Source organism: Danio aesculapii, chromosome 7 (assembly GCF_903798145.1).
Source record: "Danio aesculapii chromosome 7, fDanAes4.1, whole genome shotgun sequence".
Taxonomy (NCBI): domain Eukaryota; kingdom Metazoa; phylum Chordata; class Actinopteri; order Cypriniformes; family Danionidae; genus Danio; species Danio aesculapii.
Window position 1 is genome coordinate 11,400,483 of NC_079441.1, and position 68,019 is coordinate 11,468,501.

Sequence of the window (68,019 nt, forward strand, 5' to 3'; positions counted from 1 at the left end):
TGAAGTGAGGTGACGTGAATAAACCCATTTAGGCAGAAGTGACTCTAAACTTTAATTTTGTCAGTGTTTTGGAGCACACTAGCTTATAGATATCCTAAAAACGAACAATACTGATACTAACATCTCAACTATATTTTAATTTCAGATCTTTTTTTAACCTTTAACACTAAAACTACCATGGAGGTCATTTTGACTGTTTTTTTGGATTAACATTAGGGCTAGGTGGGGCTCAAACCCCAGGCTCACGGAAGGAGGGGGCTCTTGATTGGCTGAACGATTCATTTGCGTGAATGTGAAACGCCTGTTTGCATTATGCTTTCGCATGTTGATAATGTAAAGTACTGTATTTCTTTCGGCTCGCAGCTAAACTAAGGCTCAGAGCTGCTTTAGCTCCAACTGAGTTTTGAATAGCCCTGTTTAGTCCCCTATAAGGGTGACCAGATGTCCCGTTTTTTTCCCAGCACAGTTCTTTATTTCAGCTCTACCCTGAGAACGGTCCAGTCAAAGGTAGGCTAACCAAGTGCACTGAAATTCAAACAGTATCCGTTATTAAAAAGCGACCAAATCCTACACACCGAGTTATCAAAATGCCCATTGCTGCGCTGTATCTATCTCAAGAAAATACATGGTTTAAGTCTAACTGAAGCAGTTAGAAAGAACTTTTATATGAATAAATTTCCCCTTTTATAAAAACGACAGTAATAATCTGGAGTAATGAAAAATTGGCGCATTGGCAATAAAAACAAAAAAACATGCTAACCTTCTGTAATTGATTTATCTAAGACCAAATGGGAAATTTAGAAGCAGGGCTTTTAAACATATTTTAGGGATTTTTTGCTTTGCTAAAGTTTAAACTAAACTTTTTAAAGATAACCCTATTTAAAATGTTTAATGTAAAGCGCTCTTTTAGGAAGTATTGCAAATCTGTTTAAAATTTGTAGTTGTTATTAATTTTGCATGCTTGTACACATACTTCAGTAAAATGGAAAACATTTATAATAATGAAATCTAAATCAAATAGTTGAAAATTAGATAATAATATTAATTATCAAATTTATAATAATAATAGCAAAAGAAAAAAACTTTTGTCATTTTTAAATAAAATAAAATAAATGGGACCCTCGGGATTGCTGTAGCTAATATGCTCTTAATCGGGCCCTGCACATATCTTTTAATTACCTAACTTTTACTAAATATATAAATATGTATATTTCCTTCTAGTATTGAAATGTTATTACAATTAGAAAACACAAAAGAGTTCTGATTTTTTTCTACCTAGAACTACCATCATGGTCAAAATGAATGCATGCAGTTCAGTGTCTGCTACTTTTCCCTAACTTTAAATATGTGTGGCTCTTTTGCCTAGCAACTTCCTGCTAACAAAAACATAACTTTCTGTTGGCAAGAATATAACTTTAATTCAGATATGTCTTTCAAAACAGCATGTTCAGTGCAGTAAAAAAGCCTCCTCTTTTGCTTGTGAAAAGGAAAGTGAGGCGCAGACATTCGCAAGTGGTCTAGTGCAGGGATTTTCAAACTTTTAGGACACACGCCCCACTAAGTTTGTCCAATTTCACTCGTGCCAAATCCAACCCCCCCATTTTATTTGTATATATTTTACTCAAACACATTCGAACACATACAACAACTCTGCAGGTGCCTGTGGCATTATTTCAATAACAAATGTCGTGAGCGCAGTATTACAAGTTGAGAGCGCATTCATGTAATACAGCATGCGAATTTCTTTGCTTACACGCCGATTTCCCAAAACTTCTTGCGCTGCTCAAGTGCAGATTATCTTGCGCACTCTCAAATAAACGCTGCTGAAGTGCGATTTAGTGCGTTTATGTAACAAGTATGTCTCCAACATTCATTAGATTTGCTAGGAATATTTATGAATTTCTCCAATAGACCAGTATTAATGCGTCCTGAAGTAAAGTAAAACGGAAACAGTGTTCATCTTAACTGAAATCTTTGCCATGTTTGCTAGCGTCACGCACCTGTTAGTCAGTCAGTCAGTCAGTCAGTCACCATGTCACCTTAAAGGGTAAACAAATGACGCACAGCACTACTATGATTACAGAAAAGGTTGTGCTGTAATTCACTTACCCTTTAATACGTTTTGGTGAGATTATATCACACTATAAAAAAACAACAACGACTGAATGTTTTGAATGAGAAGTAATGTAGTAGTGGTGGGGTGAATTTTTGTGTGGTGCCCCGCCATGGAAGAATGAATGTAGGGGAAACCATGGAGTGCATGACGTCGCCACTCTGTTGCCGGGCTGTCAGATTCTCCCTAGCTGGCTAGGCAGAAGAATGATATTTATTTATTTATTTATTTATTTATTTATTGTTATTCAATGAAGTAAATATCAGAAAAAGAGTTCCAAAAGCTGAAATGTCTGATCATTGTACATATCACCGTTTAAATTACACTTGCCGTTAACAAGCCAACAACTGGCGCATTTGTATTACATTCCTAAGAGTCCCCTTATGAGCACCACAGTGGGAAATGAAACCGAGTTCATGTGTGCGTGCGTGCGTGTGTGTGTTTGAACCACCTTAATTTTTGCTTCCATCTCGTTCTAATTTTATAAATTGCAAGTTACAAAAGGCACACAAAGTGAGCACTGGCAGATGGGATGTTCTTCGAGGGCGATTGACTCTGGTATTACACACTAGGGCTGCACTATATTGAAAAAATCTAGCATTGCGATATTTTGCTGTTCTGCCATTTATATATTGCGACATGAATACAATTTCACCAGATGACTTGAATATCTCCATTTTGAAATAATTTATCATTTTAGATTTGCATAATTTATAATAAACAATCTACAAGCATCAATAAATACAAAAAAGAAAGATACAAATGAAATACACAATGTTTTATTGCTCTTCGAGGAGTTTAATAGTATTCAGGAGCAGTAATTGAATGATCAAATGCAAAATTATACTGTGTAGTCTTCGTTGTAAAAATAATTTAATAAAATTCATTGTTTAAGTTACAAATAGTACAATTTTAACATTGCATATCCTGCAGTGTGACTATTGTGAAGGATCACATTGCGATTATTGATGCTGAAATGATATATTGTGCAGTCCTATTACACAGAAACCTGATATATTATATGCAATTCATTGTGACCCGACCCGGACCCAACTGACCATTTAAAATATAGACCTGACCAACTCATGTGGGTCCTGTGAAGATCTCTAATCCATTAAAGGAAGAAATTAACTATTGAAGTCAATGGGTGCTGGTTTCCAACATTTTTCAAAATATCAACTTTTGTGTTCAAGCGAAGAAATAACTCAGAAAGGATTGAAACAAGTGGAGGAAGCATAAATGATGACATAATTAAACCTTTTAACTGAATTGTCACTTTAAATGCATTTCTTGTGTGTTTCAGAACAATCAGGCTGACTTGGAGAACGCTACAGAGGTGCTCTCGGGTTATCTAGAGAGAGATATCTCCCAGGATTCTTTGCAAGATATCAAACAGAAAGTTCAGGATAAGTATAGGTGAGATTGTACTAAAACATAATTTCCTTGTCTGTGTGTCTGTTTTTTATTCTGTTTGTATTGTTTGTGTTGTTGATTGCTGCTTGTGTAAATTGCATGGTTTTCTGTATCTGTTATAATACTTTTAATAGTTGGGGTTGGCTTCTAAATTTATATTTTCAGCTTTCATTTTAGTTTTAAGGTTTTGAAATTGTATGTGCTTTTTTTAAATCAATCTGTCAAGCACCAAACCTTTTAAATCATATATTATTAGGGGTTGAACGACTTTAGATTTTTGGAAGTCGACTTTTATGTTATCAAAGTCGAGTCGACGTCGACTAGTCACTGGTGATGTCATCAATAAAACACAAGACACAAATGTTTTGCAACATGCCACAATTTGCCATTTATTTGCAGGAAATGTATGTACAATACACAAATATTGTACACAGTATTACCTATGACTAGTTTTAGTGCAAAACAAATGCACTGTCAACACTTTAATTTTGTTAATAATGCAACATTAGCACCCGGGCTAATTTTACTGCTAAATAAATGCAGTCAACACATTGATCGCTGCACATTCTAGTAAGAATGTAACAATAACAGATTTTTTAGTGTAGAAGTAATGTATACGTCCTCAGCGCACAGACAGTGAAGTTATTTATAACAAAACAACTCACAAAAGACAAAGGCCTTACACTGTCAGAGTCCTGCTCAGACACATATTTTACTGCTATTATCGTCCACGTTGGAAAGCAGCTCAAAGTCCTGATCAAGATGGGCATTTTTCACAGTTACTGGCTCATCTTGGTTATCAGAAATCTCCTCGCTGCACATCTTCACCGTGTTCAGCGGCGATCATGTTTACATTCTATGAAGTTTGTCACACCTCCGGCGGCTGCACACTTTATGGTTTGTGTACGCTTCATCGTTCTTTCACAAAATATGTCCATGTCTACGCTTCGCAAAGGGCAACAGCCAATAACATTACTTTTCCAGGGTTGCATAAACATGATTGGCTGGCATATGGTCTTGGGTATTTGCATGGAGCGATATAACTGCCATCTCTTTGAGGATTCAAAGTTTATATGAATCTTTGATGCTGACATAAGAAAATTAATATTTAAAAATGACTTTAATCCGAGGGCAGTTTCATTCAGTGAACCACCTTCGTGTGTATAGCAGACATGTAGTTCAGGTCAAATCACATAATGTGCGCAGTGTGACACAGCAGGGTATTAAAGTCGACTAGTTGGTGCAACCTCTAATAAATATATATATATATATATATAAGGCATAGTTCACCCAAAAATGAAAACTTACTCACAATTTACACCCTCATGTGGTTTTAAATGGAGTTTTATTTATGTTTTTCTGTTGAACACAAAAGACAATATTTAAATGTTGAAATACTATTGAAGTCAATGGTTACCTGTTTACAGCATTCTTCTAAATATCTTGTTTTGTGGTTAACGGAAGAAAGAAACTCAAACAGGTTTGGAACGAGTGGAGTGAGAGTAAAAGAGATTTTATGTTTTGGGGGGAACTATCCCTTTAAAAGATGACCCTTGCTTGTATGACTGACATACTATATTCATATAATATAGGTAAATATTGTAAAACATGTTCATGCTTTGACTTGAGAGATCTTCAATTTCTTCTGTGTATTATAAAATGTAGAAAATGTAACGCAAATAAGTTTTAGACCGGTTTATGTAATATAAACACATGCTTGTTGACTTCAACATCTGTTACAATGCATTACATGAGGTGTTTGTAAACTTTAGTCAGTGTTGTGCATCTGTCAGAGAACACAAAACACTCTAATAGTCAAACCGCATGCAACAGCAGAATTTGAACATTTATTTAACTATATATCCCATTTTATATAATGCAAATAGTCCACAGAATTTTCGGCAATGTGTGAAATGTTTCTGGACTTCAGTGAGAATGATGCAGTTAAGCTAAACTGAAAATACTGTAAACGGAAGCGGTTAAAGTTACTGTTTATTGTATTTTTCTGAAAATCAGGCACACTTGAAGTGCTTTGTTACCTTGAGGTTGATTGCATTATATTTTAAGTAACTTTGTGATTTAAGTTGCATCGAGTGATTGTGTTGATCTTTTCCAAAAATATTGTCTCTTTAATTTTTCCCTTTTTTCAGAAAATGGTTTATGGCATTTCTGCTGTACTTAAAGGGATAGTTCCCCCCAAAATTCAATTACATTTATTCATTATACTTTTAAATGAAGTGGAGTGTTTTGGCAACGTTTTGGTTCCTTTTCTGGACTTTGAACATCTTGGGACCATGTCTGTCTATGGAGGATAAAAGAGCTCCAGGATTTCATCTAAAATATCTTCATTTGTGTTTCTGAAGATGAGCAAAGATCTCAGGGGTTTGGAACCACATGAGGGTGAATGACAGGATTTAAATTTGTGTGTGAACTAACCATTTAACAAAACGCAGAGATCACAGTTATTAGCCCTCATGTGAATTTTCTTTTGTCAAATATTTCCCAAATTTTTCACAGTATGTCCTGTAATATTTTTTTCTTCTGGAGAAAGTTTTATTTGTGTTATTTCAGCTAGAATAAAAGCAGTTTTAATTTTTTTTAAACCATTTAAAGGTCAATAATATCAGCTCCCTTAAGCAATATTTTTTTGGTTGTCTACTGCAGTGTTTCCCAACCCTGTTCCTGGAGGCACACCAACAGTACATATTTTGAATGTCTCCCTCATCTGACCCATTAACTTCAGGTTTTGGAGTCTCTTCTAATCTTCTGATGAGTTGATTCAGGTGTGTTTGATTAGGGAGAGGTTGAAAATGTGTACTGTTGGTGTGCCTTCAGGAACAGGGTTGGGAAACACTAGTCTACTGAACAAACCATCATTATACAATGACTTGCCTAATTACCCTAGTTAAGCCTTTAAATGTCACTTTAAGCTGAATACTAGTATCTTGACAATATGACGTACTGTAATCGTGGCAATAATAAAAGAAATCAGCGATTAGAAATGAGTTATTGAAATTATTATGTTTAGAATAGTGTGTGGGGGGGAAATCATCTTTCCATTAAACAGAAATTAGGGAAACAAAATATACAGGGGGGCTAATAATTCTGATTTTTAACTCTATATAGCTGTTGGGAAAAGTGTTGAGCGCTTCTGACCCGAAACTGTTGTGCGTTTCTCCTCTGGTGTGTAGATACTGTGAGAGTCGGCGGCGGGTGCTGCTCCAGCACGTTCACGAGGGCTATGAGAAAGACTTGTGGGAATACATTGAAGACTGAGCTGAACATGCTCTGCCGTCGCCATCACCGCCATGTCGCATCCTCTCTCTTTTTTTTTAACGTGGCATCTGGATCTTTTCTTATTATTTAGACTTTAAGTTAATTTTACTGAAATAAAAAAGGTAGAATATTCAAATAAAACTCCTACGTCAGTATTGCAGTCTGTAAGAGTTGATTGTCAACGCGGCACGGAAATGTATTTCAGGTCTCCACGCTTTAGCTGGAGATGCTAGTCGGTTTTTCATTTTTCCATTTTGATTTCTGTCTGAATTGTTTTCATAGTCTGAGTTCAGATTGGCTTGTCTTGAGCATTGCTTTACAGGCCGTGCGCTGTGTGTTGTGTTTGGTTGGCTGGCTTTATGGGGAAGTGTGTAGTTTGGAGCTGTAAATAGCACACGTGCATGGAACGTGGAGTGGGATGCGTCTTTTTTTGTTTGTTGAAAAATATTTATTCTTTACAGATATCCAAGATTGTGTTCAAACAATATGAGAAGAGGCCACGTGACAAATTTGCCTCCTTTTAGTTATTTTTAAATGTTGCAGTCCCATATTAGAGGTGCGTAGTAACTGCAGGGTAACACTAGCCTTAATTACATGCTGATACACAATGGATTTAGAGTAGAATTGGCTGAATCTCACACAGAAATATCTGGGTCATATTTCATCCCAAAGTCCCAAACCTATAATAAATCATATTTTTTGAATAAATATTTGCAAAGATATCATGAAGAAAATGAATTTTTAGAAGCCGTACAATTGTGATAATTAATTAAATTAATAACAATTCAATTTTGTCACAGTAATGCAAAATTACAAGCAAATTGGTTTATATTTATAACAATAATTCTGCTATTATTTCCACATTCATTTGTGTATTTTTATTATTGTTGCATTAAAGTTTTTTTATTTATAATTTTTACATTGTATATGCATTATTAGTATTATAAATATTACATCTAATATAATTATAAAATATCATAACTTATTAATCAATAATTATTATTATATTATTATAAATTTAATTCATAATTATTCGTGTGTGTGTGTGTGTGTGTGTGTGTGTGTGTGTGTAATCAATGATTGCATATAATAATATATTATGTAATTTTTAATTACAAATATAATATTGATTATTATACGTTATTGTGTATATACATATATAACTACATACAAATGCAATACATTTTGATTATAATAATTATTAATATAATAATTAATATTAATTTATTAAAACATATATATATATATATATATATATATATATATATATATATATATAATTTTTTATATTATTTTTATTAATAGTCTTTATTACATTTGAATGTAATAATTAACTACAAATAACCAATTAATAAATAATGATGAATATTACATTTGTATATAATTATTAATTCTATTATTAATAATTGAATTAATAGTTATTCATTATAATATTATCTATGATATATTTAGAAATATAATGATCAAAAATTGCATATTACTTTTTTATGTATAAATTTTAATTATTATAATAATGTTATATTTGTATATAATAACAGATGTGGTATATAATAATAATAATAATAATAATAATAATAATATATAATTACATACAAATGTAATAACTATTATTAATTATTAATGTAATTAATATTGATTCTTATATTAAAAATAATATATTTATGTTTTTTATTTTGTAATATAATATAATTATTATTTTAATTAATAATATTTGTTACATTTGAATGTAATTATATAGTATTATTACATACTACAACTGTTATTATATATTCCATACAAATATAATAAACATTCATTATAATGATTAATAATTTTATTAAGTATTAAATAAAAAAATTTAAATGTGTATATTTTATTATTGTTATGTTAAATTTTTTTCTCTGGTATGAAAGTTTTTGTGGTGAAATATGACCCTTAAATATTCTTCAACGTTTACATGAGATTCAGCGAATTGCTCTCATCTACAAATGCAGTTCTGAAAGTGAACAAGTTTTGCTTTTGAGCTACGATCAACAGGAGCACGCACTCATACCTTTTTCTTCTTCTTTTTTTAATGATAAACCATCTCGTTTTAGTTGATGTTTGCGTTGATGCATTGTGTATCTCTTTAAAACAGCTGTTATATCAAACACACTACCAGATGTTCCATGAGAGCAAACTTTGAGTGACATTCACTCACTAACAACTAAAGTCTCAAATGCTTTTACCTGTTCATTTTCTTTTCTTTTTTTGAAAACGTATGCACCTTTTATAGCGTGAGAGAAGGCAGATGGTATATCGAAAGCACTGTTCTAATGCCAAGTGGTTACGAGGCTTATTGGTACTGACCATTGAGCGGATAAAACCCAAAACATGCATGGTCAAGCCTGGCTGTTATGAACAAAACACTGGCCTTTTCTGTTAAACTAAAAGGGCAAATATGAGCGCTGTGTTTACACTAATATCAGAAATGGCAGGAGATGTTCAGTTCAGTGTGTGAGCAAATGTGACACTTGTTTTATTTTAATATTATTATCTTTTTTTTTTCCCGTAAACGCTTGCAAATCACCGTTTTCACTTTTTTTACATCATTTCTTTACCCAGTTTGAATGCATGGTCGTCATTCTCAAACACGTTTGCATATGTTCTCGGTTTGTATGGTAGTTTACAGCAGCTTCCACTAACTCTGTCACATTTTATGCCCTCCATGATCTGGAGCTTGTGCTCATGTTTTATTGATCCCTCGATGGATAAATGGAGAAAAAAAAAACTTGAGGAACAGCAATGTTGCCTGTTCTGACAGATGAGATATCTTCACCAAAGTGTGAATATATAAATAAAAAAAGAGCAGTCTCTGATTTAGAGAAATGTTCATATACGGTGGCTTTCCTGTGTTATAACCATTCTTATAAAAAATGTCCTATTTAAATAAATCTCATTCAAAGGTATGGGAGTGAAATCCTTTTTGTTGGTGTTTTACTTTTGTCTATGACATTTTCAAGCATTCTGTCTGTCTGTGTCCATATCTGTGTGTCTGTGTATCTACCTACCTACTGGACAAAAGTCTTGTCATCAATCCCAGTTGTAAGAGCAACAAATAATAACTTGACTTCTAGTTGATCATTTGGATAAATGGCAGAAGGTTGAATCCCAATCATCACAGAGACTGAAGAAGACCTACTCGAACCAGCATGGACCCAAGATTCTCACAAAAATCAGTCAAGTTTGGTGAAGGAAAATCATGGTTTAGGGTTACATTCAGTATGGGGGCGTGCGAGAGATCTGCATAGAGGATGGCAACATCAACAGCCTGAGGTATCAAGACATTTGTGCTGCCCATTACATTACAAACCACAGGAGAGGGCAAATTCTTCAGCAGGATAGTGCTCCTCATACCTCAGCCTCCACATCAAAGTTCCTGAGAGCAAAGAACGTCCAGGTGCTCCAGGATTGGCCAGCCCAGTCACCAGACATGAACATTATTGAGCATGTCTGAGGTAAGATGAAGGAGGAGGCATAGAAGATGAATCCAAAGAATCCTGATGAACTCTGGGAGTCCTGCAAGAACGCTTTCTTTGCCATTCCAGATGACTTTATTAATAAGTGATTTGAGTCATTGCAGAGATGTATGGATGCAGTCCTCCAAGCTCATGGGAGTCATAAACAATATTAACTCTTTTTTCCACTGCAGCATGACTTTATATTCTATACTGGACATTATTTCTGTGAAGTGAAAAGACTTGTGTCTAAGTATAGTCGGACCTTACTGTCCTAATTAAATAATGAAAAAATCAAGACATGAATATATTTTTTTTTTGGTAAAATAAGCATAATCTAGAGGCCTTTGCCTTGCATATAAGCCACTTCTGATACCAAATGATCAACTAGAAGTCAAGTTATTATGTGTTGTTCCTAAAACTTGCATAGGCAACAAGACTGTGAGTGTATGTATGTATGTATGTATATTTGCTTGCGATACTTAACAGGGTTGATCATAAGACACCTTTTATAATCATGATATGACATGTCACATGAATATGAAGGAGCTTTTATGAGCGCTATTGACAGCCATCCTTAAGTGTAATTCTCAGTTATGTTATTTTAAATGAAACAATGACATTGATGTCTTAGTTATGACAACTTGACATTATCAAGACAACATAACTTGTCATAAATCTGTCATAAACATGATTGTCATGATCATGTTTATGACTTTTATAACAGTGTTGTTAATATTTTTCTTGACCTCAGCAACAAGGTACAAATTAAATTGGTCATTAAAATGTTATTAAAAATGAACGGCTCTGTTATAAAATAAGTCGACAGCGTATTGACGCTTTTACTGGGAAATTTTGATGAATTCAGTTTGTTGAACTGAAAGAAACGTGATTTAGTAAGAAAAAAATATTAGTAACACTTATCATGGCCTCATGACAGTCATATTTATGACAGGTGTACGACATGTTGTCTTGATAATGTGAAGTTGTCATGACAAAAGACAGGTTATGATATATTTATGTCAAGTTTGCATCTTTGCATTTTAAATGACGCAACTGCGCGAATGACACCTAATAACGGAAGTCATAAGCATGTCATATCATGATTATAAAGGTGTTATGACAGTATTGTGTACAATCATTCAAAAGTGTTCCCATTTATCTATACATTTTGTGTGTATCGAGTAGATTATGCATAATTACACACATCCCTATGTGGAAATGTTTATTTCCATATCTTCTGTTGAACACAAGTTAAGATATTGTGAAAATGTTTGAGAATAGCAGCCAGTGACGTCTATGCAACAAAAATACTATAGATGTCAAAGTCTGTTTGTTTGTTTTTTCTCCAGCATCTTCCTTTGTGTTCAGTAGAAAGAAACAAGTAGAGGACGAGTAATTAATAGCAGTTTCTATTTTATGGTGAACTGCCCCTTTAAAACTATTTAGAAGGCAAAAAGAGGAACTAGCACCTAATAAAGATGCCAGTGTGAGTGTATATTCAACCAAACAGTGATTGGAATGACCAATAGGGGGCGCAGTGTGCTTCAAAAACTGGAGACAGAAAAAAATAAAGGAGGGTCTGTCACAGCGGATGGGTGCGGCTTCACATCACTGCACATTATTTTCACATACATGATCACGCTTCTGTATGTCTCCACACTTATATGAATGTGTTAAAAAAATGTATGTGTTGGAAAATGTGCACAAGCAGGTTTGAGAGATACTCAAATGGCTGTCCTGCAGCAAATATATCTAGTAAATGATTATTTGTAGCTCAGTTTGCTTGGTTAAACGTTAATGTGTGGTAGTTTAACAGGAACTTCTCCCTCTTCACAATTTCTACAAGTCAAGCCGAATTGCGTTTTTACTAAAATATCACCTTTAAGACTCGACAATCCTCGGACATTCTGATATTTTTATGTTTGCGTCGAGTGCTTATGTTGAATGTGTGTAAAAGCAGCGTCAATCATCCGAGGAAAAGAAATGTGAGGCTAAAAACAAAGGCCTGTGGTTTTAAACAGTGTAGATATATTCTCTATGGGGTGATGGTGTGGTTTGAGTGGTGTGGCTCAGGCGGAAATGTAGAGCAAGGCAAAAAAAAAAGCTCTTAATGTATGTAAATATTCTGTTTTGGGGTTTACTTTCAATGCTATTTATTGGTTTATTTGCTCATTTTGGTTTGGGTGATATTTAATGTTCTTAAAATGAATATCCTAGTTTGCACAAGACATGGTCAGGAAATCCTCTGACTTTATTTGGTCATCAGGCTCAGAACTGAAACTGAGTGGTCGTTTAAGGCGTGCATTAAAAAAAGCTGTTCAAGTTTCCAGAGCTCACTGGGCTCGAGACCTTTAATAATAAAATGTAGTAAAGTCCCCATCGTCTGTTATTGTGTTTTTTATCTGATGTGTGATTTTTGAGGAAACTGGTTGCATCCTCTTCCTATTTGGTTACAACACATTGTGCTCTGAACGCCTGAGTGCAACTATCCTCTGACGGCCTTATGCAATCATAGCAGAATCTAAATTAAGATTTATAGTTTTGCTAAATACTTGAATATGGATACTTAACCCCTGTGTGCTGTTGGGGATGTTTTCAGCCACTCTGGGGAGTCTTAATTTGGCCACAATTTTGTCTAAGTTTCAGCAAATGGAAGGATTTTTGGTGACCAATCTTAATTTGACACACATTTTGGGAAAATGCGTTGAAAATTGAAAAAAAAAATTAAACATGCACTCAGGACAAATTGACTACCCTTTAGTTTTGTTGGAGGCTGTTTTTGCCCCAATTGACTTCCATTATAATGGCATTTTTGATTGTAAATCCATGGCCGTGTATAATCATGCATTCTTGCTGGTTTTTCATGTTGGGTAGAGGTAACATTTGTCATTTTTACTGTTGATCATTAGTTGCAGTGCAAGAGAAGCTTAACTTCTGCCTCTATGTGGAGTATTATAGTGTGTGGGGGTGTGTGAGGAAAAAAAAGTGTTTTCACGTTCATGAGCATTTAGACTGAAAGCTCTGCACTGACCAAACCCTCATCAACAGAAAGAGTCAAAAGAGGAACATGCTGAGGAAAGAGAACTGCTCCAGATTTTACTTCAGTTTCATTTATTTGTGTCAGATGGTATTAATATTATTATAATAAGTACAATAATGTGATTATGTTGGTGGTCAAACTGCACTGTAAATAAAGTACAGTAAAATTAACAGTAACTTATTGGCAGTTTTGGTTTGTGAATTTACAGTTAGACTGGCAACCAAAATTAAAACTAAGTTTTACAGTAAATTGTAATTAATTTAAAGTGTGCTTGTAAATTAACAGTCCTGCTGGCAACCAAAAATGGCCAGTAAGTTACTGTTAATTTGACAGTAACTTGTGATTATTAATTTACAGTGTGCTTGTAAATTAACAGTATTATTGGCAACCAAAATGGCCAGTAAGTTACTGTAAATTTTAATTATTAATTTAGTCTGCTTGTAAAATGTACAGTTATAATGGCAACCAAAATGGCCAGTAAGTTACTGTGTATATTTTACAGTAAATTGTAATAATTAATTCACAGTGTGCTTGTAAATTTGCAGTCTCACTGGCAATCAAAATTGTCAGTACGTCATTGTAAATTTTACAGTGCATTGTAATTATTAATTTACAGCGTGCTTCTAAATTTAGTTTTACTTGCAACCAAAATTGCCAGTAAATTACTGTACATTTTACAGTAAATTGTGATCAATAATTTACAGTGCGCTTGTAAATTTACAGTCTTACTGGCAACCGAGATTGCTAGTAAGTTACTGTATATTTTACAGTAAATTGTAATTATTAATTTACAGTACCACTGGCAACCAAAATTGCCATTAAGTTACTCTAATTTTTACAGTAAACTGTAACTATTAATTTGCAATTTACTTGTAAATTTACAGTTATACTGCCAACCAAACTTGCCAGTAAGTTACTGTATATTTTACAGTAAATTGTAATTAATAATTCACAGTGTGCTTGTAAATTTACAGTCCTACTGACAACCAAAATTGCCAGTGAGTTACTGTAAATTTTATCATAAATTTTACTTAATTTACATTGTGCTTGTAAATATACAGTTGTACTATCAACCAAAATTGCCTGTAAGTTACTGTATATTTTACAGTAAATTGTAATTAATAATTCACAGTTTGCTTTTAAATTTACAATGTTACTGGCAACCTAGCTTGTAAGTTACTGTAGATTTTACAGTAAAACTTAATTATTAATTCACATTGCGCTTGTAAATTTACAGTCCTACTGACAACCAAAATTGCCAGTAAGTTACTGTAAATTGTACAGTAAATTGTACTTAATTTAGTGCGCTTGTAAATTTATATGTTACTGGGAACCAAAATTGTAAGTTACTGTAGATTTTACAGTAAATTGTAATTATTCATTTGCAGTGCGCTTGTAAATTTACAACCAAAAATTGCCATTAAGTTACTGTAAATTTTATCATAAATTGTACTTAATTTACAGTGCGCTTGTAAATTTATAGGATTACTGGCAACCAAAATTGCCAGTACTTGCTTTATACAGTAAATTGGAATTATTAATTTACAGTGCGCTTGTAAGTTTTGTCTTTCTGGCAAACAAATTTGTAAGCTACTGTAAATTTTACAGGAAATTGTAATTATTAATTTGCAGTGCGCTTGTAAATTTACAGCCTTACAACCAAAATTGTAAGTTACTGTAATTTTTCATTAAATTGTAATTATTAATTTATAGTGCACTTGTAAATTTACCATCTTATTTGGGAACCAAAATTGCCAGTAAGTTACTGCAAATTTTACAGTAATTAATTTAGTGTGTATCGAAGTTTGAAGATGAAGAGCTTTGGCTTCGGGATTTTGGGCATCTAAATCAGAGAAATGCAAATGTTTATGTTTATTATGTAGTTATTATTTAAAAAATCAGCAACAAATTAGTTGGTGAGCTTGGACACACCAACTGGACAGCATTTTTTTGTGTGTGAGAATTTAGCAAATTATGATTTTTTTTTTTGAAGACAAAAATTTCAACAACAAAAAATCATGAAAAAAAAATCTAATTTATATTCACATTCAATTGGTTTCCTGACATTACAGTGACAATAAAAGTTGTTTCAAATTTGAGCAAAGCAAACTATTTATGTTTTAGTTGTGCTATTTTTACTTTGTATTTGCATCATGCAAATACATTTATGCCTGTGCATTATATTTACATTTACATTATATTTTTGTGTTACTCTTGTTTTGCTATGTTTGTTTTTGTTATATCCCATAGACAGCCAATATTTCACTATTCCGCCGTCGCTTTATGGAAAGGTAAGTGTCCTTCAGAGGTGCTTTTTAAAACCTCAACAGAGCCAGATATTTACTGTTTTATGAACATTGCGAATTCCTACTCTGGTCACATGCATTTTTATTTATGAATTATTTTTTGTTTATGTATATGTATGCTGACAATATTCGGATGCAAAAATTAACATTATGTCATCCTTTGTTTCACCCTTGACTTTAGTTTATTTTTAGAACACAAAAGAAGATATTTTGAAAAATGGTAACCACCGAAATCTATAAATCAAATACTATGACAGTCAACTGTTGCAGCTTTCCAACATTCTTCAAAATATCTTCTTTTGTGCTTAAAAGATGAAAAGAAATACTCAAACTGGTTTGGAACCTGTCAAGTGAAAGTATATATTATCAGTATGTTATTTCTGAGTAAACTATCCCTTTAATATACATTTATAATAACATTTATTTAATCGACTGATGCAGTAAAATCGTCAAATCTATCGAACTAAAGAGCATTTGAGGGCTAAAGAGCATTGTCATAGCAAGTTTTTGAGTTCTCATGAAAGTGTCATCATGTACTGAATGTGTTAAAAAGTGTGGTTTACACAAGTTTACTTTACCATGTTTATTTTGTGACATTTCAGTCACCACAAACGTTATCAGAGCAAGCAATCGTTTTTAGTTATAATTATACTATATATAGCAAATTTATTGTGAATACTGTATTGTGTTTGAACCATACTATAGTAAAGTACTTGAACTAATCTCTTGTGGTAAATCTAAAGTAGCTCTTGTAATACAGTGTTGGGAAAAAGTTATGCATTACAATCTTGGATCTTTTTTTGTGACTAAATGTGTTACATACAGTATTTGCTTTTTAAGGAAAGTAATGTAAAAGGATGTAATAAGCATCACTGTTTTTGTACTATGTAATAAAGTATGCCTAATATTTCTTTCATGTGGGGTGGTACTCAAAGACCACCTGACTCAACCACTTTTTAGATAATTTCAAGAAGGTAAGCTAACCAAGCAAATACTGTCACTGTCATTTCACTGTAGTGTAAAATATTACTAATACCTCAGAATAGCTATTTGTTTAAAAAAATATCAGGTCATGATAGTTGGTGGTCATTAAAATTGTAAATGGCTACTATAATATATTGGCTACTACAGTAGGCCTATTTAGCCTACTATAGATTACTATAGTATTTTTTTTTTTTTTGTGGGGAGGTGGCTACTCATAAATCACTTAACCTGACCACTTTTTTATTTAGTTTCAAGGAGGAAAACTAACAATACATTAATATTTAAAACATTTTAAAAATACGAGCTGTTAGAGGTGCCAAAATGAAACATGAAATACAAAAAACTTTTATAAATCCATGATAGTCATTACAGTATTCTCTCTGTAGCATTCATAATGTAAACCTATGAAGTAGGCGTAATACTCTATAGTGGTTCAGAAACCCTATAGTTGTCGATTTGCTATCAATTTGGCCACTAGTATTTTGTGGTACTCCAAAATCACTTCAGTTCATAATGTAAACATCACCTTTTAGTTCATTTCAAGAAGGAAAACTAACAAAACAAATACATAAATATTGCAAATAGGCTACCTGAGATAATACCTGCCGAGTTGTTAGAGGTGCCAAAATGAAACCTGAAATACAAAAATTCAGTTTATGAGTTATTACAGTATTCCCTCTGTAGCATTCATGATGTAAACACTATAAAGTAGGCCTATTATGCTACACTATAATGGTTCAAAAACACGTAGCCTATTTAATGTCAGGTACTAGTATTTTGTGGTACTCAAAAGTCGCTTGACTCAGCACCTTTTAGTTAATTTCAAAAAGGAAAACTTGCAAAACAAATACATAAATATTACAAATAATATACCTAAGAAAACACCTGTTTTAAACGTCTAACAGTCGAGTTGTTAGAGGCGCCAAAATGAAACCTGAAATACAAGTATAAAAACCGTTTAGAAGTTTATGATAGTTATTGAAGTATTATTTATGTAGCATTTATGATTTAAACATAAAATAGCCCTATTATACTACACTACAATGGTTCAAATACACTAAAGCCTATTTACTATTTTGTGGTACTTAAAAATCACTTGACTCAGCACCTTTTAGTAATTTCAAGAAGGAAAACTAACAAAACAAATACATAAATATAACAAATAATAAACCAAAGAAAATACCTGTTTCAAATGACTAAAACAGTCGAGTTGTTAGAGGCGCCAAAATGAAACCTGAAATACAAAAGCCGCGTAGAGGTTTATGACACAGTTATTAAAGTATTATTTAAGTAGCTTTCACAATGTAAACACTATAAAGTAGGCCTATTATACACTCTCTAAAACGGTTCAAAAACAGTAAAGCCTATTTACTACCAGTATTTTGTGGTAGCCTACTCAAAAATCGCTTGACTCGACCACCTTTTAGTTCATTTCATGAAGGAAAACTAACAAAACAAATACATAAATATTACAAATAATATAGAAAATACCTGTTTCAAATGTTGAATTGTTAGAGGCGCCAAAATGAAACCTGAAATAAAATCAGTTTATCGGTTCATGATATAGCTATAATTATTACAGTATTATTTATGTAGCATGCATGATGTAAACACTGTAAAATATTGTACTACACTATAATAGTTCAAAAACACTTAGCCTATCGATTAGTTTAATATAATTTTGTGGTATAAAAATCCCTTGACTCGACCACCTTTTAGTTAATTTCAAGAAGGAAAACTAACAAAACAAATATATAAATATTACAAATACGATACCTCATTTCAAGCATCTAACAGTCGAGCTGTTAGAGGCGCCAAAATGAAACCTGAAGTATAAAAAACGTTTATCGGTTCATTATGTAGTTATTACAGCATTATGTAGCAATCATGATGTAAACACTATAAAGTAGGCCTATTATACTACACTATGGTTTAAAAACACGTAGCCTATTTGATATCAGGTAGGCTACTAGTATTTTGTAGTACTCAAAAATCGCTTGACTCAGTACCTTTTAGTTAATTTCAAGAAGGAAAGCTAACAAAACAAATACATAAATATTACAAATAGGCTACCTCATAATACTTGTTTCAAGCGTCTAACAATCAAGTTGTTAGAGGCGCCAGAATGATTCCTGAAGTATAAAAACTGTTTAGCAGTTTATGATAGTTATTAAAGTATTATTTATGTAGCATTCTAAATGTGAACATAAAATAGCCCTATTATATTACACTACAATGGTTCAAAACACTAAAGCCTATTTACTGCTATTATTTTGTGGTCCTCAAAAATCTCTTGACTCTGCACCTTTTAGTTATTTTCAAGAAGGAAAGCTAACAAAACAAATACATAAATATCACAAATAGACTACCTCATAATACTTGTTTCAGGCGTCTAACAATCGAGTTGTTAGAGGCGCCAAAATGAAGTATGAAAACCGTTTATCGGTTTGATATAGTTATTAAAGTATTATTCATGTAGCATTCATTATGTAAACACTGTAAAGTAGGCCTATTATAATAATTACCCAATATGGTTCAAAAACACAAGTTAGTATTTTGTTGTTAGAGGTGCCAAAATGTAACATGAATTATAAAAAAAAAATTATCAGTTCATGATATAGTTATTACAGTATTACTTATGCAGCAATCATGATGTAAACACTATAAAGTAGGCCTATTATATTAAATAGCCAATATGGTTCAGAAACACTATATTAGTCTATTTATTATCAGTTAGGCTACTACACTGTAAAACCCAACAGTAAACTTTATCAAGTGAAATGAGTATAGCTAACTCAAAATTTACGGAAAGTTAATTCTACTAGAGTTTTGAACTCAGTGTTCAACTTAAATGGAGTAAGTTCACAGTACTCATATAGATTAGTTTTTGAACTTAAATGGTTTGTTGCAATCGGTTTCCGCAAATGGTTTGAGTAACCTTAACTTTTTGGGTTTTACAGTGAAGTACTTTGTGGTGCTCAAAAATCGCTTGACTCAAGCACCTTGTAATTTCAAGAAGGAAAGCAAAAAAAAAAAAAAAACATAAATATTACAAATAATATATCTCAGCAAATACCTGTTTCAAACGTCCAACATTCGAGTTGTTAGAGGCACCAAAATGAAACCTGAAATATAAATACATTTATTGGTTCATGATATATTTATTACAGCATTATGTAACATTCATAATGTAAACACTATGAAAAAGGCCTATTATACACTCTTTATAATGGCTCAGAAACTCTAAAGCCTATTTACTAGTATACTCAAACATCACTCGACCTTTTACTTCATTTCAAGAAGGAAAACTTACAAAACAAATACGTAAATATTAGCCTTTGTGGTTGCCTACCTACTCAAAAATCATTTGACTCAACCACCTTTTAATTTCAAGAAGGAAAACTAACAAAACAAATGCATAAATATTACAAATAATATACCTAAGAAAATACCTGTTTCAAACGTCTGACAGTCGAGTTGTTAAAGGCGCCAAAATGAAACCTGAAGTATAAACACCGTTTGGTTTATGATATACATTTTTTATGTAGCATTCATAGTGTAACCACTGTAAATTAACCCTATTATACACTATAATGTTTCAAAAACACTATTTACTACTAGTATTTTGTTAGGCTACTTAAATCACTTAAGTCGACCACCATTTAGTTCATTTCAAGAAGGAAAGCTAACAAAACAAATACATAAATATTACAGATAATATACCTTGGAAAACACCTGTTTCAAACGTCTAACAGTCGAGTTGTTAAAGGCGCCAACATGAAACCTGAAGTATAAACACCGTTTGGTTTATGATATATATTTTTTATGTAGCCTTCATAGTGTGACCACTGTAAAGTAACCCTATTATACACTATAATGTTTTAAAAACACTATTTACTACTAGTATTTTGTTAGGCTACTCAAATCACTTAAGTCGACCACCTTTTAGTTCATTTCAAGAAGAAAAGCTAACAAAACAAATACATAAATATAATAAATAGGCTACCTCTGATAATACTTGATTCAAACGTCTAACAGTCAAGATGTTAGAGGCGCCAAAATGAAACCTGAAATACAAATTCCATTCAAATCATAATTCCCCGTAAAGTCACTTCAGACCTCGCACACTACATTTTTTGTGTGAGAGAGCGAAAGTTTATAGACGGAATTCCTGGCGTTTCGAGGCTGTCTAGATAGTCATCACACTGCGCTTTGAGACGCGGCCCTGGTGTCTCTTTTTGGCACAAGCAGAGGCTTTTGGGGACTTACCGGAAACCAAACTTTTTTTTTCAAGCCTCAAACTTGTAGCTGCTGCTGAAGTCGAAAGAGGAAAAAGAGCAACAGAGTCCCGTTACATTTCACCCTCGTTGTACGCAGTTCCTTGTTTTTCTTCTTCTTCTTCTTCTTCATCGTCATGTTGAATGTGGGAAAGTTGAGACGAAGAGCGATCAAGAGTTTTAACCCGAGATAAAGTCCTGCGTCGAGCGTTTTTTCTCCTGCGCATAACGGGATCTTTGTTTTTATAACATGGATGATGTGAGTATTTCGTCCTTTTTTCATATACTGCAGAACTGTCACATGATAGCTGAGGGACATTATGCAAAACAATCCTTCAAAGCTCGTTGCGTGCTTCAGCAAAACTCACTTGTCTTCAACTTTGACTCAGTTCAGTGCTGATTCTGTTATTCAAGACGCGATAGGAAAGTGTTGGTGTGTATTGTAATGGTGGAGATCGCCTCATTTGTTTATTTGAAGCGTGTTTCTGCGCTGACACTCATCATGAAGACATCTAATAGAGTCAGTTATTTAGGAAGATTTAATAGTGTGTTCATCAGATCGAGATGATGTTGCTTTAGATCCGTACCAGGAAGTGAAGCACTTTAGCAGCATCCAACGCCCCTCTCTAGTTAACAGTCTCCGGTTCTGAAACATCTATCTGTCTGTCTGTCATTATTATTTTCTGTCTGTCATTCTATCATTCCTTTTCTGTCTGTCTGTCTATCTGTCTGTCATTCTTGTTCTATCTGTCTGTCTACCATTCTTTAAATATCTGTCATTCTTTTTCTATTACTGTTCTGTCACTTTTCTGCCTGTCTATCATTTTTGTCTATCCTTCTTTATCTGTCTGTCATTATTTTCTGTCTGTCATTCTTTCTATCCGTCATTTTTGTCTGTCTATCATTTTTGTTTATTCTTTATTTATCTCTGTCATTCTTGTCTATCTGTCAGTTATTCTTTTTCTATCCGTCTGTCAGTCATTTTTTTCTCTGTCTGTCTGTCTGTCTGTCTGTCTGTCTGTCTGTCATTCTTTTCTGTCTGTCTGTCATTCTTTTCTGTCAGTCATTTTTTCTGTCTGTCTGTCTGTCTGTCTGTCATTCTTTTTGTCTGTCTGTCTTTCTTTTTTTGTCTGTTTGTCTGTCTGTCATTGTTTTTTGTCTATCATTCTTTTCTGTCTGTCTGTCTGTCAGTCATTTTTTCTGTCTGTCTGTCATTTTTGTCTGTCTGTATGTCATTTTTTGTCAGTCTGTCTGTCTGTCTGTCATTTTTGTCTGTCTGTATGTCATTTTTTGTCTGTCTGTCTGTCTGTCTGTCTGTCATTCTTTTGTCTGTCTGTCTGTCTGTCTGTCTGTCATTTTTGTCTGTCTGTCTGTATGTCATTTTTTGTCTGTCTGTCATTCTTTTGTCTGTCTGTCTGTCTGTCTGTCATTGTTTTCTGTGAGTAATTTTGTCTGTCTGTCTGTGATTCTTTTCTGTCTGTCTGTCATTCTTTTTTGTCTGTCAGTCATTTTTTGTCTGTTTGTCTGTCATTCTTTGTCTGTCTGTCTGTCTGTCAGTCATTCTTTTCTGTCTGTCTGTCATTCTTTTCTGTCAGTCATTTTTTCTGTCTGTCTGTCTGTCTGTCATTCTTTTTGTCTGTCTGTCTTTCTTTTTTTGTCTGTTTGTCTGTCTGTCATTGTTTTCTGTCTATCATTCTTTTCTGTCTGTCTGTCTGTCTGTCAGTCATTTTTTCTGTCTGTCTGTCTGTCATTTTTGTCTGTCTGTATGTCATTTTTTTGTCAGTCTGTCTGTCTGTCTGTCATTTTTGTCTGTCTGTCTGTCTGTCTGTCTGTCTGTCTGTCTGTCATTCTTCTGTCTGTCTGTCTGTCTGTCTGTCATTTTTGTCTGTCTGTCTGTATGTCATTTTTTGTCTGTCTGTCTGTCTGTCTGTCTGTCATTCTTTTGTCTGTCTGTCTGGCTGTCATTGTTTTCTGTGAGTAATTTTGTCTGTCTGTCTGTGATTCTTTTCTGTCTGTCTGTCATTCTTTTTTGTCTGTCAGTCATTTTTTGTCTGTTTGTCTGTCTGTCATTCTTTGTCTGTCTGTTTGTCTGTCTGTCTGTCTGTCTGTCATTCTTTTCTGTCTGTCTGTCTGTCTGTCTGTCTGTCTGTCTGTCTGTCTGTCTGTCTGTCATTCTTTTCTGTCTGTCTGTCTGTCTGTCATTCTTTTTTGTCTGTCAGTCATTTTTTTTGTCTGTCTGTCTGTCTGTCATTGTTTTTTGTCTGTCTGTCTGCCAGTCATTCTTTTTTTGTCTGTCTGTCTGTCTGTCTGTCTTTCTGTCTGTCTGTCTGTCTGTCATTCTTTGTCTTTCTGTGTCAATCATTCTTTTTTGTCTGTCTGTTGGTCTGTCATTCTTTTCTCTCTGTCTGTCTTTCTGTGTCAACCATTATTTTTTGTCTGTCCGTCAGTCATTGATTTTTTTGTCTGTTGGTCTGTCTTTCATTCTTTTCTGTCTGTGTATGTCATTGTTTTCTGTCTGTCAGTCATTCTTTTTTGTCTGTTTGTCTCTCTGTCTGTCATTCATTTCTCTGTCTGTTGTTCTTTTTGTCTGTCTGTCAAGCATTCTATTTCTGTCTGTCTGTCATTGTTTTCTGTCTGTCTGTTAGTCATTCTTTTTTGTCTGTTCGTTTGTCATTCATTTGTCTATCATTCTTTATCTGTCTAACAGTCATATTATTTATTCTATAGATAGATAATATCTATCTATCTATCTATCTATCTATCTATCTATCTATCTATCTATCTATCTATCTATCTATCTATCTATCTATCTATCTATCTATCTATCTATCTATCTATCTATCTATCTATCTATCTATCTATCTATCTATCTATCTATCTATCTATCTATCTATCTATCTATCTATCTATCTATCCAGCCATCCAAAGTGAAACAACCTGGATATCTGCAAAAACAGATCATCATACTGTGTGAAGAAGTAGTTTCAGGAAGTGCTCTGTGAAATGAGGAAGTGCTGGTCAGTGCTGCTGGAAGGCAGAGCCGAAACCACTTTATTAATATATACTGTAAACACAGACACGCAGCCACTGGAATCTGTATTTAGCTTCAATAAGATGCCATCGCCTTTATCACAGTTATCATAATTTAATAAAAGATTAAATGTGAATGGCGGCAGATGTTTGTGTGGAGGAATCCATCTGATTGGTATTTTGCGTACATCACGGCCAATTTGATGCCATATTTATCTGAACACAACGACAGCATGGAAAAACATACTCTATTAAATGTGACGTTAAGACAAAGAGCAGCTGTTGTGGTCACAAGAGATTTCAGGGTGTTGTGTGGAGCTGCATGAGTGGTTTATATACTTCAGAGCGCAGTTAGAAACTTTCACGCTTCACTTTTTTATATATATAGAGCATTTTGAGGGATGTAAACAACAACAATGGTCCCTACGTATTTCCTGCTTCACATTTTTAATTTCTAGACCTTCCAAGAATCCAAAAAGAGCCACATGTTAATAAATAATGCTATGAAAGCTGTTTTAACATTAGGTTATTGAATTGCCTCTTGTTACAGTTATGAAATAGTTTGATAACAAGCAGGAAATGTTAATTGGCCAATGACATCATTGAAATGGTCTATAATGAAGATCAGCTAGTGTTTGTATCTGAATGAAGTTCTGCTGCCTTCTTTTTCAGCCTGTGATAGAAATGTAAAAGCTGCAGCAGTAAAGAAGCTTTCGTCTATTATTTTCAGTCATTTAGCTTGTCACCATTAGCGTAATGTCTGTTATTTTAATGCATATTTTTAGTCAGGAACCGCCCACTGTTAGGTTAAGCAGCCAACTAAAACCAAGTTTATATGTGCTAACACACACATACAGTTGAAGTCAGAATTATTAGCTTTTTAGCAAAATTATTAATTATTTTCTTTTTTTTTTTTAATATTTCCTAAATGATGTTTAACAGAGCAAGGAATTTTTCACAGTATTTCCTATAATATTTTTTCTTCTGGAGAAAGTCTTGTTTTATTTCGGCTAGAATAAAAGCAGTTTTACTTTTTAAAAGCCATTTTAAGGTCAAAATTATTAGCCCACTTAAGCAATACTGTTTTTCCGATCTACAAAACAAACCACTGTTACACAATGACTTGCCTAATTACCCTAACTTGACTAATTAATCTAGTTAAGCCTTTAAATCTCACTTTAAGCTGAATACTAGTATCTTGAAAAATATGTAGTCAAACATTATGTACTGTCATCATGGCAAAGATAAAATAAATCAGTTATTAGAAATGAGTTATTAAAACTATTATGTTTAGAAATGTGTGGAAAAAAACATATCTTCGTTAAACAGAAATTGGGGAATCAAACATACAGGGGGGCTAATAATTCTGATTTCAACTGTATGTGTATATATATTTTTTGTTTTATGAAGCGTGCTATTTTTATTTTATTTTTGTTCTATTTTGATTCTCATTCAATTTGCTATGATTTTATTCGAATTACGAAATAATTTTTTAAAATTTCTTTATTAAAATGCCTTAAAATCTGCATCATTTGACAAAACAGTGAACAATTTTAATATATAGCTAACATTCAACATTCATTAATTTATTTTTAGTGAATATGAAAATTATTTGAAAATTAGCCAACGTTGGGCCAATTAAGTACATAAATAGTATACAATAATAATAAACCGTAGAGCAGTGATGATTAAAATTCTGCATTTTTATTTTTACTTTTTTTTGCAAATAATACAGATAACTGACAAAATACAGGACATTAACATCAGCAAACAACAGCATGTTCATTTATATACATATTAAGTGCATGCATATATATATATATATATATATATATATATATATATATATATATATATATATATATATATATATATATATATATATATATATATATATATATATATATATATATATATATATATATATATATATATATATATATATATATATCATGGCAAAGACCAAATAAATCAGTGAATAGAAATGAGTTATTAAAACTATTATGTTTAGAAATGTGATGAAAAAAAAATCTTCATTAAACATTAAACAGAAATTGGGGAAAATAAACAGGGGCTAATAATTCAGGGGGGCTAATAATTCTGTATCAATTCTGTATCTATATAAATATAATATAATAAAATATAATATAATTTCGAACAGGAATAGGGGTGCAATCTGTGCATTACAATAATCCATTTATTTACTTTCCTTGGGGATGACATAATGATGGGGTATTAATTTTTAGCTGTGTAAGGCTTAAATAAAAATAGTGTTTTCTGAAGAAGATAAGAGCTTGATCTAAGGTTTACGAGAACTGAAAGGCTACAGTGCTTCACCTTTTCTCCATGAATTTCCAACTAAAAACTGGACAAAAGGTGGATTGGATTAAATTTCATCTATTTGCCATCTAATTACAAAATAAAATTAAAGTTGGAGGTACTTTGACGAATTTCTGACAGAATTATATTACTTGAATTTTTTACATATATATATATATATTTGGTTAGCATATTATTATGCATGGTATATAAAAAATCTTTCCAAGACCACTGTGTATGCAATGTTTATTTTGCAACGTTAAAATCTGAATGTACAGTTATCCTTAGAGAAGTATATTAAACCAGACGTTTTTCAGTGTTTGTGCAAAGTCTATCAGGCGGTGTGTAATGGGCTGTGGGTGGTCTGCATTCAGCGACAAGGAGTTTAGTGTCTTTCTCAAGACTGCAGTGTACAAAACTAATGCCTATGCATTTCCATATAGGGCTCAAACCAGCAATAATACACTTTTTAGAGTTTAAACCACATACAACCAGCAAAAACAGTATGTAGGTCTGTCATGATATCTATTTTTTATTGTACAAAATATTGCTCCAAAATATATTGCGATTTAAACAATATTATTGTCTTTTTAAGACCATATACTGTATGCCACTCATTATATAATGCCGGAATGACAATATAATATCAGCACAATGCAAGTACACTCTTCCAAAGAACATATCAGATTTTATTCTTAAGATTATTTCATGTAATTATAGTCATGTTAACAGTTTAATAATTAGACATTGAAATCAGAATGTGAAAGTGCATATCCTAAATAAATAATATTAAATGTTAAGAAAAAAAGTGCAAGGTAATAAGTAACAGAGACTGCGATATCAGATCTATTTTCAGTTGTCAGACACTCACATGAAAATATACTATAGTAATTTATAATAAATACTATAGTGTTTTTTTAACCGCAGTGACACCTCCAATAGAGATAGAGATGTTGCACAATCAGCTAAAATGTTGCTAGATTTTTTTCACCAATTTTGTCACCAAAATTGCTTGAGGTCATGTCCATGTGTTGTGCGATGAGTCGATGTATTGAGTATTGTGGCAGGCCTAACACTCGTGCATTCAATTGGATTCACTCATTGTTAGGATTCGACCAGCTTCTGTACTCTTTTGTTGAAATGATTCGTTTAGCGAGAATACGTAATTCCTGTTAAAGGGTAACGTTAGCTACTGTTTCCTCTTTTAACTTCTCTGATTTCCATTTATGTTTCATACTTCCCCGATTGAGATTTGAAGAGTATTCGATTTAAATAAGCCTCAACAATTAGCAGCTAACAATAAATGATTGATAAACAAAGGTTAATATTAATAAATACTTCAACAAATGTGTTACGGTAAACACAATATATTAATGCCCTAAATAAAGTGTTAGCACAAATAGTCGCACAACAATCTTGCAATAAAAACAAAATATTTGTAGTATTTGTAACCAAATAATAAAAAAAGAAAAACAGTTTAAATGTTTTTAATGTCTTTTTCTTTTTTTTTTTTTTTGTAAATAATTTATTTAAGTGATTAAAAATTGATAGTTAAAGTTGTAATAATATTTCAAATTTTCCAGGTTTTACAAATATATACTTTAAATTAGTGGTCCTCAACCACCAGGCCGTGGACCGGTACCGGTCCGTGGATCAATTGGTACCGGGAAAATCCTTAATTATTTCCATTTAATTTATTATCTAAGTCTGACCAATCTTTTATTTTGAAAAGTCTTTTATTTTGAAAAATGACCGTATTCTCTTGCTTACATCTTGGTCACTTGAGCGCTCAAATTGAACCCACAAGCAGCAAAATGATTAAGAATCAGACATCTTTGGAAAGTTTCTTTACTAAGGGGAAAAGGCCCAGTGAAGGACCTGCGATCTGCCATGGAATAGATTCGCAACCCATTTGTCAACAAATCAGGTGAATCCCGCGTGTCTGTGCAACTGCTGGAGATTGCAAATGACTGCTGCTTTTAGGGGCTCTTCGCATCATGTTTTTTCCAGAGTTTGCGCAAGTTCGTTATTTCCAATGGAAGTGCGCTTCTTGTGCATGCAAGTGATGTGACGCGCTGGCGTCTACCAGACGCAAATGGTTGAATAAATTGCCGGGATCCAAATATGCTCTATATTATAGACAAAATCTTTTTTCTATGTCTTACTCTCAGAAAGTTCACCTTAGCCTCACCAGCGAAGTTTTGAGATCGACCTGAGCTCAATCTCCCCTCGCCCTGCGAAAGGGAGGGAGCCCTGGGGCCGAGAATCTCTTAGAGCTCAGGGCTCTCTCTCGGGACAGCATGCCAAACAAGCTATGTATAAATCATGAGCTACGTTTGAATTCTTGAAACTACCTTAAAAGAAGATTCATATAAAGTTATTCTGTTATTATATCTATTATTATTCTGTATTATTTTTTTCTTTTTCTGTGTTTTTATACGTATTACTGGTATTAATGGTCATAAAAACCCAAAGATCTCTGACATTTTCATGCAGTTCCACTATTAATGCACGTTTCTGGTTCATTCACTGAGCCACCTGCTGAAGCTCATACTGTATGTTTAATCACCTTCGCAGCACACACACACACATGTGTGAAATGTACACAGTGTTAATGAGCTGAACAAACCTCAAACACCAGTATGAGCGAAACCGATGCTTCTGCACACACTGCTAATGAAACCTCTTGCTTTCTTAAATAACTCACTGAGAGTTCCTGTTCGATTAAAGCAAAGGTTAACCCACGCTGGGCCTCATTTCCTGCTGCATTATGCATGTTAAATTTCTGTAGAAACTCAAGTGTTTTCACAATTCTGGAATTTCTAACTTCGTTACGATGCCTTAAAAATGTATACCATTTCCTAGAGGAAAAGGGGAATATTGCCACAGTATTATTTAAAATTGCAATAAAAATCCAAGCATGTCTTAATTTATTCATTTGCCAAAGTTAAAAACTCAAGCCTGGCTCAGTGTCAGAGGGATAGTTTATAAGGGACACAAAATTTCCTCAGTTTACTCTCACTCAAGTGGTTAGGGTTAGTATAAGGCTTATAGCGCCACTTGCTGTTAAAAACTAGCCTAGAGCACCATCTGCTGTTAGAAACTAGCCTAGAGCACCGTCTGCTGTTAGAAACTAGCCTAGAGCGCCATCTGCTGTTAGAAACTAGCCTAGAGCGCCATCTGCTGTTAGAAACTAGCCTAGAGCACCATCTGCTGTTAAAAACTAGCCTAAAGCACCATCTGCTGTTAGAAACTAGCCTAGAGCACCATCTGCTGTTAGAAACTAGCCTAGAGCACCGTCTGCTGTTAGAAACGAGCCTAGAGTGCCATCTGCTGTTAGAAACTAGCCTAGAGCACCATCTGCTGTTAGATACTAGCCTAGAGCACCGTCTGCTGTTAGAAACGAGCCTAGAGCGCCCTCTGCTGTTAGAAAGCAGCCTAGAGCAGTGTTTCCCAACCCTGTTCCTGGAGGCACACCAACAGTACATATTTTGTATGTCTCCCTTATCTGACCCATTCGTGTCAGGTTTTGTGGTCTTTTCTAATGTTCTGCTGAGTTGATTCAGGTGTGTTTGATTAGGGAGAGTTTGAAAATGTGTACTGTTGGTGTGTTTTCAGGAACAGGGTTGGGAAACACTGGCCTAGAGCACCGTCTGCTGTTAAAAACTAGCCTAGAGCGCCCTCTGCTGTTGGAAACTAGCCTACAGCGCCGTCTGCTGTTAGAAACTAGCCTACAGCGCCGTCTGCTGTTAGAAACTAGCCTAGAGCGCCGTCTGCTGTTAGAAAGTAGCCTAGAGCACCGTCTGCTGTTAAAAACTAGCCTAGAGCACCATCTGCTGTTAGAAAGTAGCCTAGAGCACCGTCTGCTGTTAAAAACTAGCCTAGAGCGCCGTCTGCTGTTAGAAAGTAGCCTAGAGCGCCGTCTGCTGTTAGAAAGTAGCCTAGAGCGCCGTCTGCTGTTAGAAAGTACCCTAGAGCACCGTCTGCTGCTAAAAACTAGCCTAGAGCGCCATCTGCTGTTAGAAACAGCCTAGAGTGCTGTTTGCTGTTACAAAATTAGCCTTGAGTGCCAACTTCTGTTAAAAAGCATCAACTGCCTAAAAACTAGCCTAAAACAGCACCTGCTGTTAAAAACTAGCCTAGATGGCCATCAGTTGTTAAAAACTATGAGCTGCCTGCTGTTAGAAACTAGCCTAGAATGCCATATACTATAAAAAAACTAGCCTAAAGCGTCATTTACTGTAAAAACTAGCCTAGAGCATTGTCTGTCGTTAGAAACTAGCCTAGACCATCGTCTGTTGTTAAAAGCTAGCCTAGAGCATCGTCTGTTGTTAAAAGCTAGCCTAGAGCATCGTCTGTTGTTAAAAGCTAGCCTAGAGCATCGTCTGTTGTTAAAAGCTAGCCTAGAGCATCGTCTGTTGTTAAAAGCTAGCCTAGAGCATCGTCTGTTGTTAAAAGCTAGCCTAGAGCATCGTCTGTTGTTAAAAGCTAGCCTAGAGCATCTTCTGTTGTTAAAAGCTAGCCTAGAGCATTGTCTGTTGTTAAAAGCTAGCCTAGAGCATCGTCTGTTGTTAAAAGCTAGCCTAGAACATCGTCTATTGTTAAAAGCTAGCCTAGAGCATCGTCTGTTGTTAAAAGCTAGCATAGAGCATCGTCTGTTGTTAAAAGCTAGCCTAGAGCATCGTCTGTTGTTAAAAGCTAGCCTAGAGCATCGTCTATTGTTAAAAGCTAGCCTAGAGCATCTTCTGTTGTTAAAAGCTAGCCTAGAGCATCGTCTGTTGTTAAAAGCTAGCCTAGAGCATCGTCTATTGTGAAAAGCTAGCCTAGAGCATCGTCTGTTGTTAAAAGCTAGCATAGAGCATCGTCTGTTGTTAAAAGCTAGCCTAGAGCATCGTCTATTGTTAAAAGCTAGCATAGAGCATCGTCTGTTGTTAAAAGCTAGCATAGAGCATCGTCGGTTCTTAAAAGCTAGCATAGAGCACCGGCTGCTGTAAAAAACTAGCCTAGAGCCCCGTCTGCTGTTAGAAACTAGCCAAGAGCGCCATCTACTGTTAAAAACCAGCCTATAGCACCATGTTTAAAAACTAACCTAGAATGCCAGCTGCTGTTAAAAATGACACTAGAGCACCATCTATAGAGTGCAGTCTCCTGTTAAAAACTAACCTGTGCCATCTGCTGTTCAAATATTTAAGCTAAGAATCAATACCAGAGACAGTTCTGATGCATTCAAAAATCTAAGAATTGATCCATGAATCACAATACATGGATTTATTATCCCAGCCCTAACATTTAGCAATTACTACTCAAATAACTAAACAAAAGGCATCCCATGACAGGCGTGTTTGGAAAGCCTACGTATTTTCACTCTGACTCTCTGTGAGGAAATAGCTCAGGATGTCTCTTTAGAGCTGTTTTTCCACTTTCACTGTGTGCTAGAGAAAGCGCAGCTGTCCGGCGGAGGAAAACGCAGAGAATAACAACATTAGGAGCAGCACCGTGACTTTCAAACACAAGCCAACATGGGCGACGACGGGTCAGTCGTGCCCTCGCAGTGTCTGAGCCCAGCTTGAGGCACCGCTTTGTTTCTCTCCTTCTGTTTGTGTGTAAACTGGAGCAGAGCACAGCGTTACAACACTCTCACTGGACAGAGACACAGAGAGAGAGAGAGAGAGAGAGAGAGAGAGAGACTTTGGGTGGGATGGAAAAATCTATATTATTTAGAGTTGAGCCAATTTGGACCTCCAAAGCAGAGAGTCAGACTAGTGTACACTATTTTGATAAGCATCGATACTGAAATATTCAGAAGAAAAAAAAAATACAGTATGGCTTCAATGAATTAGCAAAATATGTCAAATGATAATGTTAAAATATACAGCTTTAAGCAATGGTCTGAAGTGAAAGTAACATCAAAAGGAAATTTCACCTAAAAATTAATTTGATGAATGATTGATTTCCTCATTTGATCCTATTTTCTCACAATCGAGTGGTTGTAAACTGTGAACTTAATGAATTTCTTTCTTCTGTTGAATGCAAAACAAGACACGGTGGGTAAGGAAAGTATTCAGACCCCCTTTAAAGACCCCCTTTAAATTTGTCACGCTGTTAAATTGCAGCCTATATTTGCTAAAATCATTTAAGTTAATTTTGTCCTTATTTTTATCATTCATTTGTTTTTTATTAATTTTTGTTACAAAACTTCCATGAACATTACAGGAAATGAATTTTTATATCATTACAAAATAGACTTTCCTAACCCTACACCCCCCTCCTCCTCCCCACCCAAAAAGTTAAAAATAAATAAATAAATAAATAATATATAAAAATAAAAAAATAATATAATATATACAAATACAGAAAAATAAAGTAAAACTACAGATTACAGAATATCCTTCACAAATGTAAATCAAAATTAAATAAACAAATTGGAATCCAAATAACAGTCATTTTTACATACCATTCCACTTTATCTATTTACAAATTGCATAAAATGGGACAATTTTGTGCTTATTAATGTACACACAGCACCTCATATTGACAAAACACAGAAGTGTTGACATTTTTGCAGATTTATTAAGAAAGAAAACTGAAGTATCACATGGTCCTAAGTATTCAGACCCGTTTCTCAGTATTTTGTAGAAGCTCCCTTTAGATCTAATAGAGCCATGAGACTATTGAGAAAGATGCAACAATTTTTTCCACCTAGATTTGGGGATCCTCTGCCATTCCTCCTTGCAGGTCCTCTCCAGTTATGACCATGTGGTATTTTGGTTTTTCTTTTTTATTAAATCTGCAAAAATGTCAACAATTCTGTGTTTTTCTGTCAAAATGGGGTGCTGTATGAATTTTAATGAGGACTAAAAATTAACTTAAATGATTTTAGCAAGGAGCTGAGCTGGACCTACTCTCACCTATGGTTATGAGCTTTGGGTCATGACCGAAAGGACAAGATCTCAGATACAAGCGGCCGAAATGAATTTCTTTCGCAGGGTGGCAGGGCGCACTCTTATAGATAGGGTGAGGAGCTTTGTCACCTGGGAGGAGCTCAGAGTTTTGCCGTTGCTCCTCCACATCAAGAGAAGTCAGCTGAGGTGGCTCGGGCATCTGTTTCAGATGCCTCCTGGACGCCTACCTAGGGGGGTGTTCCAGGCATGTCCCACCGGAAGGAGGCCTCGGGGAAGACCCAGGACAAGCTGGAAGGACTATGTCTGTCAGCTGGCCTGGGAACGCCTCGGGATCCTCCCGGAGGAGCTGGAGGAAGTGTCTGGGGCGAGGGAAGTCTGGGGTTCTTTCATAAGACTGCTGCCCCCGCAACCCGGCCCTGGAAAAGCAGTTGAAAAGAATGAGTGAATGAATAAATGATTTTAGCAAATGGCTGCAGTATAACAAAGAGTGAAAAATTGAGGGGGGTCTGAGTACTTTCCATACCCACTATATTCTGAAGAACAGAGTACAGTGTTTGGACTCTCAGTAGAGATTCTTAAACCACACTGAACTGAGCTGAACTGAACTTACACATTGAAAACTGAACTGACACAGATTCAATTTACTATGATCTTCTATGTGAAGAATCTACATTACAAGCTACATTGTAAAAGCACCATACAAATAAAGATGAATTGAATTGAATTAAACAGTGCGGAAATAAACTGTCATAGCCAAGTCAATAGCTACATTTCCATCCACCTATTTTTAAGTGCATTTTGGATATGCGCATACAAAAATTGGTTGATGGAAACTCCAAGATGTGCATCAATTTTGAAAATTTTAAAAACGTATTTTTTATTCGATAAGAAAAGATGTCCATAAAATGCGATGGAAACACTTTTACAGAAAAAATTCCAGTATGCGCATTAAAAAGGTCACGTGATTTTGTTATAAGAGATCATGTGATGATAAAAATGTGAGTGAAAGGATAAACCAGCAGGCTGAGCACACTGTAAAGCATTCCAAAACGCCTTGATCATTTCAATATTAGTGCTGTTATATTATTAATAAATTGTTAAGAGCATCTGTGCTCCACATCTCACATCGTCAAACCCCATCACGTGTTTATTGCGTGTCGGCATTGTCTTTTGAGGTGGAATTAATTTATTAAATAAAGTAAAGATTCACGCAGCTTCTCCTACCGCAGCATATTCCATTTTTACTGTAGATATTTGGCGCCAGATAATCAGGAAGTGACGATTTTGTTCACCTTGACACGTTGGATGGAAACGCAGCTTTATTCACACTTTTATGCAATATTCTAGTTTTGCGTATAAAGTTAATTCGCATTTTTGGATGGAAACATAGCTAGTGGCTGGTTTTTTATTTGACAACATTCTCCAGTATGTCTTCCTTTGTGTTCAACAGAAGAAAAAAAAACTCAAACTGGTGTTAAACAAGTGGATGATGAGTAAATGAGTTGAATTTTTAGGTTAAGTGTTAACTTTTTTAACCATAATAGTGCAACCTTCATAGTTCAATAAAGGTTGGAGCTTTGTTTAAATCCCTTACTCTAAATGATAGTATCTCTAGCCTTTGCAAACTTCAGTATTAAGTGCTAAATAATAAGTTCTGATAAGATCTTTGTCTAAACAACATGAGGCAGATGTGGAAATAAGGTGTCATCTTACATTTTTTTTATTAAATTTAAATAAGAAATAAAGGTCGCATGAAATAATCCATATGTGAGCCAAAAATGATAATCTAGCCGCTCCATACTTCATCCTCCCATTTGAGGAATGCTCTTGCTGGACTCGGATCTCAATGCAGGCCAAGGCAAACTCAAGATTCGGTGTCCGCTATGAAACGTTGATTTCTCTTTTCTTCTGCAAACCAGGGTGTGAAAGAGGAACCAGCCAAGCCCAAAGAGGTGAAGAGCGCAGAGAAGGCCGGCTGGTTGAAGAAGTCTTCAGGGAAGTTCTTGAGCAGCTACAAAGACAGATACATTCAGCTGGACCGAACTGTCATCGCCGTCTATGAGAACGAGGTGAGACATCAATGAAAATAATACTCGGTGCTTCCAGAATGTCTCAAAATATGATATGGCTTGAAAAAGAAGCTTCTATTGGGACTGGATTGGGTTGTGGTCATTTTATCATTGCTAAAGCCATTATTTATAGCTGTTTGGCTGACATCAATCATTATGTTGGCTAATAATAATCTGCGTAGTCCCTTGCTGTCAATGTGTTCACAGACAGAACTCTGTTTTTAATATTATAATTGTGATATGGCTTTTTTCCTCCCAGTTGTGGATAAAGTACAGAAACTAAAGCGCTTGAGCAAAAATACAGATCTGGACCTGTCCTGGATTCGTCCTTTTTGAATAGATTGTTTGAATCAGCGAGTCATTAAATGTAGACTCGATCTGAATGGTTCATTTGAATCAGTGAGTCATAACAGTAGACTTGATCTGAGCTTATCATTTGAATCATTGAATCGAGACTCTCCCTGAATTGATCATTTAAATCGTTAACTGCAGACTCTCTCAGAATGGACCATTTGAATCACTGAATCATTAGCTGCAGACTTTCTCTGAATGGGCCATTTGAATCATTGAGTCATTTACTGCAGACTCTAGGGATGGTTCATTTGAAACTAAAGAACCCTGAGGAAACCCACGCGAACAAGGGGAGAACATGCAGTGAAGTCAAAGTAAAAATACAAAAACTACTCTCGATAAGTATAAATGAATCGTTTTTTGTATTTCTCATCCAGGAATTAACAACATGTCTGGAGAAACTGGAACTGGACAACTACGAGACGTGCCACGAGCTGAAGAGTGCATTCAAGAAGAAACACAGACTGGTACTAATACGAAGCCCCAAGAGCGGTAGCAAGGTAATAATGAACATTTCAGCACAGCAGCACGTCAAATCCATCAGTCTGCCATTGCCTTTTGTATGTGATATAAAGAGTGGCTCACATCAGGATGACAATGCAATGCACAGTTGAGGATGGCTGGCCTGCAGTCGTGACGTCATCCGTTCAATATGGCACGCACTAGAAACACACTGGCCCATTGTGCCGAGTCTAATGAATCAGACACGTATCTGAACACACACATGACCAATGATGGGCCGGTTTCTTCTGGGTCACTGCTTTCCGAGCTGCTTTAAAGGCATAGTTCACCCAAAACTGAAAATTCTCAAAATCCCACAAATGTTACTCCTCATATGTAATTGTTCACTGCTGAGTCCCAATTCACATACTCTCTGTCCCAAATAGTATTGCAGACATTCCACCCTGTCGCTTTGATCTTGAGAGTCTCTTGCCACAATGATGTAGGCTATAAATCACACAGGATCACTCCGGTAAAACATAATCACAAATTGGAAATGGAAAGAAACACCATTGAAAGGGGTTTCGTTTTGTCAAGTTTACCTTACTTTCAGCTTAATCGTCCAACATGTTTACAGCAATGTCACGGTGCTTAAAAAATGAACGTTGTGTTGGCCTACTGTATGAAGCAAATAAAACTAAACACAACGTCACATCATTTATTTAGGAAAATTAATAGTGTCTCAACGTCCAAATGAAAGCATCAGTCTTTTTGGCCCATTTCCACTGAGTGGTACGGTACGGTATGGTTCAGTACGCTTTTATGACCGTTTCCACTATCAAAAGGTACCAAAAACTGAACGGTACTGCACCACTTTTTGAGCACAACAAAAGGGTACCAAAAGGCAGAGCGAGACGTGCAGCTAAACGCTATTACAGAGTTTACAGAGATACGTTACTACAAGCAGGAGAATGAAAACAAAGCAAACACCCTTATTAAATACACAGCCGAGACATTACATCGTAATACTATATACATCTAATAATGAGCCATGGTTGACCCAAGCTCAAACAAACCTTGTCATTGTCCTGATGAACAGCCACAAAGCCAAGAAGAACAAAATCTGCCTTGTCCTGTTTTTGTATTACGAGGCCGTAAAAGTGTGAGTGGTTTCACTTTCTCCTGAGAGCTCGTGTGCACTCACCGTGCGTCTACTTTTAAAATAACGAACTTCTTGAGCTGATGATAATAACGTGCGCCTGATTATTATAGTGCTTCTGACATCTCTGACAAACGTGAGATTGAAGCTCTAAGAAACAAAGGAGAAGCCAGAAAAAACAAAGAAGCAAATGATGAACAACCTAACAGATGAACAAACTGCCATGTTTAACTATTACAATGGGCCAGTGTGTTTGTAATGCGTGCCATATTGAACGGCTGACGTCACGACTGCAGGCCAGCCGTCCTCAACTGTGCATTGCATGGTCATCCTGCCATGTTTAACTATTATCATCACCTTTTGGACTATTATGAACTCGGAATGAAGGAATTACTCTCTAATGATGTGTTCACACCAGACGCGGAAGAATCGCCAAGCGCGAGTGATTTACATGTTAAGTTAATGCAAAGTCGCGAATAGACATCATACGGCGTGATACGCGTGAATGACGCAATTCGTGCAAATGAAGCCGCGCGAGTTGAGCGTTTCATGCGATTGTTACGCGAATCACTCGGGTTCGAAAATCTGAATTTCTGTGAACATTCGCGCCACGTTAACCAATTAGGAGCTTGCTCTTGTGGTGGCATAATTATGACGTAGTGCCTGTTGTTGGTGTCCCGAGGAAAAATCCTCCTGCCGACACCAGTTTATCAAACTGGCCTGGCCCAGTCGGAAGCGCCGCTGAAAGCTTCCATCATCCAGGTATAGCTTGTGGAGGAGTTTATGAGCTCACAGAGCTGGGTGCACCTCAGAATAGATCTAGTGGACTCAGACACGGCTCCAAACAAATCAACGCTGTTTTTCGGTCCTCCTAAAGCACATAAACACAGCTACTCTCTCAATAAAATCCATGTTAGCCGTTTAGTAACAAAGCTAGAGTCACCGGACAGAAGCCACGCCCATGATGCGAATCCGCGTCTGTTGTGAATTGAATTTGATGCTCGAATGAAGCGGATTTGATGCACGAATGAAGCGAGTAAACGCAAAATGTTCACACGTCTATTTACGCGTGAATAGCATGATTTATCCGCATCTGGTGGGAACACAGCATAACAGAGCTTACATGTGCTGGTGAAGATTAAAGATACAGATGAGAGGTTTGCACTGACTGTGGGCTATATGTTGCGTGTTGTTTTTGAACCCAAATAAGGACTAAATGTATGCTGTGTGTAGTTTTTCTGTGCTGTGTGTAGTAATTGGTAACATTTGGGAGACTGTAAGGGTCTGTATGTGTTCATAGATGTTGCATTTATTTATATATATATATATATAAAGTCGTTACGTAAATTTTCTAGATATTTACCGTATCACTGTTTGAAAGGGGCAAATACCGGTAAATATCTACAAAATTTACAGAACGACTTTACCGTTAAATTAAAAAACGTTACGGAATTTTTCCGGAAAAGACCATTCACACATCCATTCCAAAATACCGGTAAATTCTGACATAAACCAGAAATGACCTCTTAACGGCTGGGCCTGTATTTGTAAACATTTGACTACATTACAAACTCTGTGGATGGATCAGTATAGTGAACAACTTTGATGAAAACATATAGAGCAACACTTTCGCATGTCGAGATGTAGATGATATGTGTGTGTGCTGGCGCTCACCGGCTGCTTCACATGCACACGCGACTTGTCAAGCAACTGAAGGAAGTATTGCTTGAAGGTAAACAAACAATCGCATCTTATCGATAATTATTTACACCGTTGGCATTAAGATATAAACATATAAACGTTATCTGACTAACTTCTAGCAGTTAAATGTGTCTGGGAAAATATTCAAAGGCTTTTTTTCCATAAACCGCGCAGACGTGAATGCGTCTGAGTGTTCTGATTGGCTAAATCAGACGTCTCACGTCAGCACGTTCTAGACGTGGACGCGCTCTTTCCGGCAATCTTCCTTCTGCGTTCACACAGTGCATTATTCCGGCAATTTACCGGTAATGTTACAACTTCTCTTTCCGGAAAATAGCCGGAACAAATTTACCGGTATTTCCAAAGAGGGCCTGTTCACACATACAGACCATACAGAAAGGTCTGTATGTGTAAAAGGGGCTATTGATCTGCAGTTATAATCAAATCCTGTCCATAGAAAGGTTAGTAATGAACATTTATACACAAGTGTTTGTGTATGAAGCGTCTGTTTTGTGAGAGGTGCTTCTCATATGATATATGAATGACCCTTACAGCTTTATTTTGATATTTCTGTCAACTTTCTGTCATACACCACGCCCACTATTGGTACACTTTTGGCAGTGAAAACGCAACCCTGATAAAGGTGACCTGTACCGTACTGTACCACTCAGTGGAAACGGGCAGTTTAACATGACTGGAAGAAATGTTATTACATAAATAAAAATATACAGTTTGCTAATACACAACTATAAATTGTAAACCCAGAGAAACTGAGAACTTATTTTCAAGTGGTCTCTTAATTTTTTTTTTCCATAGCTGGATCTTTTAAATGTTGTAGGGTTAAAATATTTTAACCGCCAAATAACTCAGGGTTAAAAGATTTTGACCTAGTCATAGTGCGAAAGGAGAGACATCCTTTCACAGGGCTCATCATTTCCTGTCCTACTGTTTATATATTCTCAAGTCTGAGGCAAGATTTCCTGTATAACCAGGCAAATACTTGTGGTGTATCAAAACACCCGCAAACCATCAGTTTTTCACTTTCTTGCTTCAGAAGAAATATGAGTGAGTTACTGATGATAACACATGTTCTGTGCAGAGTTGTTTGAAATGAGGTGTTTGATTAAAAAAATGTAATACAAAAAATTATTACTATTTTTTTATTTTGGGTAGCACTTTAAAATAAGAGGCTACACATCAACTCAATGGTTAGCACAATCATCTCACAGCAAGAAGTTCGCTGGTTCGAGTCCCGGCTGGACCAGTTGGCATTTCTGTGTGGAGTTTGCATGTTCTCCTGTGTCTGCGTGGGTTTCCTCCGGGTGCTTCGGTTTCCCCACAGTCCAAAGATATGTGCTATGGGTGAATTGAGTAAACTAAATTGGCCTTAGTGTATTAGTGTGTGTGAATGAGTGTGTATGGGTGTTTCCCAGTACTGAGTTCCAGCTGTAAAGGCTTGTTAGTTAATGTATTTAACATGAACAAGTAATGATCAATGCATTATTACAGCATTTATTAGTCTTTGTTAAAAATATTTATTCATTTTCTTTTCAGCTTTGTCCCTTTATTAATCTGGGGTCGCCACAGCAGAATAAACCACCAACTTATCCAGCATATGTTTTTTACAAAGCGGATGCCCTTCCAGCTGAAACACCCATACACTTATATTCACACACATACACTATGGACAATTTAGCCTACCCAATTCATCTATAGCGCATGTCTTTGGACTGTGGGGGAAACCGGAGCACCCGGAGGAAACCCACGCAACACGGGGAGAACAATTAATTAATGTTAACAAGCATTAATTTGGCTTTTAATAATGCAGTACTATATTGAACTCATTAATAAATGTTGTGCAATATTGTTCATACATGATGAGCAATCACTACCAGATTACTGTTGTGTTTGCAATAAGTAAAATGCTAAACACATGCGGGCATTTTTTCTTTCTTTGTTTTTACTGATCTAGTCTGCAGTAACGAAAACAGGAGACTGATTAGAAACATACACCAACCAAAAAGTAACTCAGGGTTATACAAATGTGCGTGTGCGTGAATTTGTGTGTGCGTGTGCGCATGTGTGTGTGTGTGTGTGTGTGTGTGTGAGAGAGTATAATATATTTTATATTTTATTAATTATTTTTTCAGATATATTTTATATTATTACATATATTATGTATATAGGAAATAAAAATGTTTTTTCTTACCTTAGTAGATATTGGTTATTGATATATATATATATATATATATATATATATTTAATAAAGCTGCCTATCGTCAAATAAATAATGATTGTTTTTGTTCAGTCCTGGTTTTACCCCACAGAAATGCATTTGAATTCAGAAGATGAAAGCATGTTAATAATAGAAGAGGTGCTAAAGTCATTGTTTATATGAGCTGCATTTTTAATGTATTTTAAATAAATTAATAGACACGTGGAAAAAACATCATGCTACTGACCCAGATACTGTGTTAAAGCCACAATATGTAACCTTTTTCATTTAAATATCCAAAAACCATAATTATAAATGCTCAACCTCATAAGCTACATGCAAGGGAAGGCAATCATTCAAAGCAGAAGTATAAATCTGTCATTAAAGTCGCAATCAAATCCAAATTTACTCTTCTTATATATTTATTTATTTATTTTTAATATAAACAATGTGTATGCAAACTTCATTATTTTGTAAAAATTCACTTGTATTTGTAATCTTTTATCACATATCTTAGCTTTCCCTCCCCTCTTGAAATTACTTTTCTTTACATTAGGTCACATGGAAAGGCTTTAGGGTGGAGCTGTCATTTTGGGCGAAGCTATCAGTCATTTGGAGTGGGTCTATCAGTCATTTGGGGCGGAGCTATCGGTCGTTTACGGGGTCTATCAGTCATTTGGGGTGGAGCTATCAGTCATTTGGGGCGGAGCTATCAGTCATTTACAGTGGGTCTGTCAATCCTTTAGGGTGGAGCTATCAGTCATTTGGGGTGGAGCTATCAGTCATTTGGGGCGGAGCAATTAGTCATTTACGGTGGGTCTATCAATCATCTAGGGTGGAGCTATCAGTCATTTAGGTTTAGTCTTTACTCATTTAGAGTGGGGCTGTCAGTCATTTTGTGCGGAGCTATCAGTTATTTAAGGTGGAGCTATCAGCCATTTAGGGTGGAGCTATCAGTCATTTACGGTGGGTCTATCAGTCATTTAGGGTGGAGGAAATTAGTCATTTGGGGTGGAGCTATCAGCCATTTAGGGTGGAGCTATCAGTCATTTACGGTGGGTCTATCAGTCATTTAGGGTGGCGCTATCAGTCATTTAGGTTGGAGCTATCAGTCATTTGGGGTGGGCCTGTCAGTTATTTAGGGCGGGGCTATCAGTCATTTAGGGTTGAGCTATCAGTCATTTACAGTGGGTCTATCAGTGATTTGGGGTGGAGCTATCAGTCATTTGGGCGGAGTTATCAGTCATTAACTGTGGGTCTATCAGTCATTTAGGGTGGAACTATCAGTCACTTGGGGCAGACCTACCAGTCATTTAGGTTGGGTCTATCAGTCATGTAGGGTGGGTCTATCAGTCATTTAGGTTGGATCTATCAGTCATGTAGGGTGGGTCTATCAGTCATTTGGGGCGGAGCTATCAGTCATCTAGGCTGGGTCTATCAGTCATTTGAGTGGAGCTATCAGCCATTTAGGGTGGAGCTATCAGTCATTTACGGTGGGTCTATCAATCATTTAGGGTGGCGCTATCAGTCATTTAGGGTGGAGCTATCAGTCATTTGGGGTGGGTCTTTCAGTTATTTAGGGCGGGGCTATCAGTCATTAGGGTTGAGCTATCAGTCATTTACAGTGGGTCTATCAGTGATTTGGGGTGGAGCTACCGGGCATTTGGGGCGGAGCCACCAGTCATTTACGCTGGGTCTATCAATCATTTAGGGTGGAGCTATCAGTCACTTGGGGCGGACCTACCAGTCATTTAGGTTTGATCTATCAGTCATGTAGGGTGGGTCTATCAGTCATTTAGGTTGGGTCTATCAGTCATGTAGGGTTGGTCTATCAATCATTTAGGTCGGGGCTATCAGTGCGTGTTTCGTTTCTGCTCTGCCTTCATCCATTGGTAAATATTTTATAATTTTTTTAGCAACACCCATCTTCCAACAATCCTTTTATTCCCAAAGGACAAAATCATGCATCGCCCTCCTTTTTTTTCTGATATCAGAATCGATTTAAGTATATTCAGATCAAATTCAAGTTTATTTGTAAGCGCTATTCACAATAATTGTTGTAAAAGCATCTTCATAAAAGGTGCACATTATTGCATTAAAATCAAAATCAGGAAAGTTAAGGTTATTAGTTACTATAATTTTATTAGTTCCTAATAACTTTAATTAATAACTAGCAACTAATAGCTTTTTACAATTAAAGTTATTATATATAAACATAGTTAAACTGCAGTTATAAAGTATATAGGGATGTCATTGTGTTCAAGGAACTGTATTTGTGTATTAACTGTGTTGTGCTTAACCATTTCAAGTAAATGTACATCACAAAAGAGGAAAAAGGACTATCTTAACTTCCGTTTAATGGCTTTTTTTAAAAAGTTGATGTTAAATGATGACCATCATAACGAAAGTGTATTGCACATGATACGTCTTTCAACACACACACTGTCAACCTGCACCATAAGCTCATGCACGTGACAAAAAGTAGCTTATTCGTCCTCTAAAAATAGGTCAGATTCTGTAGAATATTCCGAATATTGACTGTACACTGAATCCAGAGAGTATTGTAGGTGGAGAGAGGTCTTCAGAAATGCGGAAGATACTTAACAGGAGAAATATGCTTTATTATTAACAGATGACGAGAGCGAAGCGTTGGCCAACTGCAGAGAGCTCAACAGATGTCAAAAGAGAGACTTCTCTAGAAGAGCAAATGTGTATGTGCGTAAATGTGTGTGTGTGTAAAGAGCCGCCAGATCTGCATGTCACTTTTTCCTCTCCTGAATACTGCGAGCAGCCAGCTCAATGAGTCAGACTCCACAGCAGTGTTTTATTTCATAACGAAACCTCACGTACTGTCGTCCTGAGGAGAGCGCAGAGATTCCAGACCCTCCTGCTTCACTTTTTTTTAATTCCTACTTTAGACACACCCTACTCCAAGAACATAAATCTCTTCATTTGTATTTTTTTGCACTTCGAAGGCTCATGCTGTGTCTACAGGATGCTTGACACACTTTATATAAACCTGAAAGTCAGCCGAACAATGGGATATAAAAACAGACATCCTACGGAGAGATTGAGTCCTACTTTCCTGTTTCAATTTGATGATGTGCGATATTTAGAGACGCTTTTTGAACTACAGAAACTGACAATTTGATAAAAACCATGATTGAAGAAATGGAATTACAAACCGCTCACCTCCAGCCCCGCTGTTTTCAAATACTAAATTGCTCACATCAGTTCAGATTGATAATTTAATTGTTTTCAATTGTTTTCAACTGTTTTAAAATATGGCTTCAAATTTAGAAGTGCTACAAATTACCAGACACAACTACTTCTGCCCCAGTATATTATCGTAATCATGAATTCCCCTCCTCTGACACAACATTCAATATTTGGAGGCTGAAAGGTACAGTCACCCTGGAGGATTTACAGTGCATCTGCAAAGTATTGATAGCGCTTCACTTTTTCCACATTTTTTATGTTACAGACTTATTCCAAAATGGATAAAATTAATTTAATTCCTCAAAATTCTACACACAAAACCCCATAATGACAATGTGAAAAAAAGAGTTTTTAAAATTGTTACAAATTTACTAAAAATAGAAAACCTGAAAAATCACATGTGCATCAGTATTTACAGCCTTTGCAGTGAAGCTCTAAATTGAGCTCAGGTACATTCTGTTTCCACCGTTCATTCTTGAGACGTTTCAGCAGTTTAATTGGAGTTCGCCTGTGGTAAATTCAGCTGATTGGACATGATCTGAAAAGGCATACACCTGTCTATATAAGGTCCCAGGGTTGACAGTGCATGTCAAAGCACAAACCAAGCATGAAGACAAAGGAATTGTCTGTAGACCTCTGAGACAGGATTGTCTTGAGGCACAAGGCTGGGGAAGGTTACAGAAAAATTTCTTCTACTCTAAAAGTTCCAATGAGCACAGTGACCTCCATCAAAGATGTTTGGAACCACCAGGACTCTTCCTAGAGCTGGCCGGCCATCTAAGCTGAGTGATTGGGGGAGAAAGTCCTTAGTCAGGGAGGTGATTAATAACCTGGTGGTCACTCTGTCTGGTAGAGCGGCCAGACGGAAGCCATTCCTCGCCTGGAATTTGCCAAAAGGCATCTGAAGGACTCTCAGACCATAAGAAACAAAATTCTCTAGTCTGATGAGACTAAAATTGAACTCTTTGGCGTGAATGCCAGGCGTTACGTTTGGAAAAAAAACAGGAACCACTTATCATCAGGCTAATACCATCCCTACAGTGAAGCATGGTGGTGGCAGCATCATGCTGTGGGGATGTTTTTCAGCAGCAGGAACTGGAAGACTAGTCAGGATAGAGGGAAAGATGACTGCAGCAATGTACAGAGACATCCTGAATGAAAATCTGCTTCAGTGTGCTCTTGACCTCGGACTGGGGCGACGGTTCATCTTCCAGCAGGACAATGACCCAAAGCACACCACAAAAATGTCAATGGAGTGGCTTCACAACAACTCGGTGAATGTCCTTGAGTGGTCCAGCTAGAGCCCAGACCTAAATCCTATTGAACATCTCTGGAGAGATCTGAAAATGGCTGTACACTGTCGCTTTCCATCTAACCTTGAGAGGGACTGCAAAGAGGAATGGGCAAAAATTCCCAAAGACAGGTGTGCCAAGCTTGTGGCATCATATTCAAAAAGATTCGAGGCTGTAATCACTGTGAAAGGTGCATCAACAAATTATTGAGCAAAGGCTGTGAATTCTTCTGTACATGTGATTTTTCAGGTTTATTATTTTTAATAAATTTGCAACAATTTCAAGAAATCTTTTTTCACGTTGTCATTATGGGGTATTGTGTGGAGAATTTTGAGGAAATAAATAAATTTTATCCATTTTGGAATAAGGCTGTAACATAAAGTTGAAAAAGTGAAGCGCTATCAATACTTTCCAGATGCACTGTATAGTTGAGGACATGCTGCTGTTGTCTCTCACCAAATAGTGTAAATTATTGTACAATGTTTTATATTTATTTAATAGTCATTTGACAAAGTAGATTTTTTTAAAGTAATGCAATAGTTATTTTCCCTGGTAATTAGTTACTTTTATAATTATGTAACTCAGTTACTAACTCTGTTTCTATTTGTTAGAAGTAACTAGTAACTATAACTAATTACTCTTTTAAAGCAATGTGCCCAACACTGGTTAGCAGATAAATCAGATGATACACTGGTTATTTTGTGATATGATGAGGTCAATGCCAATGTGGCCGATACCAAGATAAGACCAAGACCATCAAAAATGACCTCAAGACTCGTCTTGAGCGCTACAACACTAAATGAAACTCTTATTAATTTTTAATGTTTCATCAATGTGTTTTTGGTGACATCTGCTTTTATTTTAGGTCCAAGATGTCAAACTTCAGGCACCGACTCCTGAGGAGAAGGAGGCCTGGATCAAGGCGCTGTGTGAAGGAATTAATAGGGCAAAGAACAAAGTTTTTGATGAGGTAATATTCATTGTTCATGCATTGAATTTCAGTGTGATTTTAAAAGGCATGTTCACATAAACAGCACCATGACACACTTGCATGTAGCAATACATTAAACCAGTGTTTCCCAATCCTGTTCCTGAAGGCACACCAACATTTCACATTTTCAACCTTTTCCCGAATCAAGCACACCTGAATCAACTCATCAATACATTAGAAGAGACTCTGAAACCTGAAGTTAATGGGTTAGAGAAGGGAGACATCCAAAATATGTATTGTTGGTGTGCCTCAAGGACGGGGTTGGGAAATACTGCATTAAACATATGGAGCTCTAAAGTGCAAAAAGCATTAAGGGCCTGTCCAAATCCACTTTTGCTATTTTAAGCGTGAAAAAATACAGTTTGTGTCCTGTCGCATGGTCTAACAGTGTTGTGCTTATTTTCCTAATGAGTTATGGGTGTGTTTTCAGCATAATGTGCATTAAACCAATCAGAGACTCATCTCACATTCCCTTTAAGAGTCAGTTGTGTCATGCCATGGAGCATTTGCTTTTTGCATGGCGGACTTTGTTAGTGGAAAAACTTAACGCTTCACTAGTGAGAAAACAGTTAAACAGACCATCTGCAGAGCGAGGATACAGAATGAACCTCCTCTATTCAGCCTCTTTACTTTCTCTTTACTTTACTTTTACACTTTACTCCTTTACTTTCGTGGATAAGGAAACAGTGTTGTACGTACTCCGCTGAAGGCATCTGTTAGCGTACATAATTAATTTTGTTTGTTAAGCACAAAGATTTGTTTCAAAACTTTTACTAAATTCAGGTCTATTTCAGTTTCTCAAAATGGCAACGTGCCAAAATGTGCCTGAACACACCTCCTATTTAGACCGGAACACCAATGAGTCCACAAAGTTGCGCAAATGCATTTGCTATTCCAAAAACATGGCGCATTTGTGAAAATTAGGGTTGCACTGTATGATAGGGCCCATGGTTATAACTTTACAGTCAAATCAAGCTACTTTTTGTTTTGAATCTCAGGTGAAAATTGATGAAAGCAGTACTTTAGAGCATGTCACACGGGACCGACCTAAAGGGAACCGTGGAAGAAGACCACCAACGAGGATACACATGAAGGAGGTATGATTTAATTTTCCCTCATAGTGTAAAAAAATGCTTTTTCCATCACTTTTAGAGGATGCAAAGTTAGATATAAATCATCTATTCCTAATAAAAATCTAAACACTAAAAGCTAAATTATTGTCTTTATTAAGTAATTAATAAATGAAAAATGTTATGCAATTGTAGAGTTTTTGCTGAGATTATATTTAAACTTTTTAAACAGTAATTTGTAAATAAGCACTCAGTCATGAGGTAAGTGATGTAAAAATGTAAATAAAGGAAATCAGTATGCACAATTAAATATCCAATTGATCAATGCTAATGAATTTTAAATATATATTTAAAGAAATCCTAGATTATATGCCTATCTTTATGTTTAGGGATCAGTAAGATCATTCTTTTGTTTACTGTTTACTGTTTGTTAGTTGAATAATACAGTCTATTACAATTGAATTGAATATTACATATTTCTATATTTTTTGCTGGAATGTCAAAAGAGAATTTTTAACATTGTTGCTTCAGTCTTTTGTGTCGCATGATTCTTCATAAATTATTCTCATTTGCTGATTTTTTATTCAAGAAATATAATAATGATAAAAACAGTTGCCCTGATTAATATTTTTTGTTGAAAGTTTTAGTATTATGAATCTCTAAGTACAGTAATCCACCAATTTTTTTTGCCACCAATCACTTGAGAACAGTAATTTACCAATATCTTTTATCATCAATATTGCTGATTCACTGGTATCATTCAAACTATAACTAAAAACCCATCATCTCCATGGTCACCTTAGCACGTAATAATCAAAAATGAATAAATAAATCAAATAAAAATAGGTGGTGCTGTCACCTCACAGCAAGAAGGTCACTGGTTTGAGCCCTGGCTGGGTCTGTTGGCATTTCTGTGTGGAGTTTGCATGTTCTTCCCGTGTTCACATGGGTTTCCTCCAGGTTCCCGCTCTGGTTTCCCCCACAGTCCGTTTCCCATTGCTGGGTTGCAGCTGGAAGGTCATCCAGGTTTATCCAGGCTGGAAGGTTCATTCCGCTGTTATGACCTCTGATGAAATAATAAAGGGACTAAGCCAAAAAAGAAAATTAACTATGAAAAATAACTCCCCCTCCTTACTCTAGCTATTAATTCTCTGAGCATTAAAAGTTCCTTAAATAATTAGCACTTCTTGATGTGTATTGCCTCTTCTTGTTGAATTGCTGAATGCCTCCCCAATTGTAAGCGGCTGCTAAATGACTAAATGTAAATGCAATAATTTTTGTTCCCACAGGTTGCAAATGTTTCCATTGATGGAATGTTAAGACTTGACCTTGATGGAGAGGTTACCATGCTCAATGGAACCCATACCTTGAATAAAGAAGGGGATAAACAGAAGGAAACTTCTAAACCAGCCGTAACAATGAACAACATCCAGGAGGAAGACACTGAAGAGGAACCCACACCGCAGAAGAAAGTTAAGCCGCCCATGCCTCCATCAAAAGATAACAAACCCTGTGATAGCATAAAAGAGGATGAGCCCAAAAACGAGGAGCCTGCACCACAGAAGAACATTGTTACGCCACCGATGCCTCCATCCAAGGAGTCCAAGCCTAGCACCTCTTTGGAGTCTGAAGCAGACAGCATCGACTCTTCTGAATCAACCCCGTCCACCAAGAGTGTCCAGCCTCCAGCTCCGCCATCGAAACATATAAAACCCAACCAACCGTTAACACCAACCACAGGCACAACAGTGCAAAAAGAAACCCAAGAGAAAAACGAGGAGGTTGACGCTGATGCAGGTACTAAAGTCAATGGAGCTTCAAAGGAGAAAGAGGACCAGGACAAACCGGAAGAAGTCGAAATCTTGATTCTTTCCAAACAAGTCATGAAACCTCAAGTGGTGATGTGGGACTCACCTGTTATTGTTTCAAAAGATGCCGAACAAGAAGTAAAAAGCTCAAAGAAGGCCTATGATATTACTAGAGAAGTTGCGACCACAACAGAGCCGCAGCAGCTGAATCCAGCTCCAAGTTCAACCCCTGAATCTGTTAAAAAGAGTCCCGGGCCTCCTGCTCCACCCAAGAAGAAGCCAATTAAGGCACCAGCCAAAAAGGAGGACACTCCCCACCAAGGTGACCAACCAGTCCTTTTGGACTCTTCTACTGTGTCTTCGGAAAAAGTCTCAGAGCAGTCTTTCGAAAAGGATGATACCAAATTAACAATTCCAGATCCCAAAACTGAGCCAGTTGGTGATGTTTCAAGTGAAGAAATAGAGGAGAAGTCTTTAGACAGTGGTCAGCACTCAGGAGAGGAGTCTGAGACCGGTGACCAAGTTACACCATCCTCCACAAAGCTCAAAGGAAGCTCCCAGGGATTAGATTTGGAGACAAGCGAGGATGATCTAGAACCATCTGACAGCAAAGCAGAGAGTTTGGAGGAGCCGTCGTTGGAAACTCCGTCTGTCACCCCAGAGACCTCAGTTCTCAGTGCACATCCAACCCCAAACCAATGCCCCAACAAGTCCATGTCCCGCGCTATGCCTCTCAATCACTCCTCCAAGGGCCGTTCTGCATCCCTTGGAGACCTTCTTTCTGAGAGCACAGAGAGGATAGAAAGCAAGGGAAAACCACAAGGAAGTGAGCTCAAGGTCTTGCAAAACAAAGTGTCTATCGAGATTGAAAAGACAGGAGAGCTGCTGAATGCAATTGCGACCGGACAGAGCGAAGACAAGGAGGAAGCGAGCCCAGAGATGCTGCTAGCTGCAGCCATGGAGAAGCTCAGGAAAGCCGACCAGTTCCTAAGGGAAGCCAGAAGCTTTAAAGATCTAAAGAGCAGCAACAGATTAAGTTTGTAATGGTAAGTGTTGGTGTACAGAACCAATAGGGATGATCCATGCTGAAAATGCAATATACAGTATGAAAATGATCAAATGAAGTACTTATGCTAGCCTATGCTAGCTAGCTAATGTAGATGTGTAGCTTCTACGGTGTGTGCTAATGTAGCTTGTGCATCAAGGACATCCAATCCTGCTCCTGGATTTCCACTTTCCTGCATATATTAAGTCCAACAGCTTTTTTCAAGTCAGTCTAAAAAGCTTGATTAGCTGATCCAGGACTATTGCTGCATTCCAAACAACTCTGGAAATGAGAGTTGTTCTACTTTCTACTTTGAAATAACATCTACAAGGATGCCCAAACTCTGTTCTGGAGGGCCGGTGTCCTGCAGAGTTTAGTTTCAACCACAATTAGACATACCTAAACCAGCTAATTAAGTTCATTCTAGGTATACAAGAAACTTCCAGACAGGTGTGTTGAAGGAAGTTGGAGCGAAACTATGCAGGACTCTGACCCTCCACTGAGTTTGTGCATCCCTGACCTAGAATGTTGCTTGGAGTCTGACATCCAACCTGTGAACTTGGGGCAGATCCAAGAACTCTGACCTCAGAAAAACTCTTAATTTGACGTCACTTCACAAATGAGGGCTAGTTCTGTTTCAGTGAGATTAGTACGGAGCTATCTTTTGTGAAATGTAAAAATAAACCTTAAAGTACTTTTATAGCACAAAAGGAGTGGGGAACCTTACTAATTAAGGCCCAATTCTATTTTTGTACCCCTACCCCTTCCCTTGGCCCTTAAAACGTGTGACGGGGAAGGGCTTCAAAATTTACCCCTAAGAATTGGGACAAAACTACAATACCTACATGTCATCGCAATCTCTTAATTCATATAAGATCGACAACAGCAAGTGCTGTAGTTATTACAATATTTTTTGGTATTCATCTTGAGGAAATCGCCGAAGGCAATGATATCATGTTTTCATAACGATATAATGCGACAGTAAGATCATAACTCTACTGTGCATTTACACTCCACATTCCTACTCCATCCAGGTTTTATTTCCGCTCCCACTACTCATTCATTATAAGCTTCAGAATGGGAGTCTATTGTTTGACCACTCACACCCATTCAAATTACACTCGAGTTCTGCCTGCTCCCACCTTATAAACAGAAAAATTAACCATGCAGTCAGGAATGCAGACCTCAATTTTAGTGCAATTAACTATTTTCAAAGGACAAAATTTTTCTAGCATTTGTCTTCTATTTGTTTTAGCCAAAATAACATGAAATATTATGAAATATTCACATTTCATGTGGTGAAAATACAACTATGTGCGCAATCAACTGGAAAGCTGGACATTTCACTACTGAAATTTCTACTTCCAACAATGTGTATGGAACACAGCATGTCTTACTATTGGGATATGGGAAGGTCTGTATTACTTACTGTTGTAAAAAGTGTGATGACTAAATTGGATCATATGAGGCACCTCACAGCCAATCCCATGGGCTCTGGTGTCCTTCCCTGTATGCCGCAAAAAAGTTAATGTTAGCTTTAAGCTGTGGCCACACTGCACTATTCATCCCATAGAATTCCATTCATACGCATGCGAGTGCCACAGACCGGAAACGCAAGCTTGTGCAACAAGTTTTTCAGTTCGCTGCGTCGCAAAGTTCAAGCTTGGTGGACTCTCACCTGTGAAATCGCATCATGTGATTGCATGAGACCAATAGAAGATCAAAACATGACCTCTCTGGACAGAAATGTAAAATATTGACCAATTGCTCGCTTTTGAAATATCTAATCGTCTTGTTTAATCCCACCTCTTTTCGCAGTGCCATAGGACTGAAATTCGCATGCTCAAACTCTAGTGTGACTGCGGAATTAAGCTGCAGTCACACTGGGCTTTTCTCCCCATAGACTTCCATTCATACGCACGCGAATGCGTCAGACCAGAAACGCAAGGTCATGCATCAAGTTTCGCAGGTTGCTGCGGTGCAAAGTTCAAGCTTGGTGAACTCTGACCTGTAAAATCGCATCACTTGACTGCGTGAGACCAATCAAGGGTCAAAACAGGACCTCTCTGGACAGAAATTTAAAACATGGAGCAATCTCTAATTTTTTTTTAAATGTCTAATCATCTTGTTTAATCCCGCCCCTTTTCGCAACGACGCACGACAGAATGTCGCATGCTCAAACTCTAGTGTGACCGCAGCTTTAGTCATTATGCTCTTGGCTAATGGCTTCAGGCTTGTCTTGGTTCAGGTATGTTTAATTAGAGCTAAACTCTGCAGGACAGTGGCCCTCCAGGAACAGGATGATACTGCAAGTTGTTGCTAGGATGAGAAACCATTGTCTCTCCTAAATAAGTAAAAGAATAGCTACATTGTACAGGCTACATGTTCTGTTGTAGTGAAACATGAAAAATTGCTAGCCAATTAGCATTCCTTCTGCTGTGTCGAGTAGTTTTGTTTTAGCTTGTTTCAGTTGAACAGTTACAATTTCTGTTTAATATCCCATACATTTTGGTCTTTTGACATTAGGCACTTTTGTTAGATTTGTTGTACACATAAAATGTGATTTCCTTATAAGATCACAAACCCTCATTGATCACGTGCACATAATCACTATTGGGAATTGTTAGCTTTTTATGCTAACTGCACTGTAACTCCTATGTGAAAGGAGGAGTGGACAACTGTGTGAAATGTCAGTCATTAAGCTCTTTTGTTGCTAGCAAGCAATTAGTAAAAGGGAGAAATCAATTGGGAGAGATATCTTAGTCGTTTTAAAAGTTGCATGCTTTGCTCATTTCTCATTTTAAAACTGCTTCAAGCGGTTGCAGGCTTTTTGCTAACTTAAACCGAACTGATTCTGATCACTCATTCCTGAACTCCACCCATTAAAACAGTATCAGCCAATCCAAATGTGCTCAGTCATTCACAGGGAGAGAGGTTTTTGTTTGTTTGGCTAGTTTTCAGATTGGCTGCTCTCCTGATACTGTTTACCAAGCCAAGACAAAGAGATAAGTGTGTTTCTTGAGACCCCTATTTTCAGTGATAATAATAAAATTACAGCACCTTAAAGTAACTTGTTTATAAAATACCTTTATAACAAATGAAGGTTAACTATCACAGTTTAAATATATAGCATATGAATACGCAATAGAAAGTACCAGGTAGAGTTAACAGGGATAGTTCACCCAAAAATGGAAAATTCTGTCTTAATTTACTTACCTTTTACTTGTTCCAGACCAGTTTGAGGCTCTTTCTTCTGTTGAACACAAAAGAAGATATTTAGAAAAAAGCTGAAATCCTGTAACTATTGACTTTTTAAAGTATTTGTTTTTCCTACTATGAATGAATGTCAATGGTTACAGGTTTTCAACTTTCTTCAAAATATCTTCCTTTGTTTTTAGCAACTTAAGGGTGATGAATTAGTGAGTAACTTTCATTTTTGGGTGAACTATGCCCTTAATCGTCTAAAATGACAGCCATTCAGTTCTGAAGCATTCATAGTTTTTTGTTTTACTTGAATTTTGATTCCATTTATAAAATGAAACATCCCAGCAGGCACAGAATGTCAACATGATGTCAGCTTGATATTGTACCCCAATGCTGTGGGGATGTTGCAATTTATTTGTGAATATAAATCAGGTTAATGTCAGAACCCAACGTCAATGTCCAACCTAAAATCAACCAAATATCAACGTCTAATGATTTTACAGCTTGACGTTGTGTGGACGTTACCACTATGACATCTATCAGATGTTTGAGTTTGGTTGCCATACCTGGTGAATAAATATCAGTATTTGATGTCCATATGACGTTGGTTTAAGATGTTGGCTCCACGTTGGATTTTGGTCACTTTCCAACACAACCTAAAATCAACCAAATATCAACGTTTATGATATCACAGCTTGACGTTGCGTGGACGTTAACACTATGACGTCATGTTGGAGTTTGGTTGCCATACCTGACAAATAAATATCAGTGTTTGACGTCAATATGATGTTGGTTTAAGATGTTGGCTCCATATTGGATTTTGGTCACTTTCCAACTCAACCTAAAATCAACCAAATATCAACAACTAATGATGTTACAGCTTGACTTTGTGTGGACATTTCCACTATGATGTCTATCGGACATTCGAGTTTGGTTGCCATACCTGACGAATAAATGTCAGTGTTTGACGTCAAGATGATGTTGGTTTAAGATGTTGGCTCTACGTTTGATTTTGGTCACTTTCCAACACAACCTAAAATCAACTAAATATCAACGTCTAATGATGTCACGGCTTGACGTTTACCATTCCTGATGAATAAATGTCAGTATTTGACTTCAATATGACGTTAGTTTAAGATATTGGCTCAACATTGGATTTTGGTCACTTTTCAACATAAAATCAACCAGATATGTTAATGGATGTCAAAATAATGTCCTTAGACGCTGGCTAAACATTGAATTTTGATCACCTAACATCACGCCCTAAATCTAACCTAGTATTAACGTCTTATGATGTCATGTGCCGGCTGGGATTATCACTATTTCATGAAGTACATAATCTTAAATAATATCCTCAATTCTACATAAAACATTCAAGATTAAACGACTGTGTAAAAGTGTGGGGTTTGAAGGATGATTTTAATGTTTCTGAACGAATTCTCAGCGCTAGCAAAAACAAAGTAAAATCTGCAATATTGCTATATATCACCATTTAAAATAACTTTCAAGTCTTAAAATTAAATTATTCCTGAAACTGATAATAAGTGATGTTATCAAAATTGCTTATTATTTTGTGGACAAACAAAATTGAAATAGTTTAGTAGCTTTGCAAATGTAGTTTGATCAATGTAACATGTCTTTGTTGAATAAAAGCATTCGTTTATATTAAATTAAATCTTTCAAACCCCATATTTTTAGCAGTAGTGTAGTGTATTTCATTCAATTGACTTTATTTTCATGTTTTGAAGGTGCTCGACTGCGAAAAGGCACATACTTGTGCAAACACTGTTAGTTAAAAAAAGTCTGTTCCTCAATATGTGTCTTACTGAAGCAGTTCCTTCTTCAGTCTATTAATAATCTGCAGATACAACTTCCTGCTGCCTGCATCATCACCTTTAGTTTCTTTTACGCACACAGATCTAGTTAGCAGGCCATTTATAAATCATGAGGAAGTGGTTATAGAATATGTGGAAAAATCAACTTAGTCGATAACAACCTCAAGTTACTGTAGTTTTACTTACATTTTTTGTGAATATTCCCACATTAAGAAGTGTTTTTTGCGGTACCGATTGTGTAATATATGAACTTAACTGTAAATAGTGCTTGATATAAAGTATAATGAGATTCGTTTTAGTTGTCTGTCCATTGCACACTCATTTCTATAGCGTTTCATTTCCTAATTTCCCTTCCTATTTGTATCATTTAATGGTAACTAGCTTATTTGAACATTATGTTGTAAATAACATGGCCACCATTGAAGTGCTTAATATTTAAGTTATTAATGTTCTGATATATTCGTGTTTGATGTCTGTCTGAAACAAAGCTTAAGAACAAATTTAAAACGACTGTTTACTTTAAAATGTTTACTGTTGAAGAGGCTGATGGATTTATTGTCTAGCAGTATGTGTTAATTGCGTTTACTAACTGGACTAATTTTATGTTTTGTTTTAATCGAAATGCATATTAAATGTGCAACAAAAATGGGAAATAATTGCTTTGCAAAGCATGTTTTAATAAAGACAAATGTCTTTAATATTGGCTTGTCTTTGAGGCTTTATGTCAAGTATCAAAACCATATGGAGAAATGTCATTTATATGTTTCAAAGGTGATCAAAATGTTGCATTAATTAATCAAATATGCTACATTTTTTTGGGGGGGGATGTTTTTAACAATGACTTTTATCATGAATAGTTTCATGAACAAATTAATACCATACAGAGTACCAAACATGTCATTTTTAGGTTTCAAGGGTTATCAGAGTTGCATTAATTAATAAAATATGCAAAATTTGGGGAAAAAATGATTTAGTATTGACTTTTTTATCACGAATAGTCATTGTTAAAACATTAATACCATACAGAGTACGAAAAAAATGACATTTTTTAAGTTTTAAAGGTTATCAACGTTGCATTAATTAATAAAATATGCAAATTTTTGTAGGGAAAATGTTTTTAATAATGACTTTAATCATGAATAGTCATTGTTTAAACAAATTAATACCACACAGAGTAGATAAAATGTCATTTTTAGGTTTTAAAGGTTATCAAAGTTGCAGTAACTAATAAAATATGCTAAATTTAGGGAAAAAAGGTTTTTAATAGTGACTTTCATCATGAATAGTCATTGTTCAAACAAATTAATACCACACAGAGTACAAAATATGTCATTTTTAGGTTTTAAAGATTATCAAAGTTGCATTAATTAATAAAATATGCTCAATTATTTGGGGGGAAAAGGTTTTAAACAATGACTTTCATCATTAGTCATTGTTTAAACGAATGAATACCATACAGAGTACAAAACATGTAATTTTTAGGTTTTAAAGGTTATCAAAGTTGCATTAATTAGTAAAATATGCAAAATTTGGGGAAAAAAAATATTTAATAGTGACTTTCATCACGAATAGTCATTGTTAAAACATTAATACCATACAGAGTACGGAAAAATGTAATTTTCTAGGTTTTAAAGGTTATCAGAGTTGCATTAATTAATAAAATATGCAAAATTTAGGGAAAAAATGTATTTAATAGTGACTTTCATCACGAATAGTCATTGTTCAAACAAATTAATACCATACGGAGTACAAAACATGTCATTTTTAGGTTTTAAAGGTTATCAACGTTGCATTAATTAATAAAATGTGCAAATTTCTGTAGGGAAAATGTTTTTAATAATGACTTTAATCATGAATAGTCATTGTTCAAACAAATGAATACCATACAAAGTACAAAAAATGTAATTTTTAGGTTTTAAAAGTTATCAAAGTTGCAGTAACTAATAAAATATGCTAAATTTAGGGAAAAATGTTTTTAATAGTGACTTTCATCATGAATAGTCATTGTTCAAACAAATACCATACAGAGTACAAAATATGTCATTTTTAGGTTTTAAAGATTATCAAAGTTGCATTAATTAATAAAATATGCTCAATTATTTGGGGGAAAAGGTTTTAAACAATGACTTTCATCATTAGTCATTGTTTAAACGAATGAATACCATACAGAGTACAAAACATGTAATTTTTAGGTTTTAAAGGTTATCAAAGTTGCAGTAACTAATAAAATATGCAAATTTTTGTAGGGAAAATGTTTTTAATAATGACTTTCATCATTAATAGTCATTGTTCAAACAAATTAATACCACACAGAGTAGATAAAATTACCTTTTTAGGTTTCAGAGGTTATCAGAGTTGCAATAATTAATTAAATATGCTATATTTTCAGGAAAAATGTTTTTAGCAATTACTTTCATTATGAATAATCATTGTTAAAAACATTAATACCACACAGAGTACAAAAACATGTCATTTTTAGGTTTCAAAGGTTATCAAAGTTGCATTAATTAATAAAATATGCTAAATTATTTTAGGGAAAAGGTTTTAAACAATGACTTTCATCATTAGTCATTGTTTAAACGAATGAATACCATACAGAGTACAAAACATGTCATTTTTAGGTTTTAAAGTTTATCAAAGTTGCATTAACTAATAAAATATGCAAATTTTTGTAGGGAAAATGTTTTTAATAATGACTTTCATCATGAATAGTCATTGTTTAAACAAACTAATACCACACAGAGTAAATAAAATTACTCTTTTAGGTTTCAAAGGTTATTAGAGTTGCTATAATTAATAAAATATGCTATATTTTTGGGGAAAAATGTTTTTAGCAATTACTTTCATTATGAATAATCAATGTTAAAAACATTAATACCATACAGAGTACAAAAACATGTCATTTTTAGGTTTTAAAGATTATCAAAGTTGCATTAATTAATAAAATATGCTAAATTATTTGGGGGAAAAGGTTTAAAGCTATGACTTTCATCATGAATAGTCAATGTTTTAAAAAACTATACCATACAGTAAGGCTATTCAATTGGTGGCCCGCGGGCCCCCCGAGGCAATTTGTTCCGGCCCTCCAAATAGTGTGACCAAGACATCAAAAATAAATTTAGTTCAGTCGAAAAACGGCCGCTATAGTTATGAAGTGACGTGCGTCTGTTCAATACAGCACGAGCTGCAGAGGCTGCGCAGAGCGTGTCACCATAAGCAAGTGGCGCGAGCAGCCGAAAACATTTGGATATGTTTGTATATAAGGCCTTTTGTACAATGCACTGATATCATTATTAAGGATGCTACGATTAGCCGCTTTCACTATTAACTGCGATTTAATTCGTCATAGTTAATTTATCGTAAAGGCTTCTCTAAGCCGCATTTCTGTTGCACGGAACAAAACGAAACCGCTGCAATTTAACAAAGTTATGCCAAGTTGCCAACTGTGCGCTAGTTTAAAGTTCCAAGTATGTACACCGAGGCTAATACGCACGCACACTGGATTAGCTATAGCAGCGGCCGTTCCCTTATCATGTCTTTTCCACTTGCAAGTTCGTTATTTCTAATGTAAGAATATATGACAATATTTTTTAGCAATGTGACAACAGTTTTTAGCAATGACTTTCATCATGAATCACTTTAGTTGTAAGTTTATTAATTCTTTTCTTTTCTAAATAATTTAAAGCAATTTTGTGTATTTATAGTGAAATCAATAAAACATTTGCAAAGTTTAACAGCTGCAACATGTATAAATGCAGTGTTCGAGCTGTGTGTATACACTCTGTAAATATATACACTGGTACACAAATATTTGGTCAGTTTAGAGTTAAAGGGTGTATATATATATATATATATATATATATATATATATATATATATATATACACAGGATGTGTATGTATATATATATATATATATATATATATATATATATATATATATGGCTGTTCTTTATACATGTTTATGTGACATCATTGAATGGAGTTCATAAACTCAAGAGTCAAGAGGTAAAGTAATAGTTCACCCTAAACTGATAATTCTGTCATCATTTACTCACCCTTGACTTGTTTAAAACATAGTTGACTTTCTTTCTTCTGTTGAACACAAAAGAAGATGTTTTGAAGAATGCTGGAAACCTGTAACCATTGACTTCTATTTTTATTACTATGAATCCCAATGGCTACTGATTTCCAACATTCTTCAAAATATCCTCTTATGTGTTCAAAAAAGGGAACTCGTTAAGATTTGAAATCAAGGTGAGTAGATTTAATTGTCAGTTAATGTTAAATTTTAGGTGAGGCTGGGTTTTAGATGTGTTCTTTTTTATGTTTTATTTATACATTGTAAATATATATATATATATATATATATATATATATATATATATATATATATATATATATATATATATATATATATATATATATACAAAAAAGGACACCCTAAACATGTAACAATGAGCAAAAAAAAAAATTTTAATAATTAAAAAGAAAAACAAATACAAATAAATAAATCAAAAGAAACACTCGTGCAAACTTACATACAGAAAAAACAAGTCTACTATGTGCTGACCAGGGGTTTAAATTTGGAATTATTTTTAAAAAAGCATTAAAGTCATCACTCTCGGGTATAAATTTTCTTTCGAAGTATTTTTACAGTTCAGTTTTAGCGATCTTCATGTTGACAATTGCGCTCCCTTCGCAGTGCACTTTGAAAACACTGATGTCATTTTGAACACAGCCTCATGACGAAAGCTATAGGTGACCTGTTATTTAAAAGCAGAATTTATGTTACGTCTGCAAAGCTTGTGAAAACAAAAATTGTTAATGCTTTTAATTTATAGTAGGTTATTTATCAAGTATCTGTACTGAATATGACATGGGCCTGTTGGTCAGAACATTTCTGCATGTGTCAAATTGTAAAAGTAGACTTTTCAAAGAATAAACAATATCCTACTTAATAATAATCATCATTATCATCATCATCATTAATATTATTATAAAGGTAGGATATTTTTCATTTCCTAATCAATAATAAATATTACATTCATTTATGTATATTTCATTTCTTAATAAATAACCTCATTATTTATTTATTTATTTATTTGTTTATTTATTTATTCATATGATTTAAAAATGATATTAGAATACATTGAAGGACAGAGGAGGACTTATTACAGTACATGTGGCGGACTCTATGTGCAGCAAGGAAGGGGGATTCGCCAAGTTGTATGAATGCAACCAACACAGAGTAGAGGGTATATTTGCTGCCCAAGATATGTTCTACTTTTAAAAATTATATGTTCGGTCTCCTTTTTTGGCCACAATGTTTTTAATTTTATTTTGTTTTTAGTTTTTATGCATCAAAATACAGCATTTTACGATATTGCAAAATTCTTAAGACGCACAACATTACTGCATTTACTAAATATACAACTGAAAAAAGATACATCCATTAAAAAATAATGATAATGCTACTCCAGTTTTGGTTAGTGGTAATCTACTCAATCTTTCATCATACTGAAAGTCCTACAAACATGCATTGAACAGTTTATCAATATGGAAATGCCACATAGGAACTGCATTCTTACTGCATTAGAATTGTTTTTATTTATTTATTTTTTTTTATAACAAAATGAAACATTTAGACATTATATCACATTACAAGCCAGGGAGCAAAACAGAGATGTATCTTTTAAACAGACTCACGGTTTTTACAGCTTTCTTGTTAGTAGTTTCAGAAATCAAAGACATAAAGATTTAGATCTTCAAGAAAAAGTCTGACAGAAAGGTTTACGTTTACAAAACTTACACTTGTGTATAAAATATTTCTCCAGAAATATAATAAGATTAAATAAATAAAAAACATCTGGATGCTCATTCTGATGGTTATATCCTAAAATAACATTTTCATATTCAACATAACATCAGGAGTTATACCATTAAATATACCTAATACATTTTTACCTAATACAGATCTTCAGTTTAGGGATTGCAGAAGGAGCAATTAACATCAAAATCTTCTCTTTGTAGGGTAGAACCTGTGATTGTATTGTAAATCAGAAATTTGTGAGGTAAAGTCCATACTCTTTTACAATTAATATTAACTATATGTCTGTTCCAATAATAGACAGCATTAGGACAAGAGATTATCTCACGCTGGAATAGAGAGCAGATATTTTTGTTATTTGGTTTTGTGCTAAATAGTAATTCACCAATAACTGTTTTAGTACATTTAGATGTGGCACAGCCTGGGGAGACTGAGGCCCAATCTCAATTCTACCCCTTAGCCCTCCCCTTACCCCTACCCCTCGTTTTGCGCGTTCACGTGACGGGGTAGGGGTGTCCCAGTTCTCTTTAGCTTGAAGGCGTAGGGCTAAGGGGAAGGGCTAGATAGCCCTCGAAAGACAGATTTTTCAGGACCACACTCAAAACCAAGGGGTAAGAAAATTTCCCAGAATACACCAGCCACAATGGCAGCATAACTGCACCCGGAAGTAAGGAGATCCACAAATTAGTGTTTTTTGTTCATTATTATGAATTTTTACAACAAACAAACACATGTTTTAATATATATATATATATATATATATATATATATATATATATATATATATATATATATATATATATATATATATATATAAAACTGTGTTCATGTTTTACCGAAAAAAAAACACTAAAATAAAAACCGCTAAATTTCGCTATCAATAATCCATAATAACAACTCCTGTATAGCAGTCCCACAACATTCTGACACTCGATGACACTCGAATACCCTGTCAGAAAAATCTAGTTCGCTGAGAATGACCTTTTTACAGTGTCTGCTACAATGTTAATGTTGTTTTCGTGTGTTTACATAGATGAATATGGCCACTGTGTAAATACACAGTACAGTTACAAGCTTATTGCCATATTAGATCGTTATGATAATATAACATATGCCTTCATTGATTTCCTAAAGATATAAACCATAAAATAACACAACTGGAATAACTACAGCAGTTGCGATAGTCTGATCTCAAATAAAGTAAGAGATCGCGATGACGTGTGCAGGTGCTGTAGTGGTGTCTCATTTCTTAGGGGTAAATTTTGAAGCCTTTCCCCTTCACACTCTGTTTGAAGGGCCATGGGGAAGGGGTGGGGGTACAAAAATAGAACTGGGATTGGGCCGGATTGTCCCATCCCTTTATAAACCTAATAATCCCAGAGGGGATTGCTCCAAAAACAATAGCAAATTCTTTCACTGTAATTGGATATCTATACAAAAAAATCCTCCAGTTTAAACATTAGAATACGCTACTTGCATGCCTACTTCCGCGTTCTTTTCAATGGGGCTCACTCAGTTCCGGTTTAGCAATGGCTGCATTCTACACCCGCTGTCTCCAGGATCTCCCACGGATTAACGTTACTGATGTGCATCGTTTTTGCAAAACAACAAAAGCTCCATCCAGCAAGCTGGAAAAAGGCTTTAAATTATACGCAGCCTCGTATATACACGGTTACGAAGGTAAGCAACATTTAATGTTATTCAGCTTTCAGTGCTATCGTTAACTGTTGGCTAACTGTAAACAAACAGGAATGCATTAATTGTTTTCATCATGTGTTTGTGTTATTGTTATCAGTTTCAAATAAAGACAGGCTGTCAGGGGAGGTCTGCGTTAGAGCGTTGTGTTACAGGTCAATGAGGAAGAATGAGGCACCACACAACTTAATAGTATGCTAGTGACATAGGGTTCACCGTTCACCAAAACCAGTTCAGGTGTTCAAGTGTGTTCAATTGCGTTCCGAATTGTTCATGTGTGTTCCGATGTGTTCATTTTCTTGGAGTATTACAAATAACAAGGAGGTTTTGCAGAAGAATTAGAATGTTGTCCGTCTGAATTTGACATCCGTATTTAAGAAACCTGAATGGTTTTAGTGCGTAAGTATTACTTAAACCCAGAGTAGCCAAAGTGTTATCTGCACCTTCAAAGCCACCTTGGTTATTGTTCTACTAAATTTAACAGGTCTAATGATGAAGGCTCCGTAATGCTACAGTAATCGTGATCCATCGTAACATCCATGGGTGTGGGTTCGACGGAAACCACTTCAGCAGGCCTCTCTCTCCTCTCCCACACGCTGGACCGCGATGCTTTAACAGCATAATCATTCCAAAAAGCACTGGCACAGCGCCAGTTACTAACTTTCTTCGTGCCTCTTGTGTTTGCGGTTCAATAATCTGATCACTGCTAAAATGTTTACTGCAAACCTTGGAATTGCTGGTTGGACAAAAATCATCTCTGCGTATGTTCACAAGCAACGTTTTCTAATGTCCACGTCTGAAGGAAAACTGTGAAAACTTAAACCTCTGTTGAATTTCGCAGAAGATGTACACAGCGGAACGCAGCAGTGTACGTTGTATACCTTCTGCTGTCTCTGAAATCTATAAACACACTTTTTTCTGAACATTTTCTCCCAACTTCACAACAATGGCCGACAAAAAGGAACTAAGCGGGCCCCATTACATCAAGGCGGAACTACGTCACGAGTCTGCGTGCAAGTAGCGCATTGGCTCATTAACGGGATGTTAAATGCTTGATTCTGATTGGCTGATGTGGTCTTGACCTCATTATCACTACACACTAGCCGAATTTGGATGAGATGTGTTAGAAACTAACTCTGGTTTCTGACAAATGGCTGGAAATACAACATCTGAACAAAGTCTTAGTAACCATAGGCTAATTCCATTGTGTGCTTTTATTTTGTAATTATTCAACAGCCTGTCGTCGAATTTCCCTGCCATCAATGCTTCACACAATGCTGATTTTCGATAATGTGGGCTCGTTAACACATCAATTAGCACATTATAAAGTGTGTGTGCTGGTTAAGCTTCATGGGACTAAAAGATATACTGTACATAGTGAAATATCATAGTGAAATATTACCTTGATTAGTCTGGGGGCCGCCACAGCGGAATGAACCGCGAGTAGTAATTCTTTATATTTACAAAATAAATCTTTAAATTAAACTAGTTAATATGTATATACAATGTTTTGCATTTTTTTCTGTTTAGGGGTAGGGGACTTCACAGAAAACAATTAGCTTGATATAAAAATAATGTAGCCTAATGTGCATTGTGCGTGTGTGTGTGTGTGTGTGTGTGTGTGTGCGTGTGTGTGTGTGTGTGTGTGTGTGCGTGTGTGTGTGTGTGTGTGTGTGTGTGTGTGTGTGTGTGTGTGTGTGTGTGTGTGTGTGCGCGTGTGTGTGTGTGTGTGTGTTGACATGGGCTGGTAAATATTCAGTTCCGCTTTATGGTTTATAATATTAAAATGTGGAAGTGATCAGAATGACTGCACCCTTACCGCAACTACACACAAATTTTTATCCTTGCTTTTGCGATGTCAAAAGTAGTCTTAAAACCCCTCAGCAACATATACCTACTTTGTTTGATGTTGGCCTTTTGACCTTTGAATTTCCAGAAATTTCATCATAGCTGCTCTACAGTTTTTGTGATTCAATACTTCCTCTATTTTCTCCATTTATAGAAGTGATCTGACTGCATTTGTCTCTTTTCCCCCCTTATCTACTAATATGGTAGTTAAAAGTCTCTCCATCTCCCTCTGCTGGTGTGATCGGAGCTGGGGTTTTTTTTGGAAACAACTCTGTTTTATTTTCTAAGTGACGGTTTTGACACAGCAATGTACACATACTGATAATACACGAGGAATATATTAAACATGGCTAATATTTATACAATATGCAGCTCATGTGCACTCATGTGCACGTTTCTGTCAACTAGAATATTTCAGCTCTTCTTGACCTTCAATTTCCAGTGTGATAAAGTGTTAAAGTGAAGGGATTTTTGGGGGGGATTTTTTTACTTACTATTTACTCTCCCACAAGTGGTTCCAAAACCTTTATGGCTTTCTTCTAACACAATAAGAAGACATTTTGAAGAATGCTGGAAACCTGTAACCATTGACTTCCATAGTAGGAAAAACAAATACTGAGGAAATCAATGGTTACAGGTTTCCAGCTTTCTTCAAAATATCTTCTATTGTGCTCAACAGAGGAAACTCAAAAAGGTTTGAAACAAGTAAAGGGTGACTAAATGATGACATAATTTTCATTTTTGGGTGAACTAACCCTTTAATGTGGCTGATGCACACAATTAGATTTAAACTTGCTTTATTTTGCATGTAGGCTACAGACAATAAATCAAATTAAGTTTAGTGAAAGTGCATCAGTGTGTGATTACTTAATTGAACAATACTTGAATAGGTTTTCTATAACATCATACTTAGTTTATTATTTATTTATAAATTATTTTTGCAACTGCAGGTATATTCTTCTATTTGGTTTGTTATTATTATTATTTTTTTTTATTATTATTATTATTATTATTATTATTATTATTATTATTATTATTATTAATTAATCAATTCATTCATTCATTCATTCATTCATTCATTTTCCCTCTGCTTAGTCCCTTTGTTCACCAGGGGCCACCACAGCAGAATAAACCGCCAACTTATCCAGCATACACTCACATTCACACTCATACACTATAGCCAATTAACTTAATCCAGTTCACCTATAGTGCATGTCTTTGGACTGTGGGGGAACCGGAGCACCAGGAGGAAACCCATGGCAACACAGGGAGAACATGCAAACTCCACACAAAAATGCCAACTGACCCAGCCGGGTCTCGAACCAACAACCTTCCTGCTATGAGGCAACAGTGCTAACCACTGAGCCACCATGTTGACCCATTATTATTATTATTATTATTATTATTAATATACAACGAGAAGATCAGATTATTTCCATGCATTTTTATTTACTCTAAACCTTGCAATAAATATTAAACATTAAGTTCATAAGAAAATGTGTATTTAATAATGTTACCTGTTTTAAAGTGCACAACACAATTACAAATAAATGTGAAATATTTAATTATACTTTTAAGTGTATTTCGCTTAAGTATGAAAGCTTGAATATAGTCTACCATTAAAAAATAAATAAGTAAATAAATATATATATATATATATATATATATATATAAAGTGGTATGATTTAAAAGTGGCATTCCAGCAGCACACTTAAATAAGATTAAATGAAAAGAATTTTAACAGTTTATGAATTTGGAAAAAATAAAATAAAATACTGGATGGCTTTTCTGTCCATCATGTATTTCCCAAGCAATATTATGCAGCTATTCAAGCACAAATCCACTCAGCAAACCTTATATGACCTATTAGCCACAACGGCTGTGCGTGGAAAATTAAATTATTCGTTTTTACTTATTTATTTATTTTTATTATGCAAGAAAGAACATTTACAAAGAGACAATATGAACAAAGAGACAAAAATAGTAGCATAAATAAAATTCCAGCAAATTAAACAAGATTAAATGATTTACACCAAGAAAGAGTTTAACATGCAATATAATTATTATTTATCATTATCATCAGTTAATTATTAGTCTTTTACGGAGTTCACATATAAATGAAAATCCATCTGAAAATAAAAACTATGGGTGTTTCTTTGAAAATTCACATTTATGGATGTAAAATTTTGCCAGAAAAAGCAATAAATTGTTTTGGAGGTGAAGCTTTTTAGAAATCTGTCATCATAGCACACAAGCGAGTCTGCAGCTCTCTCTAGTGGACGATCCTCATAATAAAGTGACTGGATTTTTTCTTTGTTTAAACTGAACAACATTTGCTCAGCCATCATGTTGGCTTACCTAAAGTCAGCAGACAAAGAATCTCAATAGCCTTTTGTTACACAACAAAGGTGAAACTGAAAGAAAATCGATGCATGAAGATTCAGCTGTCTGATAACAACAAGAAATGAATTTAATGAAGAACAGAAAATTAAAATATGAGATTGAATAGTACTATGAGCGAACAAGCCTATAAAATGTGAAGATTTTATAGTATGTAGATGATTAGCGCATGTCACTCAATACAAAAAAGATTAAATGAAAATCTTTAATTTGTTTGTTGCTTAAATTAAATCAAAACTCTTGTTCCTTTTAAAAAGCTTTTAACATTCATTTTCTTGTCGGCTTAGTCCCTTTATTAATCTAGGGTCGCCACAGCAGAATGCACCGCCATCTTATAATGCATCTGTTTAACGCAGCGGATGCCCTTCCAGCCACAACCCATCTCTGGAAAACATCCACACACTCATTCACACTCATACACTACGGACAATTTAGCCTACCCAATTCACCTGTACCACGTCTTTGGACTGTGGAGGAAACCGAAGCGAACACAAGGAGAACATGCAAACTCCACACAGAAATGCCAACTGACCCAGCCGAGGCTCGAACCAGCACTACCTACTGCGCCACTGCGTCGCCCAAGCTTTTAACATCATAAAAATAAAACTTTTTATGAGTACGTTTGTTATGATGAAAACAAAACAAGACATTTAGGTAAATGTTGGGAGAAGGCAGCCATTGACATCCATTGTAGGAATAAAACACTAT

At 35.4% G+C, this 68,019-nt stretch overlaps 2 protein-coding genes across 2 annotated transcripts in view; both read left to right on the forward strand.

Moving 5' to 3' along the window:
* Nucleotides 1-6,957, forward strand: part of arih1l (ariadne homolog, ubiquitin-conjugating enzyme E2 binding protein, 1 like) — a 23,442-nt gene extending 16,485 nt beyond the window's left edge. The window contains exons 13-14 of the mRNA XM_056461039.1: nt 3,417-3,529; nt 6,718-6,957. Of these exons, the coding sequence (XP_056317014.1) occupies nt 3,417-3,529; nt 6,718-6,802 (198 nt within the window). The 3' untranslated portion in view covers nt 6,803-6,957. The remainder of the gene's footprint in view (nt 1-3,416; nt 3,530-6,717) is intronic.
* Nucleotides 6,958-20,827: 13,870 nt separating this feature from the next.
* Nucleotides 20,828-56,239, forward strand: plekho2 (pleckstrin homology domain containing, family O member 2). Its single transcript, XM_056461040.1, has 6 exons — nt 20,828-21,147; nt 35,059-35,208; nt 35,937-36,059; nt 46,452-46,556; nt 47,576-47,674; nt 48,937-56,239. Exons 1-6 carry the CDS (start codon nt 21,139-21,141, stop codon nt 50,497-50,499), a joined length of 2,049 nt encoding a protein of 682 aa, XP_056317015.1. The 5' UTR covers nt 20,828-21,138; the 3' UTR covers nt 50,500-56,239.
* Nucleotides 56,240-68,019: the final 11,780 nt, after the last annotated feature.

Excerpts from the sequence above, each read along its gene's own strand:
- plekho2 (XM_056461040.1), top strand. Across the intron at positions 35,209-35,936 it reads TCGCCGTCTATGAGAACGAG|GAATTAACAACATGTCTGGA; the intron begins GTGAGACATCAA and ends TTTCTCATCCAG. Across the intron at positions 46,557-47,575 it reads AGAACAAAGTTTTTGATGAG|GTGAAAATTGATGAAAGCAG; the intron begins GTAATATTCATT and ends TTTGAATCTCAG.